General features: G+C 38.8%; 1 protein-coding gene across 3 annotated transcripts; it reads left to right on the top strand.

The window, feature by feature from the left end:
* Positions 1 to 13880: 13880 nt before the first annotated feature.
* rbpjb (recombination signal binding protein for immunoglobulin kappa J region b) lies at positions 13881 to 69416 on the top strand. 3 transcript variants are annotated; one of them, XM_034015218.3, is made up of 11 exons: positions 13883 to 14073; positions 35757 to 35795; positions 47342 to 47437; positions 49887 to 50052; positions 50388 to 50562; positions 51369 to 51506; positions 51884 to 51996; positions 52710 to 52850; positions 53642 to 53797; positions 54928 to 55031; positions 65020 to 69416. In XM_034015218.3, the coding sequence occupies exons 1-11, from the start codon at positions 14054 to 14056 to the stop codon at positions 65333 to 65335; spliced, it is 1464 nt and encodes a 487-aa protein (XP_033871109.1). In that variant the 5' UTR covers positions 13883 to 14053; the 3' UTR covers positions 65336 to 69416. The 3 variants fall into 3 exon arrangements, with proteins under 3 accessions (XP_058862476.1, XP_033871109.1, XP_058862477.1); XM_059006494.1 differs by lacking the exon at positions 13883 to 14073 and adding an exon at positions 14193 to 14197; XM_059006493.1 differs by lacking the exon at positions 35757 to 35795 and having other exon boundaries at positions 13881 to 14073.
* The last annotated feature ends 2673 nt before the right edge of the window (positions 69417 to 72089 follow it).

Genomic DNA, 72089 nt, shown 5'->3' with positions numbered 1-72089 from the left:
CTCTTCTGAGTACAGCACTTTATTCCAATAACGGCAACATACACTGAAGACTAAAGGAGACAGTACCAGCAACAGTCTGTAGAAGTTAAATTGCATCCTTTTAAAAGCTTTTTGCGATCTTTACTACCAATTATTTTCTCATTTGAATGGTTGGAGTGAATCGTGGTATCAATTTCATTCAAGTCTGTATTCACCTTGATGGGTGTTTAATACAGTAATTTGATGTGCCTTCTGTCAGCATATACAATGTTCCTTAAAAACCGTCTAAACGTTGCATTACTGTGGGCCGATGTAAAAGAAATGGGGGTGTAAATAGAAATGGTAGTGTAAATAGAAGTTGACGTTATTTTAGTGTCCACTTGAGGGCATTGCAATGTAACATACTGTAACTTGTATGATTCCCAACCCTCCAGTATTCTATCAACTGTTGAAACCACCAATCACTGCACATACATTTCAGTAAGCTTCCAACTTGCTCAGCCTCGTATCTTTTCTGTTTGGTGGCAATCTGAAGATCATCCCCTACCAGGGATAGAGCTCTGTTCTCTGAACCAGCTTGTTCATCCTTGTGCCTGTTTGCAGTCTACTTGGACAATCAGCGGGTCTTGTTCTCTCAGAATTTAAGATGTCCTTTTGAATCCAATTCTTGTGCATATTATTGGATTAAAACCAATATGAAGAAATAAGGAAAAAGAGTCCTTGCAGTTCTTGCGGACGAAAGGGGATTGCACCTTCTAACCATCTCGGTCTCCCCTTTGTGGCTTCAGTTTGTGTAAGCAAATGTACTGCATATGAGAGTCCTGGTTCGCCTCCATGAATAGGAGCCACTTGTACCACATTTCCATGAACCACGGAACTCTGGACCGTGCATGAGTCCCCCCCCCACCTCCGTTTCCATGATTTTAAATTACTCCAGTTGGCTCCCATTCGGGCAGAAGCCCCAATTCTCTGGTTTGATTTCACTCCTCAGGCTGGCCTGAATTCTAAAGTCTGAATTCAGGCTGGGAGGAAAACTAGCAAGCACTGGTAAAATCAGCTCCTTTTTATACAGTGCAGAACTCATTTATTTTAATCTTTTGTTTAGTTTATGCCATACCTGCACAGAGGGTGTCTAGTAATATCTACAACGTTTCGACAATAACAATCAACCATTTTGATACAGACTTTCTGACAAGTCTGGCATAAACAAGTTTAGCTGCTACTTAATTAAACCCTTGTAAAAAAAATAAAAAAAAACACAAAAAATGCTAAACATAAAAAAAGAACAGTCCTACTACAGTAACAGATGCAGTTTATAGTGCCTCTGGGTTTCTGATCGCACAAGATCAATTCCAGATTTTTTCAATCCTTTGATGGAAATGTCCGGTCTACTTTTAATGTTTTCAAGCAAACTGGCTTAATCACTGCCATTCTCATATCCACTTTGACATTTGACACATTATTTCTCTTGTCCAGTGCTTCTTTCCCTGTTCTGCATACCTGTCTACCAGAGGTATATGTACTGCATGAAACAAATGCAAAAGTATATCTAGATGGATTTATCTTTTAAATAATTGACAATTTGACTGTAAAACCATCTGCAGCGAATACTTGTCTTGACCTTTAACTCGCAAGTATTTCTGGGGAAGATCAGTAGTGCTCGGAAAAGCATGGAAACGCCTCCTCTTCACCAACTCCAGCTGTCCATCGTCTCAAGTTCTGGGAGAATTCAGACCAGTTTGAGCACATGTGAGTCGACTCGAGTTGGCTGTCCATTGAAATGAAGTATTGCATCAGCACAGAATCCTACTGGCAAAAAGTGTTGTTCTGTGGTCGGGAATTACATGTAAAATACAACAGGACCCCAAACCAGAAACGATTCCCCAAATTATCATAAGGAAGCATTACAAAAATTTTGATTATGGGCTTGACACATTTATAACAAGGGGACTACATTAGATTAAACAGGCCAGTTTGGCTAACCCTACTTGTTGATCTATTGCTCTGTAACATGGTACATTAGAGCTCAAGGGGACATACCCAGTACTATAGTGTGAGCATAGGAATAGCTATAACCAATAAAGTTCACATTTCAAGTACTGTACTTGTAATTGCAACCTGACATGCTTTACCCTTCAGAAAACACCCAAATCTGACTTCCCCTTTCAACACACTGCAGCAAATTATCTGCATGTTTTGTTTACTTCCTTCAGTAACCAATAACAGTTCCCAAAGCTCAAAAACTCTGCAAACCCCATACAAGAGTTTGCCATGGTTATTTTGCAATGTTTTTTTTAATGCTTTCCCATTCTGGTGCTATGCTTTTAACATGCTTTTATCATACCGTACTCAGTACTGTCTCTGGTATTTTACAGGGTGGGTAACAGGATCTCTTTGCCAGGCCAAGTTAATAAGATACAGTTGGATCTTCTTCCGTTCCTATTTGTAAAGTCATTATAAAAGTGTTAATATACAGTAAAATCTACTTCCAATAGTGTCTTGTTTAATTGTCATGTCAGATTTTTTTGGTCTGACTCTTTGTTGTAGATATTAACTCTCTTAGTTCATGCATTCTAATTGTTTTGTACATTAAGCTTTTGGTCAGATCGTATTTACATCATGAATGCAAAACCATCAAAAATGTGCAGTGTTTAATCGCATTGAGTCTGCCTTGACTTCTGATGCAAAAACTGGCACAATTAATGGATTTTTATGAACAACTCTTTCCTGCCTCATATTCCAGATGGTAAAATCTGAATCCAGTAAATGTTGGGAACTTGGAGCCAAGTGTCTACCATTGTCACCAGATTTGATGTGGAGGTGTACATTTAGACCTAGTTGAACCAGAGGGGAAAGGTTACTGAAGGAGACATGTTCATGCTTCTCGTAGTGAACAGGCTTGTTATTAGGACACATGGAACCCTGTTCTAAAGTGGATATTATCACCATTGGAAAATGGGATGAAGCCACTTAAATACACCATTACATTACATCAGTCGTTTCCTGCATGCAATGGATTTATCCTGCACAGCATCAGGGGTAATGAAAATGTGATTTCGTTAAGGCTGGAGCTTGTCAAAAAAAAAAAAAAGCCTGAATCAGATTTCTTTAGCAAACTAAAAATCCTGGCTGCAGGAAAACACCATGGTTGCTTCTCCAGCATCCCTTGGGAAGTTTGTCTAGATTGTCGTAACACTGGCCTTGTAAAACAATGGGTTCAGTTAATAAGTATAATACTTTAGTTTTGATCTAAACCGTGCCATGTGTTTGCTTTATAAAGTGAGATGATTACACTCATATGAAAGACAATATCATTACTGTGATGTATCCTGTTATTAAGGTCACTGCTGTATGATTTGTTGATGTTATAGCACACTTTTCTATCACCCTTTTTTTTGAAGCTTCCACATAAAATATTTAAAATTAAATACTTTAGTATTCTATACAGTAGTGACCAAAATACTACTTTACTATAGTATAATGTTCATATATTTATATGATCCTGAAAAAAGTACTACTTTAAAAACATAACTGAGGTGCCCACAAAACCAAAAAGCTTCGATCTCTGTAGTTTGCGTGACTTCATTAACCAAATGTAAAACTGCTCTGACTCAACAGTTATTGCTGACATAACCAACTGTCTTGGTGGTTTAGATTTTACTGAAAAAAAAATATTGTGGTTCAAATTTCAAGAGGAAGTACAATTCTTAAATTCTCAACATAATAATATTTGTTAAAAGGGGTCTAGTAACTGCTTAAGTGTCATCTTTAAGGCAGCTATGGACACCTTCCAAGGGACCAGTATTCACTCCCACACAAGTTGTTACTCAATATATCAAAATATACAAAAGCCTAAAGCTCTAGGCTTGAGCTGTTTGTAAATCTTTGTTGTTCCTTAGGGAAAGAGGTATAACTAGGGTGACCAGATTTTCAAAGCTCGAAACCGGGACACATTGTTAAATAATTGATAAGACTAATTAAACCATTTACATCTAGGTTATTTTAATGGTTATTTAAATAGACATCCTCTCGTCTTAATATTATATTTTTTGTTTTTAAGCAGCTAGCTCATTTGAATGCACTCCCAGGTGTATAATTTGTGGCTAATTAGTTTAATTAGCCATATTGTGATATACATATTGTTACTTTTATATTATTATTATTATTATTATTATTATTATTATTATTAATAATAATAATAATAATAATAATAATAATAATAATAATAATAATAATAATAATAATAATAATAAATGAAATCATTAAAAATACATTACGTTTTGGCATTTCTTTTTATTTTTTACTCACTGTGCCAGGCTCTATTTATTGACGTTGTTGATGTGCTTGCACCCTCTCGCTGCTCTGCTTACTGTCTCAGCTACGAAGTGACCGTATTACACACAATTGTAGATTCATATTGAATAAATAAACTCAATGAAAACCCACGGCGCACTGAGGAATAAACACGTATGTCTGTGTGAATCACTTTATAAAATGTATGTTCTTGCTTACCCTAGTACCTTGCATTTTATTTAGTTTTCACTTTAGGTGCCATAAACGAAAAGCAGTTGTTTATGTTATTTTGACAAAAGGTATTTAGAGTGTGTCGCGCTTCAGGAAGTGGCGGAAAACCTGGACTTTTTAAAGACTTTGAGCAAAATGTCAGGACACGCAACCTTTGATGGAAAACTGGGACTGTCCCGGCCTAACCGAGACGCCTGGTCACCCTATACGGTACAACCTCTGCAGTCTCTCATTGGCTTTTACCCAATAGCACACATCTCAAACGTCAATAAAAATGCCAGTGTCTTGAGAGCTCTTGCACCCAACTAATTAAATGGAACGGCACAGAACACAGTTATGAAAACCTTGCCAGCATAATAAAATACATCCAGATAAACAGCTTGTTGTTAAATTGCGAGACGATCTTTGAGAACTCCCTCATACTTACCCAGCAACAAGCAATAATTTGCCACAGTTCCACCTCGTGGGTAATAACAGTCTATGTCTTACATTTTAAAACCACATACAAAGGATATGCAATCCTCATTCACCAGCAGGGCAGTGATACAAAACTGTCTGCTGAGGTAATCTTCTGCTTAGTAATGTCTCCTATCAGAAGAGGCACCATGCATGAATTTACATACCAATAGCAGGAAAGGTGGGGATATTGTGGTTATATTATATATTTGCACTGGCCCGGTGTCTAATGCTGGCTTTAGGGATCAGCCTATTTGCGGCTTCCCTATCACCTCAGCATGACAACCGCCTGGAATGGGCTGGGGGGGGGGGGGCACTTTGCAAGGATCATCAGGTGGGCACCTCCTGTCTTCAGGAAGGCTCGGCAGTGATGCTGGCGTCCCAGCACCACTCCCCAATTTTAGTTCTATTGACCTCTCCTGTTGGTTGCTTTCCTGGGTGCAGGATTGTCGTTCTCTTTGTGCAGCTATTGCTGATATTGGCGGTGAGCTGTTGCTCTTATTACGTCGTTCTTCAAGTGCTAATGCCAAGCATCGCAGCACCTGGTCACAATGCCAAGTGAAGCAACCCTGGCTCAGAGACACTTTACATCCTGTAAGAATGTGCTTCAGGGTAGCCAGTGATGAGCACAAAGGACATGCAGGGTTTTCCCCTACCCACACATTCAGGTTCTGTGGTGATGGAAGAACATGGTATGTGGACCTGATTTGGAAGCTGACATTCCTCTATGTTAATGAGTGTTTCATTTCGAAATATGTATTAGAACTGCAGAACCACAGCATAGTATTTCAAGGCAATGCTGATTACATCTATAAACATTAAATTAGGTCAGGTGTCGTATATAAAAAAGGAAAGCAATGTGCAATTAATTACTAGGTCTCATCTGTGCCCATTACAGAGTCTATTTTTAAAGAAGGATAACAGAACACACCCTTGGCAATATTATATGCAAGTTTTTAATCGAAAACATAGGTTTCCAACCTTTTCTGTGGTCGGTCTCCATTTATGTTAAGGGAATTTCCCAATCAACATAAACTAGGTCTTTTTCATAGATTCCTTCTTCAATTTCAGTATCTCCCATATGATATTTATAATGCACATTTTGATTGCCTGCATGCAGTACCTTACACTTTTCTCTATTAAATGTTATTTGCCATGTGTCTGCCCAGTTCTGAATGCTGTCTTGATCATTTTGAATGACCTTTGCTGCTGCAACAGTGTTTGCCACTCCTCCTATTTTTGTGTTGTCTGCAAATTTAACAAGTTTGCTTACTATACCAGAATCTAAATCATTAATGTAGATTAGGAATAGCAGATGACCTAATACTGATCCCTGTGGTACACCACTGGTTACCTTGCTCCATTTTGAGGCTTCTCCTCTAATCACTACTTTTATATCAGTACTTTTAATCTTATGCAGGACTTTGTCAAAAGTTGCCGATGTTGCATCCTCAAAAAAATCAAACAGGTTAGTTAGACATGATCTCCCTTTCCTAAAACCATGCTGTCTCCCAGGATACTGTTACCATATAGGTCATTTTCCATTTTGGGTCTTATTATAGTTTCCATAAGTTTATATATGATAGAAGTCAGGCTTATTGGTCTGTCGTTACCTGGTTCTGTTTTGTCTCCCTTTTTGTGGATCGGTATTATGTTTGCAATTCTCCAGTCTGTCGGTACAACCCCTGTGTCAAGAGACTGTTGCATGATCTTGGTTAATGGTTTGTAAATAACTTCTTTAATTTCTTTGAGTACTATTGGGAGGATCTCATCCAGCCCAGGGGATTTGTTTATTTTAAGAGCTCCTAGTGCCTTTAACACTTCTGCCTCTGTTATTCTAAAGTTATTTAAAACTGGATAGGAACATGTCGACATGTGGGGCATGTTGTCTGTATCCTCCTTTGTAAAAACTTGTGAAAAGTAATCAATTAATATATTTGCTATTTTTTTTCTTCGTCTATGATTTTGCCATTTGTATCTCTTAGACATTTAACCTCCTCTTTGAATGTTCTCTTGCTGTTATAATATTGGAAAAACATTTTGGAATTGGTTTTAGCCCCTTTAGCAATGTTCATTTCTATCTCTCTCTTGACCTTTCTAACATGTGTAACACACAGTACATTAACATGTGTAACATGCAGCGCATTAACATGTGTAACACGCAGCACATTAACATGTGTAACATGCAGCGCATTAACATGTGTAACACACAGCGCATTAACATGTGTAACATGCAACGCATTAACATGTGGAACACACAGTGCAATAATGTGTACCATGCAGCACATTAACATGTGTAACACGCAGCACATTAACATGTGTAACACGCAGCGCATTAACATGTGTAACACGCAGCGCATTCATGTGTACCATGCAGCACATTAACATGTGTAACACACAGCGCATTAACATGTGTAACATGCAGCGCTTTAACATGTGTAACACGCAGCGCATTAATGTGTACCATGCAGCACATTAACATGTGTAACACACAGCGCATTAACATGTGTAACACGCAGCGCTTTAACATGTGTAACACACAGCACATTAACATGTGTAACACGCAGCTCATTAACATGTGTAACACGCAGCACATTAACATGCGTAACATGCAGCACATTAACATGTGTAACACGCAGCGCATTAACATGTGTAATGCACATTAACATTAGTAGGTGTAAGAAACACTTGCTCTAGTCTGGTAATGGTTTGTTGTATAAGGTATTTTTTACATCCATTTGAGACAGAGGGAACGGTTAATGGTTACACTCTGAAGTCCTTTAGAGTTAAGACATGATTCTGAGTGCTCTATTAAGGCTATAGGGGTTAAAAGGTCACCACAATGACTGAAACATGAAATAATATAAAAGGGAATCTAAACATAAAATGAACAGAGCTGAAATTAAATAACTGAGAAAAGAATCTCCCATAGCATTCCCAACTTAAAACACAGCACACTTAGTATGAAGTCTTAAAGATGAACATGAAGTGATACTTAAACATCTGTGTCGTCTTTGTAGATTAGGCCTGTCTGAAAAGTAGGCCCCACCTGTTGGTGTCACAGGATGCACAATGGCAGCACACTCTCTGTATCCTAAAAGAAGAAAGTACGTTCCAGTAAAGGCTTCTAAAGAGGCCTGCATTTGACTGCAGTGAGCAGGAGAAAGCAAAGGTTGGTGTCATTAGGGGGAAATCCCCTGTAAGATAGATGTGACTGTCATAAATTTGCGGCTCAATTCTGAATGCTAAAATACAGATGTTTTCTCATTTTCCCACTCTGACACATTCAGAATTAGGTGCCATGCAGAAAAGAATATGTTTTTAGTTGCGCCGGTCTGGTGGTCTTTTTTTCTTTTCTTCCATTTGTTTCTTCATTAGAAACTTTCTATAAATTAATTTTAACATATCTCTTCTAAAATAAATGTTTGAATAGACCAACCTACCAGGCATTCAGTATAAAATTTGTACTGTTAGCATTGCAACAGTCTGAGAAATGTATCACCGATAGATAAAGATATGAAGCAGTCCCACTTTTTGACATGAGGAGGTTAATAAATGGGCAGTCAGCCAATCACATCCTGACACAAAATGTGTCATTCTACTGGCAGAATTGAGAACTGCCAGTATACGTGACCGATATAGCTGAGGGATATGAAATCTGAGAATTAATGTGACAGGTTCAACATGCTTTAAATGGGAAACCATCCCACTACTTTGTCCATGTCCTGTTGGCTTAATTTGCAGGTGGAGCTAATGTCCTTTTGAAAAGGAACTACGGGACTGAGACGCTAGCTGGAATCCCCAGTGGGGATTTTTTTTCTGATATTCAAATGAATTTGACCTCTTTAGACATGCTTACATGTTTAGGCTGAGTCAGACTTGGCAAGGGACTGAATGTGTGTGTGTGTGTGTCATTTATATATATATATATATATATATATATATATATATATATATATATAGTCAGAGATTGTAAATCCTACCACAGTTTTCGTACACTGTGTTGTATGTGCTCTGTGCACTCCCATTGCTGGTAGTGTCATGTGATGTGTGGGGCGTATTAACGTCAACCTCTGTCTCGCTCTCCTGCCTGTCACTCAGCAGTGAATGCACGCACCCACACGGCAGACGGCAACCCTGTCACAAGCATTAATACCCTGTATCTTTCTAAATAAGGGATTTAGAGGAGCTCCCTAATAAAAGCTGAATCTCAAAACAATCATTGTGTGAATATAATAATTGTTTCAGCTGTGCATAATGGTATTTAAAATTGGATTCATTCATTCATCCACCTTTTTACATATTCACTCTTATTCTGGTCCAAATGCAGTCAGATACACGATGGATTACTATATATATATTGTAAAAGACTTGACTCACTCGGGTTCGTTGCCCCTTTAAAAATTGACCCCGCACACAGAAATGGATTTTCACAGCGCGGTTGCGCTAATTTTAATAAACACAAAATCAAAACACACAAAACCAAATAAACACCTAGCTCTTATCGAGCACTAACTACACACGCAGGAACCTAACTAACGCAGGATGGCTAAGCCGTTTCCCTGCCCCAAACTTAATTAAACCACGCAGGTTTGCCCCGTACCTTCTCATCCGACTGCTTGGAAGCAGAGCCCCTTCTCTGCCTCCCTCTCCTCAGCAGCCCCGAGCAGACTAACTGCTTTACTTTTATACTGCCCAATAACGCTCAGGTGCGGATAATCATTACTAATAAAACAATTAAACAATCAAACAAATGTGCATTCTCACATGTTTCTTTTATGCAGGGAGGATTAACCCCCTCCCTGCTGTCTCACTCCACCTACTTCCTCACAATATATATATATATATATATATATATATATATATATATATACAGACGTGCTCAAATTTGTTGGTACCCCTCCACAAAAAACGAAGAATGCACAATTTTCTCTGAAATAACTTGAAACTGATAAAAGTAATTGGCATCCACCATTGTTTATTCCATATTTAATAGAAATCAGACTTTGCTTTTGATTTTTTATTCAACATAATATTGTAAATAAGAAAACAAATGAAAATGGCATGGACAAAAATGATGGGACCGCTAACTTAATATTTTGTTGCACAACCTTTAGAGGCAATCACTGCAATCAAACGTTTTCTGTAGCTCTCAATGAGACTTCTGCACCTGTTAACAGGTAGTTTGGCCCACTCTTCCTGAGCAAACTGCTCCAGCTGTCTCAGGTTTGATGGGTGCCTTCTCCAGACTGCAAGTTTCAGCTCTTTCCATAGATGTTCGATAGGATTCAGATCAGGACTCATAGAAGGCCACTTCAGAATAGTCCAATGTTTTGTTCTCATCCATTCTTGGGTGCTTTTAGCTGTGTGTTTTGGGTCATTATCCTGTTGGAGGACCCATGACCTGCGACTGAGACAGAGCTTTCTGACACTGGGCAGTACGTTTCGCTCCAGAATGCCTTGATAGTCTTGAGATTTCATTGTGCCCTGCACAGATTCAAGGCACCCTGTGCCAGGCGCAGCAAAGCAGCCCCAAAACATAACCGAGCCTCCTCCATGTTTCACTGTAGGTATGGTGTTCTTTTCTTTGAAAGCTTCATTTTTTCGTCTGTGAACATAGAGCTGATGTGACTTGCCAAAAAGCTCCAGTTTTGACTCATCTGTCAAAAGGACATTCTCCCAGAAGGATTGTGGCTTGTCAATATGCATTTTAGCAAATTCCAGTCTGGCTTTTGTATGTTTTTCTTTCAAAAGTTGAGTCCTCCTGGGTCTTCCATGGAGCCCACTTTCGCTCAAAAAGCGACGGATGGTGCGATCAGAAACTGACGTACCTTCACCTTGGAGTTCAGCTTGTATCTCTTTGGCAGTTATCCTTGGTTCTTTTTTCTACCATTCGCACTATCCTTCTGTTCACTCTGGGGTCAATTTTCCTCTTGCGGCCGCGCCCAGGGAGGTTGGCTACAGTTCCATGGACCTTAAACTTCTTAATAATATTTGCAACTGTTGTCACAGGAACATCAAGCTGCTTGGAGATGGTCTTGTAGCCTTTACCTTTACCATGCTTGTCTATTATTTTCTTTCTGATCTCCTCAGACAACTCTCTCCTTTGCTTTCTCTGGTCCATGTTCAGTGTGGTGCACACAATGATACCAAACAGCACAGCGACTACTTTTCTCCATTTAAATAGGCTGATTACAAGATGGAGACATGTGTGATACTAATTAAAGAAACTAATTAGTTTGAAATATCACTATAATCCAATAATTTATTATCTTTCTAAGGGGTACCAACAAATGTGTCCAGGCCATTTTAGAATATCTTTGTAGAATAAGCAATAATTCATCTCTTTTCACAGATTCTTTGCTTTATTCTATAACATACCAAAGGCATGCAAGTATACATGATAAAATAACTTTTAATTTCATCACTTTTCAGGAGGAATGAAGCATTATTTCAATGAGCTGTAAGGGTACCAACAAATTTGAGCACGTCTGTATATATATATATATATATATATATATATATATATATATATATATATATATATTAGTGCTGGGACGAACACAGGATTTTCATGTTCGGATATTCTCTCTTAATTTAAGTCGCACCCCCAAATACGGACACCAAAAAATGACTTTCATTTCTAGGTGCCAGCAGGGAACACTGTATTACTGTACATTAAAGCATCAGAGTACGTCACATACTATATTACAAATGCAAATGTTAAAACAAAATATGTACAGAGTACAGTACAGTACTTTCAGTATTGAACAACAGTCATTGCAGTTTATGGTAGCTGGGAAAGGGTACATTACCTTGAACTTTATTTCAGTCTGCTTTCTTGTCCTCGTTTGTTTAATTTGGCCAACGTGACTCTGTCACAAAAAGGGAGACAAAACCGAACCAGGTAACTACAGACCAATAAACCTGACTTCTATTATATGGAAACTTATGGAAACTATAATAAGAGCCAAAATGGAAAAATACCTATATGGTAACAGTATCCTGGGAGACAGTCAGCATGGTTTTAGGAAAGGGAGATCGTGTCTAACTAACCTGCTTGATTTTTTTGAGGATGCAACATCGACAATGGATAATTGCAAAGCATACAACATGGTTTATTTAGATTTCCAGAAAGCTTTTGACAAAGTCCCACATATTATTATTTATTTCTTAGCAGACACCCTTATCCAGGGCGACTTACAATTGTTACAAGATATCACATTATTTTTTACATACAATTACCCATTTATACAGTTGGGTTTTTACTGGAGCAATTTTAGGTAAAGTACCTTGCTCAAGGGTACAACAGCAGTGTCCCCCACTGGGGATTGAACCCATGACCCTTCGGTCTGGAGTCCAGAGCCCTAACCACTACTCCACACTGCTGCCCTAAAAGATTAATATACATAAAAGATTAATTCTCAAACTGAACGCAGTAGGGATTCAAGGAAATGCATGCACATGGATTACGAAGTGGTTAACATGTAGAAAACAGAAAGCAGTGATTAGAGGAGAAACCTCAAAATGGAGCGAGGTAACCAGTGGTGTACCACAGATATCAGTATTAGGTCCTCTGCTATTCCTAATCTACATTAATGATTTAGATTCTGGTATAGTAAGCAAACTTGTTAAATTTGCAGACGACACAAAAATAGGAGGAGTAGCAAACACTGTTGCAGCAGCAAAAGTCATTCAAAATGATCTAGACAGCATTCAGAACTGGGCAGACACATGGCAAATGAAATTTAATAGAGAAAAGTGTAAAGTATTGCACGCAGGAAATAAAAATGTGAATTATAAATATCATATGGGAGATACTGAAATTGAAGAAGGAATCTATGAAAAAGACCTAGTTTATGTTGACTCGGAAATGTCTTCATCCAGACAATGTGGGGAAGCTATAAAAAAGGCCAACAAGATGCTCGGATATATTGTGAAAAGTGTTGAATTTAAATCAAGGGAAGTAATGTTAAAACTTTACAATGCATTAGTAAGACCTCATCTAGAATATTGTGTTCATTTCTGGTCACCTTGTTACAAAAAGGATATTGCTGCTCTAGAAAGGGTGCAAAGAAGAGCAACCAGAATTATCCCAGGTTTAAAAGGCATGTCGTATGCAGACAGGCTAAAAGAATTGAATCTATTCAGTCTTGAACAAAGAAGACTACGCGGTGATCTGATTCAAGCTTTCAAAATTCTAAAAGGTATAGACAATGTCGATCCAGGGGACTTTTTCGACCTGAAAAAAGAAACAAGGACCAGGGGTCACAAATGGAGATTAGATAAAGGGACATTCAGAACAGAAAATAAGAGGCACTTTTTTACACAGAGAATTGTGATGGTCTGGAACCAACTCCCCAGTAATGTTGTTGAATCTGACACCCTGGGATCCTTCAAGAAGCTGCTTGATGAGATTCTGGGATCAATAAGCTACTAACAACCAAACGAGCAAGATGGGCCGAATGGCCTCCTCTCGTTTGGAAACATTCTTATGTTCTTATGTACAGGGCTATAATAAACCTAAAAGTGTTGTAAAATAAACCAATCTATAATATTCTTAAAAATGTTGTGGAATAAAATATATTACAACATTTCTGGGATGAGTGTTCATGAAAAAAAAAAAACACAATGGTGCACAACTAATTGCACACTATCATGTGTAGGTGTCTGAAAAAACACAAAGAAACAGAGCAAAAATAGAACTGTTTCGTGTGTAAAACAAATCTGACGATATTTTCTGGCCATGCGAAAAGTTATGGTGTGAAATTTAGTAGCAAACTCAACTTCAATTTCGGCTTTAATTTATTGCCTTGTAAGCACGCGGGAATACAATTATAACAACATCACAAGCAGTACCAGTAGTGCACTTACAAATCTCGCGATGGGACGAGCCCTGTTCCATTCTTGTCTATTGTGAGAGTTTTTCAATCTCGCGAAGTTTGCGAAGTTTCCCACGCCTGTTGTTGTGGCGTCTGCCCTTTTCTCTCACACACTCTCCCTCTCTCTTTCTTCAGCTTCTGTTGTCTCGGTGTCTCTGTCGGCTGAGGAGTGATCTCGCGAGTGTTGGAGTTTTGGCGAGAGTTTGTGGAAGATGGCGCCTGTTGTGACCGGGTAAGTGTGAGATTCTGAGCTGATGGAGATAGCCCAGTTAAAGTGGAATTTAATTATTGGGATTTGAATTGGAAGCTCTTAAAACGGGTCCCGTTTTCGGGTCTGCTGCTTGTTTTGTGACCGGTTCTCGGGAGAGGTTTTCGGTCTTTACTCCTTCTGAAATGCATTGTGTGTCTGTTGCTACTACAGTCCACACTCCCCTGTCTAGTGTACTGTTGCTCCGCTCTCGTGTTGTTGTTGTGTGGGTTTTTTCGTAGCGAGCGAGCTGCGGTTGCAGTAGTCAGACTACAGTATAGTGGGGTTTGTTTGTTTTCACCAGCCTCAAAATTGAAGTCCTTTTGATTAAAATGTTTGTTTTTCCCCCTAGCGTGGGTTTCTAGGTATGGATATATGATGCCTTTAGTTATATCTTCTTTTATTTGATTCTCTGTCTTGTGCTGTGATTTGCTGTGCTATTAAAGTGTGTATTTTGTTTTTAACTTTATTAAATTACTGATGTTATTTTTTCCTGATCGTCAATTAAATCCTTTTTTTGGGGGGGGGGGGGGTCAAAACATTTGACATCATGCTTGTTTGAAATTGGTTTAAACTTTATTTATCAGTACCAACACCTGGCTGTCTTTTCCAAAACGCATCTTTCCTGTTGACAAACTACAGATGCAGAATGCAAGTTTGGACAGAGTTCCCATATTGTATATGGTACAGTGCAGATTGTATTGTTATCTTTTTAAATAAATGGCATCGATACAGTGAATTTTGCAAATTGGAGGTATTACTGTATAAGGCTTTTTTCCAATTGCCCAATTACAGTATCGATTTGAAAGGAATGTATTAAACACTTTGATTTCATGTTCAATATTCGTTTCGCTCGATTTGTTTTTAACAATATAATCATGTTAAGTCATACTGTGGTGCTGCAGTTTACAATATAGCTACCGTGTTAAAGTTATTAAAAGTAACAAGCAGGCGATTCAATGAGAGATGCAGCATCACTTTCTGCAGCAGGCAGTTTTATACAAATGCTATTTTTTTTCACCCTGGGGTACTTTTTGTTTCAAGTTATGGGAAAATGACTTGCACTTGTTTCATTCAACACTAATCCTGAATTATGATTTTCAAGCAGTCTCAGAGAATATGCTGTAGTGTTTTTTTAGATGTATGTTAAGTACAATCAGTCATAAAACAGTTCTGTATCCATCAGGTGAACATCTTCAGTAGTTTGTAGTTGTTCTTGTTCCTGTAAATATTGTGTGGTTTGAATGACACCAAAATGGTCATTGAAAAGGTAATGTTCTTGATAACACCGTGTAACAATTATTTTTTTTTTTTTGGTTCCTGGGTAGTAAGTGTTATTTCCTAATTGCTTATGCCTCAAAAGTATAGAAAATGGCTATTATTCCCCACAAACTTTTCTTTTGTGACCAGGACAGTGATATTTTGAAATTTACCTATTTTCCAGAATATTCCAGATAGATTCAGTGCTGAGTAAACTTGGAGTAACTTCTAGAACTTTCCAGTAATATAAATAGTAGTATAAATACAGGGGCCTTAAGCCCACCAGTTCAGTTTAGTTCCAGCTGCTTAAGTGGAAACATATCTGCATTTTTCTGAGATGGCATCAAGGTCATAGGAGACTTCAAAATGGTGGCATTCCTGATAGGTCTCCAAGGCGGTTTTACCAAGTTTCCCTGCTATCTTTGCCTTTGGGACAGCAGGGACACCAAGGCGCACTACCACAGGTGGGACTGGCCACAGCGGACTGAGTTCACTGTGGGGAGGAACAACATCAAGTGGGAGCCACTGGTGGACCCCCGGAAGGTGCTGATGCCACCACTGCACATCAAATTGGGCCTTATGAAACAATCTGTCAGAGCTCTAGATAAGGAGTCGGCAGCCTTCAAGTACCTTCAAGACTTGTTCCCTAAGCTGTCTGAGGCAAAGGTCAAAGCCGGTGTCTTCGTCGGACCACAGATAAAGAAGATCCTGGAGTGCAATGAATTCCCCAAGAAGCTCACTAGTAAGGAGAAAGCGGCTTGGAACAGCTTTGTCGCAGTGGTTCGGGGCTTCCTGGGCAATCACAAGGCCGAAAACTATGTGGAGCTGGTTGAGACTCTGGTGAAGAACTACGGCACAATGGGCTGTAGGATGTCCCTCAAAGTCCATATCCTTGATGCTCATCTTGATAAATTCAAGGAGAACATGGGAGCGTACTCGGAGGAGCAAGGCGAGCGCTTCCACCAGGATATACTGGACTTTGAACGCCGCTACCAAGGACAGTATAATGAGAACATGATGGGAGACTACATTTGGGGGCTGATTTGTGAAAGTGATTTACAGTATAATCGTAAATCTCGAAAAACTACTCGCTTCTAAATCTTTTGTAGTCATTTTTGTATTACTTTAGTATAAATACATGTTAATTTGGATTCATATGTTGTTTTTTTCTGACTTTATGTGAACGAAAAGACACAAATTCGCCCGTTTTCTCATTGGAAATAGGTAAATTTCAAAATATCACTGTCCTGGTCACAAAAGCAAAGTTTGTGGGGAATAATAGCCATTTTCTATACTTTTGAGGCATAAGCAATTAGGAAATAACACTTACTACCCAGGAACAAAAATTGTGTTACATAGTGTAACCTTTGTAAATGTAGCTGAACAGTGGAGAAGGAACAATTGCTTGAATTGACATTGTCATTTTATTTTAATAGACCTTTTGGGAATGATTGTCTGTTTACAATAGATGGCTAAACTATGGATGCAAAACTACAAATAAGAAATGTTTAAATGTACTTGAACATTAATCAAAATACCTTTTTCCATGTATCATTACATTTGAGAAACTTTGGTACATTTCTTAAAATTATATCTCATCGTTATCGCCTAATGGCAAGTCCCTTTTTGTGGTGATGGGTCTATCCCACTGCGGAGAGGAAAGAAAAAAAAAAAAAATACTAACATTAGGAATGCCCCCACCTTGAAGTCAAATGTGTTGAGCTTCAGAAAATCTACTCTGTGTTTGCGGCCACGCGTTAGTTGTTGTTTGTTTTGACCTGAAACTTGGTTGGTGTAACAACCACCAATGGAATTTTTTGGGCTATCCTACACAGCTGTCTAGAAACAATCTTGGAGGTTATCCATACTACCGTTTTATATACTGTAAATGTGTTAATTGTATACAGTAACGCGTAATTGTTGTTTTTGCAGATAAGGTAGTCATTTTGTACCCTAAAGATTTTGTGTGCAGAAATAGCCTAGCCAGGAGGAAGGAGTCCTTGTCTGCATCAATTAAGTATTGTAATTATTTGAGTGTCTGCAAACTCAATTAAGACTTACAGGTTGGATAACTCCAGAAATAACTAAAAATGGTTCAGAACAGAGTTAACAAAAGATGGCACCTGATCATTTTAGTAACACTTGTCAACATGTGAATTATCGTCTCCTTTTGGGTGGGTTTTCTTAGAAGAGGTTATACATTCTACTTCTTAATGTAATAAGAGGGTGGCCTCTTATGAGTTTGGATCCACATACTCTGTCTGCCTTGATAAATAAATATTGCATTCCTATAAACCTGAAAAAAACAAAGATACTGTAGAATGCCAGGTGATGTGCGTGCGTGTGTGTGTGTTTAATTGATGGGGGGGGGCTACAAAAGGAACACAGAAAAATGATTACCTGTCACTTGAGTAGCACTTGGGGAAGACATTATAGCACTGAAAAAAGAAAGTACATTTACACAATGTTTTATATATTTTTTTGGCAGTGTCACAGGAAATGGCTCTGTTCTCTATCTTGTTTTTGAAATGTAGCCACAGACAACACAAGGGCACCCTTATTTACATGTAGCTTAGCACAAGTCTTATTGCGTTTTTAGTGGGAGGGGTGAAAATACATTTGTCACCAAGGTTTTGCTGGAGATTGATAAAAGGCATGCTTTTGATTGAGTTTTTTCAGCTACAATATGTCATATTTTACTTTGCCAGCTGCACCTATCTTACACATTTTTTCTGGGTTAAATCACGTTTAAAACATGGGTTACAGCTTGTCTCATGTTTGTGATTAATTATAGTGTAGTTAGTCTAATAAAAGGTCACATCTCTTTCTCTGTCTAGTATGGGTCAGTAATTTAGTGGTTTTGGTGTTACTAGTCCTGAAATAGTTGCTGCACATGCCTCGGTTTTTATTTTTGAATACATTTCCAAACATGAAATTGGTGGAGAAGAGAATTAATCTTTTTTTCCAGAACATATTGATGTGAGGTTGTACCGCTAAAGCCTGTTGATGTGGGGTTTGAAATTCTACCAGCAGAGATTTCAATTGGAGTTAATATCAGCATAGACTCTGATAGAATTTCAAAATGTTACTGTATTGGAGCCTCAACCGTGACATATTTATTACAGGCTTTCTGTAGTTGCTCAATTGCTTAATTCATTCATTCATTCATTCATCAGTCTTTTCATTTTCATTTAAAGTAGAGGGATAGAATTCCCAAGTAGAAGGCAGGGCGGTGCGGGGGTCCTCCCCCAGCGCGGTTGCAGGGGGGGTGCGGGGGTCCTCCCCCAGCGCGGTTGCAGGGGGGTGCGGGGGTCCTCCCCCAGCGCGGTTGCAGGGGGGGTGCGGGGGTCCTCCCCCAGCGCGGTTGCAGGGGGGGTGCGGGGGTCATCCCCCAGGGTGCGGGGGGGTGTAGGGGTCCTCCCCCGGCGCGGGTGCAGGTGGGTGTGGGGGTCCTCCCCCGGCGCGGGTGCAGGTGGCAACGCCCCCCACTGAAAACAAATTTCAGGGTTTTGCTGGGGTCTAAAACTGCATATCCTGGACCAAAATATGTGCCTTAATAGGGCCCCAATATTCCAAATAAGTGTATAACTTTGTTCATTTTTTATGATTTTAGGTGTCTGATTTAAAGAGCAAGTAAAAGTTACTTGTGTCTATTGAAAAGTAATTACAGAATCATTTATTTATATTAGAATTTTAAAACCACAAACTTTTCTTAGCACACAGTAGATTTCAAATTAAGTGACGTTCACATATTTAAAAAAGTTGTTTTATTTTGCAATAATTTATTACACAGAAAAAAGTGGTGAAAGAAAGACAGAACCAGACACCAGTGAAACAGAGAAATTATATTTTAGGCACAAAAACAAACAGTCGCACTGTCAGGGCCCTACGAAATCCGCATTGCAGAATTAGGCACCCGAAGACATTCCCACAAAATCAGTTGAAACAAAAAAATATATACAGTACTGTGCAAAAGTTTTAGGCAGGTGTGAAAAAATGCTGTAAAGTAAGAATGCTTTCAAAAATAGACATGTTAATAGATTGTATTTATCAATTAACTTAATGCAAAGTGAGTGAACATGAGCAGGGTTTTGTGTTCTTTTTTTCATGTATTCCATTTCTTTTGCATTTTATAAAAATAAAAAAAACACAATTTTAGGTTCATGGAACCAACCAGTCCTTGTATTTATTTTTAGTCTTCCAAGATTCTGAGTATACTGTGCATTAATAAATAATAATTAATTTAATAAAAAAATGCACTTGCAACAACTGCGATTTCGAACACTATTTAATTTACAATTTACAGAAGTTCGTTTCTGTTGCAAATTCTGTAAACATTAATGCGATTTCTACTGTAAGTTGTATTTTTTTCTTTCATTTAATATTTTTTCAATTCTGTTAACGGTTGCTTGATTAAAACAAATACAAATAACAATAAAATGTACTGGCATTTACTTGAACAACGTAGCTTGAAAGTAAAAGTCCAGTACATAAATATCAAGTAATAGGTACATGAAATGAAAAAACATGGAAACTACTTAACAAATGGAAAAGAGTAATGTTGCCATGAAGCACTCCGATTGATGACCCAATTATACAGCTGGTTTCACAGTGAAAGCAATTGCAGAGATAACCCATTAATGCCTATATTATCTATGTTTGCACCATGCCTTAGTTTTAGCACCCTAAGATGGAATGTTAAAGAATTTGACATTTTCAAATTTTTGCATTTGGAACAGCAAATGTTGACTCCTGAATTTGGCTATTTTCAATTATTACTACTACGAATATGATTTTTTCAAAGTGTCAGCTAATTTTACCAATTTTATTGTACGTGTTTTTGTAGCTTAGCAACTGAAATGCATTAATTTCGTGTTCAATATACATTATGTTGTAAAATATAGAAATGTTCACAGTTAAATCAGTAAAGAATCAGTCTTTCTAACAAAACGACGGTTGATACAGCAGGAGGAATTTAAGATGCTGACAATGGGATTCAACAGAAGTCACAGAATATGACTGGTATGTAGTGAAATACTAAAACAAAACAGCGCTTAGTTTATAATCAAAATAGTGAACTGGTTCTCAACAAAAGAGCATAACTGGGAGGAAAAAACAAACATTCCAGTTTATTTACTCTGGAAATCTGGTGCACTCATAAAGAAGAACTGCTGAAAGTTTGCAGTACAATGATGAATAGCAAGAAGTTGTGGCATTACTCCCCCTTGGGGGGGGGGGGGGGGGGTGTTAATCGATGATTGATTTGATAACCGCTTCATCACCAGCATCGTTTGTAAGATTGAAACTGATTGATCCATCGCGAATCACGGTGGCCATGGAAACATAAGTCTGCAAATGGAAATGACAAGGCTGATTCATGCGTAGTAAGTGTTTTGTCATTCAAAGAAATATTCGTCTGTTTGGTTATTAAAAACATTCTCAAGTGTATGAATGCGTCATTAGTTCTTGTGTGTTTCTTGTTTATCTAGCCAACTAATTGCCATGGTTTGCAATCTGAAAAAAAAAATCTAAATTTGCCTGGCCAGTGTAAGTATTATTGCATTGTAATATAAATTAAAGTGTTCTTTTTCATAAAAATGACTAGCCCTGGGATATCTTGAAGTTCAGAGTGTTTACTTAGTTTTAATTATTGTTATAGCGTGAACATTTCTTGGTATTTAATTTTAGCTCTTAGATTAACAGTGTGAAATACTGTAACTGTTCTCCAGAAGTTAGTATTGTTTGTGATTGGTGAAATCAGGCTGATCGGTATTCCATATGCAGTTTTATGAGGAGAGCACTGCTGCAGATGGTCTGGTGACACTGCATTCAGTGGATTTAGCTGTTTTCATAGCAGTACTAATGGACTCGTACTGTATGCAACATGTATAAAGTATAATATATAGTAGGTTGACATGCTTAATGTATCATCATATATTTGTCTTGAATGCTTTTGAGTTTTGTTTCTAAAACATTTTTTCACAGTATGTAAGTAATATGTTTTGTGTTCCTTAAAGCAGTCTCGCGTGTAGTCAAAAAGGAATCTGGATGCAAGTCGTTTTTTTATCAACTTTCTTTTAGATGTCCAATCGGTTTTCGCTAAAACTGAAATGAAAGTTTAAAGCCGAACTGCATTTGTGCAGCCAAGGCAACGGGACATAACATCATTTCACACATCATGTTGTTTTTTTATTTATTAATTTTAAGTTGGCTCAATACAGTGTTATTGGATCACTTATACCAATATATTTTACTATTAAACGCAATGTAGGAAGAATAAAATTATGTATTAAGAGACATTTAAACGCTTCTTATTTGTTGTTTTCCTGGTCCCACAGATGTGCAAAAATGAAGATGTGGCACAGGTGTATCAAGCTGAGATTTACACACAAGGGAGTTCTCATGGGTCTCACTTTGCCCACAATTTCATTTTGGGATCTTTCTCTGTTCCTGAGATATTAAGTATTATCAAAAACTAAAAAATAAACTCTACTTCATACTGAAGCACAGAAATGTTTCTTTTTTTAATACTAGATTTTGTAAGTGTTCGTTTTGAAAGTACAATATAATTAGGGGTGGTCAACGATATGAAAATTGTATATTGATATTGTGCACGTATTTCAATATCGATAATATTGAAGTCTTCCAAAACACAAATTTAATAACACAATTGCAATATCAAACATATATAGACGTTAACTGATATTTACAGAGGAAAAGCAATAACTTACTTTAACTTAGTGGTGCTTTGCTTCACATTCTCCATGGAGAAAAACAAGGTCTTGTTATGTTTTACTATTCCATCATCAACCACCTCAAAACCGAAATATTTCTATACTGCGCACAGACTTTCTAGCCAATCTGGAAGTAATTGAATCTTCAGCTGCTCTGCGTATAAATGCTGACTCACGACACCTGTAAAAGTATGAAGTATGGTGTCATGCCAGATTGAGATGTGTTTTGATGTTTTAAAAGTACATCTCATTTATAATACCGAAAGTTCACATTTTAAAAACACATTAATAATAGCGTGAGTGATGATCCACTGACGCAGGTGCATATCACGCTGCTATTTGTCTTTTATTTTTTACCTTGCAAGTTCAGTTTTATCCAAAAGTAGTACATTTCACACAGGGTGCCTTCAAGACCTACTGCCGTTAACAATAAATGACTGCACAGGATGGCAAAGCCATCGTGTAGCACCAACAAGCAAGTGGGAGAAGGGGTGTAAGCTTTACGCCTCCAGCTATTGAGTTATTGCTTTTTTAAGTCAATTTTAATTATATACATTGTTCCTATATTTAAAAAAAAAACTAAAAAAAAACTTGTAATTAGTTTCAGCATTGCTCTGTTAAACTTTGTTGGCATATACTGTTTGTGTGTCATTATAATTACATTAGTGCATAGTCAGTTTACAAAAGTACTCTCCAAACCAAGCCAATAATTTTTTTCTGCAACGTGCTTGTTGTGTCAAATAAAGGTAACACCATAAGTATTATGTTTAACACTTCTACTAACACACACACCATAAAACTTCAATTAAACGCCTCCAGGGTTTATTTACAATATTTGCCAACACACCTGGCGCTTATTGGAGATCAGTGATTATTTGAGACCAGCGTTTATATTAGATCTCTAGGTTCACATGCTTCATGTGGTCATTGAGAAGCCGCTAACACACAACCTTGTAGCAACATCGTAACTCAATTTAAACATTCCAGCAACTTTGTAAAAGGTTGTGTGTCAGTGGGAACTGAGTAACAGTTTTGTTTTATAACAAAATTACATTGTATTGTGCACCCTCAAGTATAAAGTGAAAGTATTATTACAGTCTTTTTATATGCACTGGTTAACAAGGATACGGTATGCAAAACGTTGGAAAACGAACAAGCAGAAGTATGAATTTGTATTTAAAAACGGAATTAGATTTATTATTATTATTATTATTATTATTATTATAGTTATTAATAATAATACTAATAATAATATTAAGTTAAATCCACTAAAAGACAGTCCTGTATATATCAGAACACAGGCGTGTAGGCTATGCTTACAGCACAATAATAATAATAATAATAATAATAATAATAATACAAACTTCTAAAATGTTTTTAAAAATGAACAATAAAAGCAAGAAGTATCATTATCAAAAATAATTTATTGTTTAACCTCAAATTGTTAATACAACAAAACAGGTTAATACACCAAGAGGTTTGTATCTGGCCTACTTTCAGCAATCTTAAAATGATCAAAACTTTTAATAACGTAATAACTGCATTAAACAAATATGCATTACATGTAGGCCTACCTTAAACTACGTTTTGTATTATTATTATTATTTATTAATCCTGAGTCACTTTCATCGCTGTCACTTCATTACCCTCAAGCTCCTCCTCAACTTCAATGGCAATGACAGAGACCCAGCCTTTATTTACAGTATTTGCCAGCAGACTCGACAGGTATTAGAGACAGGCGATTATTTGAGACCCGGCAATTATCTGAAGTTTTACGGTAATAAAGCATTTTGTTTTACTTATCGCAAAGCTGTTTAAGTACTAATGTGTTATACGCAATTTAATTATTTGTTTGATGATTGTTTCATAATAAATCATGGTCATAATTGTCTGAAATGGACACACACATACACACAGGTTGCGCTCACAGGACGCACAGAAAGAGACACAGACATGCATATTCATGGTAATCTATTACACTGCAGCAAAATGACAGTAAAATACTTGTTTAAAAAACTGTACAACTGAACAACCATATCATGTGTTACCGCCTGGGCCTCCTTCCGCAATGTTCGCACAGCCAGGCTCCTCTACAGAAATAGAGGAGGGTGAATTTGAGGTAGACTTTCCTCCTGATGAGGGTGATGTCTCTAAATCCTCTTTAAATTATAAAGATTCTTAATGAGGACTTAATGAAACGTATTGCAATGGCTCTGAACGACCAGCAGGCAGCAGGAACGTCTACTGGATTCATGAGTATTCTAGACACCTCTGCTGCTTACGTTTTTTAAGGGATTTTAACCCTGACATGTGGCAATCTGTGGAGTCAGTTTGGCAAGCCCCTTCAGGTATAGCACCTACTTTACAAAGCGCTCGTAGGTACTGTAAAATAGCCACAGGTCATAAGGATGACATTTTTAAAAGTCCTACAGTTGATATAACTCTTTTGTCTGCCACCCTGAAAAACAAGCATCCAGACAGGGTTTCCAGTAAGACCCAGAATTATCTGCAGCCTCTGTGGGCATGTTCCCAGTGCCCAGCCCAGCTGCAGGTCTGGATTCAGATATGCCAGGGGCTCTTCATTCTCAAAAAGGGGAACAAGGTAAATTCCGACCGATCTTAGACCTCAGGAGGCTCAACAAATCTATAGCATCTCCAACTTTCAAGATGCACTAGTGGACCTGAAGGACGCATACTTCCATGTGCCAATCTGGGCCCAACATTGACAGTACCTTCGATTCACTGTAAGAGGGCAACATTTTCAATTCTGTGTGCTTCCATTTGGAATTTCAACAGCTCCCAGGGTCTTCACAAAGCTGATGTCAGTAGCTGCTTCTTTTCTGAGGGGTCAGGGGATCCATGTGTACCCCTATATAGACGACTGGTTGCTAGCAGCTCGATCACAACAGCGAGCTATCCTGGATCTTGCTATAATGCTGGATCGTTTCCAACAGCTAGGTCTGATGGTAAACAAAGAAAAATCCATACTGGTTCCCACGCAGAGGCGACTTTTTGGGGGCGACTCTGGATACTTCTTGAACTACAGCCACTCTGTCTCCCAACAGAAGTGCTACGATAAGGAGGCTCGCAGCGAGATTTCTAAAGTTCAGCTCTGCTCCGGTGAGTGCATTCCAGCAGCTGCTGGGTCACATCGCGTCAGCCATTCTCTTGGTACAGAATGCCCACCTGCACATGAGGGGCCTCCAGCACTGTCTTCTTCGTCAATGGTCTCCTCTACAATCACCCTTGCACCAGGTGAAAATATCCACCAGAGCAAAGCAAGATGCAAACTGGTGGGTTTCCACCGATACGCTAGATCTAGGCCGTCCTTTCAGGAGCCAGCAACCAGAGGATATTCTGTTCTCGGGAGCCTCCCTGACGGGGTGAGGTGCTCACATGAGGAGATTCAGGATGCTAGGGTCCTGGGATCTCTACCAACGCTCACAACATATAAACCTTCTGGAGCTACCTACCAGGGAAGCAAAACGTGTTGGCAGACAGTCTGAGCAGACGCGCAAGTCCATACTAGTGACGACTCTGCGAGGAGGTGGTTCAGCAACTTTCAGAAATGTGGTTGCCCTCAAGTGGATCTCTTCGCGTCCCCTGAAAAATACCCACCTTCAGCTATTCTGCAGCCGCTTCTGTCATCATGGTGCCCAAGCATCAGACGCATTCTCCATTTCCTGGGGGATGGGTCTTCTGTACGCTTTCCCACATTTCCCCCTCATTCCAAAGGTGTAGGAAGTGGACAGAGACCAGGCGCAGGTGATATTGGTAGCACCTTTCTGGACCAAAAGCTTTTGCTTCCCCGCTGTCCTAAACATGGCACAACAGGGACCAGTTCATCTACCCATCAGGAGAGACCTACTGTCTCTGGATCAGGGGGGAGTACTCTATGGAAACCCCTGGTACTTCCAGTTAGCAGCATGGCTGCTGAAAGGCACAGATTCTCAGTTAGGCATGGCCGAAATAGTGACTGAGGTTCTGCTGGCAGCAAAGCAAGAAATCTACCCATGAATGTTATTCTACAGAATGGTCAGAATTTGTGACTTTGTGCAGATCAAAGGCCGTTGCTCCTGTTTCTATATCGCTGTCGGATTTCTTGAATTTGAGACACCTGATGGATAGAGGTCTCACTGTTTCATTTATTAACCATTTGCGGTCCATTGTCGGACTGGGTCCGACATTGCAATTATTCCTCACAGGTCCTTTGTCGGACTGGGTCCGACATCATTATAGCAACGCAATAAACGGGTGTCTAGTCGTTTTTTCTCTGAAAAAAGCAGAGAAAACCATTCAATTGCCGAGTGGGAGCGACAAGAGCCAAGACAAGTCGGGGGGGAAAAAAAAAAAAAAAAAAAGGCGTATCTCATGAATTAGTCATACATGGTATCAGGTATCAGATAACGGTGGCGGTCTGAAGTAAACAAGTTGGCTGACTGAATCAGCGCACAGAAAACACGGACATTTGCAGAGCTTTTTTGAGATGTTATAGTAATAAAATAATGACTTGGATCGCATTATTGAGGAGTTTGGTGATAAAGCGAGTGATCCGGAGATGATCGATCGGTATGTACGACTATTATTATTATTATTATTATTATTATTATTATTTATTTCTTACATAGGTGAACGCTATAGCAAACGAAAGGGTGGGGTGGGGCTGGAGATGCCTAGTGAGTGCTTTGTTGATATGCAGGGCCATTTAAACCCGTTTGACTGTGAAAAAAAATACTTTTAAACAGCGCGTCTAAAATTAACTGCGCGTGTGAAAATTAATTAGACCTGGCGTGCCTGACGCGCAATTAATAAATGGACCGCAAAGGGTTAAAGTCTATTCAGCTGCAATCTCTAGCTTCCTGCCAGGATGGGCTGGTGTATCGGCAGGATCCCATCCATTAGTGAGTAGGTTCTTCAAGGGGCTCTTACATCTGAGACCCACCTCACGTCACGTACCCCAGTGGAGGTTGTCTCTTGTACTGAGGCGTCTCATGCATCCTCCATTTGAGTCTGTGGCATCAGCCAATGTGAAACACCTCACTTTGAAAACGGCTTTCCTGGCTGGGATTATATCGGCTCGCTGTGTCAGTGAACTGCAGGGCCCTAGTCATTGATGAGCCATACTTGCAGTTTTTTAATGACAGGATCGTCTGCCGACCTAATCCTTCTTTTCTTCCTAAAGTGGTCTCTGAGTTTCACCTATCACAAGCGATAATCATACCAGAATTTCATCCTCCACCTCATCAGTCGGAGTAGGATAAGGAATTGCATCTGCTGGATGTCAGACAGGCACTATTGATCTACATATCCAGAACCAATTCCCTTCGGAATAGTGGTCAGCTGTTCATCTCATTTGCCCCTCTCCTTAAGGGCAGACCAGTGACAAAAAGACAATGGCAGCAAGGACTGTATCAAGCTCTGTTATGAATTTAAAGGAAGACCGCTAGTGAAGCACGTCAAGGCTCATTCTCTTGGGTGCGGCTACTTCCTGGGCAAATATTAGGAATGTTCCTATTGCTGATATTTGTTTGGCAGCAACTTGGTCATCCTCTCACACGTTCATGAAACATTATCTTGGATGTTTCCACCTCTCACCAGTTTTCTCACACGGTTTTATCCATTGTATGGGATAAGTTTTAAACAGAATTCACAGTTCTCCTTTTCACCTCCCTTTCCTTTTTTATTCTTTGGTTATACTATCCGGTGGGGGTGATGTTATGATGCACCAATATAAAAGACGATCTTCTGGGAGAAGGGGGCGGTTTGTCCATGTTTTTTCCTCGCCCAACAGCAGAAAAGTTCCAATGTTGTGTGAAGTCCACTCCGAACTGGAAGAAACTCATTTACAGGTAAATTCTGTCATAAATGATATATATATATATTTTTTTTTTCTTTTATTAATTGTCACAATCTTACAATTCTGGGGTGATGCAAAACTTGTATTTATTTATTTACATTTGTATAGCGCTTTTATACAGGGGTATCTCAAAGCACTGTACGAAACATAGCAAAGAGAATGATACATTAAGATAAAACCATACATTAGTATAACATAATACATATACATCTACCACTGTCTGATCATAAGACAGATTAATTACAGTGTAGAATAAGTGTCAAATAAATATATATAAATACAGGTGCCAATATAGCCATACATGTATACACTTTTACATAAGTACTAATAAAAAAAGTAAAATAAAATGCAGTGATGCAATAATAGCACAATAAAAGCAGCAATTAAGTTACATTCAAAAACCCAGAATAGAGCCCTGCGGAACACCGCAGGTAACTTCTGACAAATCTGATTGTGTCTCCCCGACAGAGACATACTGGAACCTATCGGAAAGATAAGACCTAAACCAGGATAGAACACCTCCAATCAACCCCACTAAACTTTCAAGCCGATTTAATAGAATGGAATGATCGACGCTGTCAAAAGCAGCACTAAGAGTCAGCCATAGTCAGAATAATCAATAAATCATTTACTACCCTAACAAGGGCCATCTCTGTGCTGTGTGCATCATGAAATCCAGATTTAAATTTCTCAAATACAGTATTACAAACTAGAAATGTATGTAATTGGTCAGAAACAACTCTCTCTAAAACCTTGACTAAAAATGGGCGATTGGATATTGGCCTATAGTTACTAAGTGCTTTAGGATCGAGGTTGGTTTTTTGAGCAAATGCTTTACCACCGTGACCTTAAATGCAGAGGGAACTCTACCAGAGAAAAGTGATTCATTTATAATTGATAAGATGCGTGTATTAATGGCACAAAATACATCTCTTAATTATTTTGGTAGGATTGGATCAAGGGAACACGTATTAGGTCTCATACACGTAACTAATGCCATCAGGTCTTGTAAAGTAATCGCACAGAAAAAGCCTCCATTGTAATTCTATCAGGTCTAGTTATTCAGGTAAAGAAGAATGGTCCACACTAGAAGGATTCTGAGAAGTATGATCTAAATAATTTAAGAAATCATTACAACTAATATTAGACCCAGTAGTGAAGGCAGTAGTATTAGTAGGGATATATAGACGCAAAAAGAAAGCTAGGATTATTTTTTATTTGTTTCAATCAGGTTGGAGTAGTATAAGGATCTAGCTTGGGATAGAGCCTTCCTATATTTAACCTGATGGTTTTTCCAAGCAAGGTAATGAACATGCAGATTGGTACCCTACCATCTGCGTTCCAGTTTACGAGCCTCACAGTAAACGTATACGAGTCGAGTCCTTGAACCACGGTGTGCTTCTTTTGGAATGCACCCTCCGAGTTTTAACTGGTGCTACAGTATCCAAAATCTTAGTCATAGAGATATTGTAGGTATTAACCATCTCATCTAAGGACTGATTAACTGGTGATAACCAAGTTTAAAATCTTTACAGTAGTTGATGGATTAATTACCCGAGTTTTGATTGTACAATCCTGGCTCTACAGCTTTGTGACCTGATTTCCCACCAAATTGCGTTATAAAATAAAGGAAACAATATGCTGTTTTGCAAAATGTGTGTTAACGTATACTGTAGCAAAAACTTACCTTTGATGTGAATGTGAACCTGATCATTTGACCATCTGACTGAGTGGTCGACACAGCTCATGAAAAGATCTGCTTGTTGAACTAGTAATGCAACTTACCCCAAAAAGCTCGGACCTTTGCAGTTACTTTTGCTCTGCGTTTAACACTAAAGTTGGACAGATATTTGCTACATGCTTTCTGTAAGGCAAGTGCATTTCCTGTTCGTGTGTTTTCTGTTAAAGCCTCTTGTTCTCGGGAACCATGGTCCCTTTTTTCTAGGCCAGCATCCAACAGTAAAGTTTCAGTCCAAAAGCTGCATATGGAACAGCAGCGGGGCTGCTTGTTGTTGGAAGTGGTCAGAAAGTGCAGTTTCTTTGGCTTTTCTTTTATCATTTTAAAGCTCAGAATGTTAAAGACTGGCACAGCGACTCCACAGAAAGCAGTGTGTGGTTTGTTGTCCTGGAACAACCCATCAGAGGGCCGTGGTGGGCAGATGTTGCACTACCCACGACTGTCTTATCCACAGGAGATCTGCAGATTTGGCATGCACTTCAGGTCTTCTGACATAGACAATAACTTTGAGCTTAAACTGCCATTGGTAGTGTTGTCTTAACCAATTTCCTTCTTTCAGTCTGTTGCTCCTTTTCTTAGAACAAGTACCGTATACATCATTAACAGCAGTACCATTTCAATAATTCATTTTTTCTTACCTCTTATCCATTGAAATCAGCAGCTTTTACTTGTCTTACCCATTTAACACTCGGCTTTTGCTTAAGCGACAGTGCCCGTCGATGAAGGCTCTACTGTGTGGTAGTTGACAGTGACTGGAGTTATGCGTCCACACAGTAGAGCCTACATCGAGAGGGCACTATCGCTATTAGAAAACGTTTTGTTCGCATTATTTTCTTTATAAAAAAAACGTAGGTTTACCTTGATTTGTGGGGTACCCTTCCACTGAAGTTTTTGGAAAATAATCCAGAAAATACAGGACTAGTTGCTTTTGTTGGTGCAAAGTATTGATTGGCTGGTTTTGGTGGATAATAAAATAAATTTGAACCTATTCTGTCTTTTGTTTGGTATTTTTGCTGTACAATAGAAGCTTTCAATACAGCAAGTCAAATAAAAAATCTGGCATTTACGCGGATTGATTTTTAAATTTGATTCACAGGTGATGATTTGCTGTTTCCAGTGCATCTACTGTTTACTAGAAGCCCGCTGGAAGCTTATTTGCTGATGATACTGAATCATTTTCTAATGTATTTATGCCAAAGGTGTTCGACTGGAGTTAAGGCTTTGAGCATGTCGTGTGTTTTTTTGTTTTTTTTGTTTGACAGTTTCTAATGATTTTATTGACAAATGCTTGAGGTATTAAATTGGAAATACTTAATCTATAAATTGTTTGATATGATTTTTTTTAATTTACATTTTTATAAGCCATTATTAATACAAATACTAAACACATAAGGTGAATTTCTGCAGTTTTTTGCATATTTCCCCGCAGATTTGGACTAACTACTCATTAGGAGGTCTACAGGTATTATCTCTGTTTGTGCTGTAAAGCCAACTTTATCTTTTTAATCACAAACAAAGCAACAGATGTTGCCTAGCTACTGAGCCCAGAGGAAAGGCCAAGTCTGTGCGTAGCCTTGTCGGGTGCCTGACCATGAGGAAGTAAAATAACTCGGTCGATTTTCCTCCCAAACCCACAAGTGTGCAAAAGTATATGCTGTAGTGTCTATTAGGTGACCAACTATGGCTTGAGTCACTGCCATGCCTTTCTGTTCTTACTTTTATGTATTGTGTACTTTTTTCAATGCAAATGTCATTATAGCGTAAAATAGTTTCTTTCTTTGTCATTGTCTTTGCATACTTGACTTAAACAGGAAATCATGGAAAGAGGTTACATATATGACTATATAGATACACATGACTGAAAGTGAAAGTTTATTATGGTCAAACTAGAGAAACTAACTTTAAAAAACCACTGGAAGGGATTTTTTTTTGACAGTTATCTATATTTATGTCACAACTGTAGTGCAAAGCTTTAAAGTAAAAGACGTGGGTGTGTAGTGTCTGAGCCAATAAGAACCCCCTTCTGCTATGGGTTTTTTGTATCGGTATTAATCTGTGTTTTTTTCAGAGAAAGCTATAAGGTTTGTAATTTGCAGAGATGGAAAATGTACATTTGCACAAAACTTCCTCTTTGACTCATCAACTATTTCTGTTCATTGTTTGCAAGTTTAACCTATGGTAAGCTTTGTATCCATAGCAAACTTGTAGCTTACTGTACATAACACTAATTGGTTTGTATTATTGTAATATATTTAAGCATCTATAAACATTCAGTAGTGCTGAATTTAGAAACACTAGAAGAAACTAAAATGAATGTAAGCTTGATGAGATTGCAAAGAAATCACAGGTCTTATCATGCACAAGCAAAATATTGAAATCACTAAAGGGCGCCATAGCACATTGTCATGAGACCATAAACAGATTGCAATACCAGAAAACCGTGTCAGTAATTAATGGAGTTTAAAGTGTTTTCTTTCATCTGCTGACCTTACATTTTCTGTTCATGTGAACTCTCCTCCTCAAATAAAATGCCTCAACGTGCAGTGCCGCTAGTTAAACTGACAATATTAGTGGTCCTTGTTTCTTTTTCGACCTGAAAAAAGAAACAAGGACCAGGGGTCACAAATGGAGATTAGATAAAGGGGCATTCAGAACAAAAAAAATAGGAGGCACAATTATTATTTATTTATTTACCTCCAATTTGGAGTGCCCAATTATGTTTTTTTTGCCGGTTTCCCGTCCCCCACCCAGGGAGTCGGCGCTAGCAAATCTCAGCCTCTTTGCACAGCCCGGACTGGAACTGGCGTTCCTGTTCATGCGTTCCTGAAATGCATTTGCCCAAAATGGTGTCCCATCCATCAGATACTAAACGATAAGTTGTTAACACAAAGGCTAATAAACTCAAGGGATGTGCATTTCGTTACATTTTTATGAATGTTTAAACTTTATGCTATATGCTATGAACGAATCGCTATAGGTGTCAAGAAGGTGTTCTTCTAAGTGAAGTTCTCGTTCCTTTAGCCGGAGCATTTACAATGGGGAAAAATCGGTTTCACCCAAAGTGTCTTTCCTTAGGCGAAGCGTTCTCTAGGCGGTGTTCCATGGAGACTACTGTACTTGTATAGTCAGAAGATGCTGACTACTTAGCAAAAAAAACTTCTGATTGACAGCTGCTTCGCCATATTGTCACAGACACTGGTTTGGTGCCAGAAACGTCTGAAAGTAAATATTCTTCTTAATATTGCTGTGCAAGCCAAATATGAGGCTTATTGCTGCCACATACAGGACTGGAGCTTAATCAAGGCTGTTATATTCCAGAACAGTTTTTTTAACAAGCATTTTAAGGTCATTTTGCTGCAGTGTAATAGATTACCACGAATATGCATGTCTGTGTCCCTTTCTATGCGTCCTGTGAACGCAAGACAAAATATTTTTCCATCCAATGGATTTATTTTGCATCTAGGACGCTAAATTTTGCATTAACATGACCTCTGATTTGTGTTAGTGTTCTGCAATTCCTCATTTAGGGAGCCTCGATGCGATACCATGCACAGTATCGTGATATTCGATACTATCACGATACTTTGGGTCTTATGTCCGTTACATGTTAAATGACTGCCTCATTTCTTTTTTTGCAATTGCAAAGTGCGTAAGAGGCTAATACACAGTTAACAATGCTACAACATGGAGGAATGCTTGCTGTTTAAATATTTCCAGTTCCAGTGTATTCAAAGGTCATTGCCACCGACTCTAAAATTCAGATAAAACTGGTAAGAAAGCCCAACATTTGGTGCAAGAGACACCATTTTATTTATTTCTTACATATAAAAAGAGAACTCTGGCGTTTTCGGCCAGCTTCAAATATTTCAATTAGAAGGAATCTCTTCATTCTTATATATAACAAAATAACACAGAAATACTTTCCTTGCAGCAGACTTTTTATAGCTAGGCCAGATGTTTTACTTATCTTACAAGTGCTGTAAAAATGTGAGCAAGGAATGAAAAAATGAAGCACTGTTGTGGAAGCTGACTCACATGGATACTTCAAGAAATGGCTTGGTGAGGTTCTTGCTTGGATCAATAAACAACCAAATTAGCAAGATGGGCCAAATGGACCACTCCTTGTTTGTAGCATTTCTTATGTTTTTAAAAAGTCACATACAACATAATACCTCCATGAATCTATACTGTTCAAATATTTTAGAAAGTAAAACCAGTAAACAGAGTATACATGCTAAACTAGACTAGCCTGATTGATTCATGACACCTATTATTTGTTTATTTATTTTTAAATGAACACTAATACATTGCATTAAGGAATACACACAAACGTTGTATTCCTTAATTGTAAACACTGTGCATTAATTTTACAATTTTATAGTGTTAGAAATTTTGAAAATCACCACTTCCAAATAATTTTAATAGAATTAGGTCAGCGGATAAAAAAAATGTATTTCTGGCAAAGAACTGCTTCTGATCGTACTAAAAACACTGCTAGCATACGCAAAGCAAGTGAAAAATTCAGAGTTAAGCATTATATTTAATGCTACATTTCTAAAACAAACAGCTACTAATGTAGATTGGAACATAATTGGAACATAATTCTGTCGTATTCAAGCCAAATGTCTCCATCAAAGCAACGTCCCAGTGCACCTTAAATAAGAACATAAGACATTTTATTAGCAGGAAAGTAAATTAGACAAAAGACACCACTCTGGCTACTGTAATAAACCAAGTGCTTTTTATTGCTTTCATGCTGAACCTGCAGCCGTCTGCATTGGCGGATTTTTGCAGTGTGACTCGGAAGCTTCTTAAGGTCCTGTGCTTTCTTCTGCAGGTGAAGCATCATATTGATCCTGTTAGGGAATCTGACCTGCTGGCAATGAAGTCTGTATTCATTCTGGTCTTTCCACTGCTCATGCATGCATTTCAAAACACAGGAGTTCCACAGCTATCACATTACATGCACATAAAATACAGATTAACACAAAATCCAAAGAATATAAAAACATCGCTAACATCTGGCATGTGGTACAGTTTTAATGACCTGTCTGCAAAGTATATTTTTTGCAGCTTATAGCAAATGTACTGTAATGACGAAATAAACAAGCATCAATGAACTTCCTTTTGATCAGCTTTAGCACATTCCTGTTTTATTTATCTGTTACCTGTTATCTGTTATTTGTTATGCTGTGACTGCTTCTTTTTATAAGTAATACACACTGGGGATTCACTTACTTAAACTAAAAGAACTGAAGAAACAACCGTCAAATAAAAAAGTAAACTTCGGCAAAGAGATCGGGGTGGCGATCTGAAAGATCTTTCAATAAATTGGTGGTGTTCCCTCCATTGTTTTTCACTTTCTTTAAAACACTTTTGCCATTTTGGCTGTCTGCCTTCCAGCCAGATTGTTGTTGTCATCTGGCTGAAATCACAAATAGTTCCACACCAAGCTTCTTTCTCCGGCACTCGGAGGCAGTGTGGTCCAGTGGTTAAAATCCAGGGCTTGTAAGCAGAAGGTCACCAGTTCAAATCCCACCTCTGCCGCTGACTGACTCACTGTGTGACCCTGAGCAAGTCACTTAACCTCCTTGTGGCCCATATATATATCACTGCAGTAATTTCATTTTCCCAGAATGCGCAGGGCAGTTGGTCACTAAGTGGAAATGAGTAAAATGAGTTAATATTGTTATTAAAGCACACAATTACAGAGTTTTGTTTTAAAAGCTAAAAATAACCACGGCATCAAAAAATCGTGATACTTTGACATTTTTATTTTACCCCGATTTCTGGGTATCATGGATTTTGGTATCATGATATACCGTAGGTATCGCTAATTTGTATACAGAAAGTTAAAAAAGTTGCATTTATTTTTGCACAATCTGGGAGGAGGGGTTGTTTCCAGTAAATATCTAATGTAGTACAGCAAGGACATTACTCACCCATACATTGCATCTAATTTAAATTGTAATTGTGAAACCAATGCTTGCTTCCGTTTGATATGCCTGCCCAGGATCCCCACAGCGACAGTATTATTTGAAATAGTGTATTTACTTTTTGCTTTCATGCTTACTTACAGGAAATTTGGGGAGCGACCTCAGCCGCAACGCCTAACCAGGTAAGATTTTATTTATGTACACCCCCCCACCTTATACTCCTCCTTCTCTCCTTGTTTTTATGTTTGAATTTGAGATGTGTACAGTAGATTTTATGTACAGTAGATTTTACAAGCACCACACTATCTTCAGAACATTAAAACCTCCTTTTTTATGGTCTAGTGGTTTTCAACCAGAAGAGGACCTGAGGACCAGTGTTGAAAACCACGTCAGTGAATCTGACTGGAAACTATATGGTTTTAGGAAATTAAGAGAAGATTCTTGATTTAATGTCACAAGTATTGATTGATTTTACAAGGTGCTGTTGATAACATTATCTGAATGGAAACCATTAAAACTTTATCTGGCCTAATGAATGGTCTTAACAGGGGCTGTAGCTTTAGAACTGCATTTCGTGTGACTTGGCTTTACATTTAAAATATGATGTACATACAGTCTGCTTAATGGCCAGTTCAATAGCACTTGAATTACATAACTGCCTTATTCTTATTTTCAAATCAAAATGGAAAACTTAAAATAGATTTTTAAACAGGAAAATGTATCCCACACAGTTGTGTATTGATGACAGGAAATGTAATTGTTGTCCATTTGAACTTAATTGTGCACTTTTTTGGATATTTGAAAATAATTTTAGTTTGAGTTTAAATAACAAAACAGAAAGAAGCAAACTGTTACCTAATCTGAATTGTTTTGCCGCGGAGCTTTGGAAATGTAGATAGGATACACATGTCTGTAGTGTCCCTCTTTTAGGTCTCGCCAGTGCTTTAGGTTAATGAGAGATTTGTTTCCAGCTTTTGAAACACTGATGGTCGTGGTTACTCTCTTAACTAAATAAATTCAGCTTTAATTACATAATGTTATAGCAGCCAGATTTCAAAACTTAACACATGCAGCTGTGACCTACATTATAACACACACACATACATATAAGTGCATAGTTTCTTTTAGAGATTCAACTTTATTTTACATTTTGACTTTCATTTGTTTATGAAACTGACATTGTTGACTGTTTCTTATGCATTGTAAGAAAAGACAAGTACTTGACACACATACCTGCAAGCACGCAATTTTTCACCAACCCTTGTTTGTTTTCCAGTTTAACATTCCTTAAAGGTATGGTAGTGTCAGCTGCAGGCGCACAAGCATACTCGCTCCATAAAGCTTTGGGTTTTTAAAAGGTGGATTTGAAAAGTTATGACGTGAGAGACCCAAGAGGAAAGTACTGGGAGGCCCAGAAAAAAGGCAGCTAGAAGTGTTCTCTGAATTAAATAATATTTCATATTTTTCCAGGTGATGTAGGCTGCAGCCACTGTCTGCTTGGCAACAGGTGTTTATTGTTAAACAGTATTTTCTGTCATATGGACAAAGGTAGTTTCCTTTTTTCTGTGTCACCCATTACATGTCTTGCAGAAAAAAAAAAAAAGATCCTTAACCACTTGACTGCCAAAGATACAGGATTTTCTACCTTGATTGATTGATTGATTGATTGTTTGTTTTATTTAACTTGTAAAGGTGTTGGTAATTGTTTAAGGGATTCATCTGTTCAATTGCAGTCGTTCTCTCCACTTAGTTTAACCCTGGAATTGTACTGCTTACTTCAGTGGGCTCAGATTATGATCAGTGAAAAATAATTTAAAGGGAATGAGATGAAGTCATACAGTACTGTACCAGTCATAAACAATTATATATAAATTTGGAATTTCCAATTATTTTTTCTCATCTTGTCCCCAATTTGGAAATGCCAGTTTATTTTTTTATTTCAACCCAATTCACCACTGCCACCCCCACGCTGACTTGAGAGAGACGAAGACAGACACACGCGTCCTCCGTGTGTCGTCAGCTGTCCGCTTCTTTTCACTCTGCAGGCCCGCCATGCAGCCACCTCAGAGCTATAGCGTTGGAGGACCACGCAGCTCTGGGCAACTTAAAGACAGGCCTGCCGGCGCCTGGCCAGTCTACAGGGGTCGCTAGTGTGCGGTGAGCCGAGGACACCCTGGCCGACCTAAGCCCTCCCCACCCTGGCGGTGCTTGGCCAATTGTGCGTCGCCCCCTGGGAGCTCCCTTCCACAGTCGGCAGTGGAATAGCCTGGACTCGAACCGGCGACCTCCAGGCTATAGGGCGCATCCTGCACTCCACGTGGAGTGCCTTTACTGGATGCGCCACTCGGGAGCCCCGGGATGGGAATTTTAAAAGTATAAACTCTAAATTGGTTAAATGGTGAATAATATGCTAGACGTATAACCGGTCACGTGACAGATTTCCCCAAATGCATATTTTTTTATGTAGTCATTTTAGTAATTTATCATCCTGTACAGCTGTCCGTCACGTATCCGACTGTTGTGTTGCCACAGTAAGGGCAGATATTAAAAAAAGGAAGGGCTTTGGCAATTGCCTCCAAGTAGCTTTTCAAATTGGTGCAACAGAAAGATTGACACTGGGGCGGGTTTTATTCTCGGTCAATCTGGCACTTCATTGGTGCACTCTGTGTTCATGCTGTAGTGGGCGTGGTATGGTTCAGCCCACACGGAAAAGTGTTTTTTCTGACATTTGTTATATATTTTAATAAAATTGCATCTCTAAACAAAGGAACAAAGCAAAGGCACGTCAGGAATTATTTTGAGGAACTGGATAAGTAAACCGTGGAATGTAAATAATTATGCCAAACAAAGTTGCCATACCACAAAAACACAAGTTCAATGCTTCATCATTTGAAATGAAAACATTCAGACTTACTGTGGATGGAGTTACTGAATGCAGTAAAAGCAAACATCCATAATAAACAGAGCGCTCTAGATGGCGACTGTGAATGCGTATAACACCATTTTAAAAGGAAGGGTTTTTTTTTTTTCAATATTAATTCAAAGAACGCATAGTATAGTATAAATCAATTATGTATAGGCTTTAATTTACCAGTACACTGTTACGCAAATTCCTTTATCTATGTAATTTACCAACAGAAGGGGATATGAAAAAATCTTGTTTTGTGGCACCGATCCCTCAACAGTAGAGTTAATATAACAATATATTGGAATCTGTGCATTTGATAGATTCTGTAACACGTGTAAGGTGTGTTTTTGTTTAATTATTATTATTGGTTTTGTTTTGTTCCATAAATGTAATATAATGTAAAAATAAATAAATAATACATTAAAAAAAGGTTTAGTTTAATTTATTCACTTTGTGCCAACAGAGCCAGCACATGTACAACTTATTAGCGCAGTACAAATACAAAGAGAGACATTTACTAAGAAAAAAACAATAATACACCCTGGGATCCTTCAAGAAGCTGCTTGATGAGATTCTGGGATCCATAAGCTACTAACAACCAAATGAGCAAGATGGGCTGAATGGCCTCCTCTCGTTTGTAAACTTTCTTATGTTCTTAAATGCTTTTATAAAGACCAAATTCCCATTGGGCTTTTTTTTTTTTTTATATACAAATCTACTGGTTCATCAACGAATGCCCATAAATTAACTGATCAAAAATTTGAATCAAGTGACAGACCTAATTTCAGTATATACTTTGGTGTGTACATGTTGTTGTGTTGTGTGTGTTGTTTTTTTTTTTTTTTATAACTTTGTAGTTAAGTCTTTGATGTTAAAACGTTATTTGCCTATTTAGGTGTTCTTTACTTTGGGAAATGCTAACCAGGGCTGTCTGTATACATCAGAATGTAATATGAAGAGAGTGTGTTTGTGTTTGTGTATGTAGATATGGGTTAAAAGTTTTAAACGCTGACATCTGCATAGCATTTATACATTCATAAAAATGTACCAAAAGCACATCCTTTTATATATATACAGACGTGCTCAAATTTGTTGGTACCCTTACAGCTCATTGAAATAATGCTTCATTCCTCCTGAAAAGTGATGAAATTAAAAGCTATTTTATCATGTATACTTGCATGCCTTTGGTATGTCATAGAATAAAGCAAAGAAGCTGTGAAAAGAGATGAATTATTGCTTATTCTACAAAGATATTCTAAAATGACCTGGACACATTTGTTGGTACCCCTTAGAAACGATAATAAATAATTGGATTATAGTGATATTTCAAACTAATTAGTTTCTTTAAATTAGTATCACACATGTCTCCAATCTTGTAATCAGTCATTCAGCCTATTTAAATGGAGAAAAGTAGTCACTGTGCTGTTTGGTATCATTGTGTGCACCACACTGAACATGGACCAGAGAAAGCAAAGGAGAGAGTTGTCTGAGGAGATCAGAAAGAAAATAATAGACAAGCATGGTAAAGGTAAAGGCTACAAGACCATCTCCAAGCAGCTTGATGTTCCTGTGACAACAGTTGCAAATATTATTAAGAAGTTTAAGGTCCATGGAACTGTAGCCAACCTCCCTGGGCGCGGCCGCAAGAGGAAAATCGACCCCAGAGTGAACAGAAGGATAGTGTGAATGGTAGAAAAAGAACCAAGGATAACTGCCAAAGAGATACAAGCTGAACTCCAAGGTGAAGGTACGTCAGTTTCTGATTGCACCATCCGTCGCTTTTTGAGCAAAAGTGGGCTCCATGGAAGAAGACCCAGGAGGACTCCACTTTTGAAAGAAAAACATAAAAAAGCCAGACTGGAATTTGCTAAAATGCATATTGACAAGCCACAATCCTTCTGGGAGAATGTCCTTTGGACAGATGAGTCAAAACTGGAGCTTTTTGGCAAGTCACATCAGCTCTATGTTCACAGACGAAAAAATGAAGCTTTCAAAGAAAAGAACACCATACCTACAGTGAAACATGGAGGAGGCTCGGTTATGTTTTGGGGCTGCTTTGCTGCGCCTGGCACAGGGTGCCTTGAATCTGTGCAGGGCACAATGAAATCTCAAGACTATCAAGGCATTCTGGAGCGAAACGTACTGCCCAGTGTCAGAAAGCTCTGTCTCAGTTGCAGGTCATGGGTCCTCCAACAGGATAATGACCCAAAACACACAGCTAAAAGCACCCAAGAATGGATAAGAACAAAACATTGGACTATTCTGAAGTGGCCTTCTATGAGTCCTGATCTGAATCCTATCGAACATCTATGGAAAGAGTTGAAACTTGCAGTCTGGAGAAGGCACCCATCAAACCTGAGACAGCTGGAGCAGTTTGCTCAGGAAGAGTGGGCCAAACTACCTGTTAACAGGTGCAGAAGTCTCATTGAGAGCTACAGAAAACGTTTGATTGCAGTGATTGCCTCTAAAGGTTGTGCAACAAAATATTAGGTTAGCGGTCCCATCATTTTTGTCCATGCCATTTTCATTTATTTTCTTATTTACAATATTATGTTGAATAAAAAATCAAAAGCAAAGTCTGATTTCTATTAAATATGGAATAAACAATGGTGGATGCCAATTACTTTTGTCAGTTTCAAGTTATTTCAGAGAAAATTGTGCATTCTTCGTTTTTTGTGGAGGGGTACCAACAAATTTGAGCATGTCTGTGTGTTGTGTGCGTGTGTATATATATATATATATATATAGATATATATATATATATATATATATATAGATATATAGATATATAGATATATATATAGATATATAGATATATATATATAGATATATAGATATATAGATATATATATATATAGATAGATAGATTATTATATAGATAGATAGATAGATAGATAGATAGATAGATATATATATATATATCTATGTGTATATAGATATATAGAGATAGAGATAATCAGGGGTGTGCAATTTTTGAAAAAAATTCTGTCCAAGGGACAAAATGCTAGAAAAATCTATTTGTCCTTAAAAATCTTCTTGCCCCCTCCCTGTCACGCAAAACACACATAAAAAAGTAGAATATAACTTGTAGGATTTGGGCTTTATAGAACAGTGGACACAATCAATCAATTAGTGATTAACAGGGGCGGATCTAGCCTGTAGCTTGACGGGTTCATTAAATTCTTCAAGATACACAAAAGGTTCCCTGTGACCCCACCTCAACAAATGTATAACATACTTTAAGGAAATGTTCCTTTCAGTGCAGTTTGGAACACATTTGCTAGCAACTTTAAGTAACATACTAAGAGTACAACTATAATGAGCAAAATTTAGAGTTATTCAAATATGAAAATAGCATCTGCCTGTTTTTTTCCCACTCTTTCTCTATAAGCTGAATCCAACTCCTGATGTACAGGTTTTAGTTTGTTGCATCACAGATACGAAATCATTGCCAACTATTACTGCTGCTTTGTGGAATTCAGATTTTTCTTGACATTCTTTCAGTTTTGTAACTGCTGAACCCCAGATTTTTAAAAGGTTTGTGTATAACCTGTCAAGTTTCTCTACAAGTTTACAGTAGCCAGTAGCCTACTACATCAAATTCTGCTTAGACAAAAATGTTTTTTCTTTTGTTTATTTTTATTCTATACTTTTTTTAAACAGTGTACAACATTTTATAGGTGGGTTTCCTCATCTAACATCTTGTTCCATGATGGCTAACTGGAACACTGCTGCAGCAGGGTGATCCTGGTTTCATACCCTGATGGCATTTAATACATAATACATACATTAATTAATACATAACATAATGTTTATACAGAATCTAGGTAACTATCTGGTCGGGCGCCAGCTGGCTCTTTGCATAGTTCATTTTCAGACCCAGCCGATGTAGATGGTTGGTGACGAGCTCTGTGTTCGTGCACTTCTACTGGAGACCCAGCGCAAATGAGCCAGTCATCCAGATAGTTGAGGACTGATCCCACTGAGTCTCAACGTGGCCAATATAGATTCCATGCATTTTGTAAAAACACATGGGGCCAGAGAGAGGCAGAATGCAGAACTGGTACGCTGTTCCCTGAAAAGCAAACTGCAGATATTTCCTGTGCGCTGGTTTTATGGGGATGTGGAAATAGGCATCCTTTAGGTTCACCATTGTGAACCAATCGCCTGGCCTCATCGTCTGCAACAGCCATTGCGAAGTCAGCATCTTGAACTGTCTCCGACTCTGATTACAGGTTTACTTTTCTGAGATCGAGGATTGGTTTGAGGCCGCCATCCCTTTTGGCACCAGAAAATACCTGGAATAGAACCCCCCGTTCTTGTTGGATGGGTCTACTATGCAAATGGACCACTTTTGCAGCACGACTGCTACCTCCTGTGCACCTGAGTGATGACTTGTGGGTCTGTGACAGTTGTTATCATCACTGTCAGCAGAGCTTCCTGGGCATAAGCTCTGCTGAGTCTGAGCTCCGCCCCTCTCCTGCTTCCGCACAGCTGGACTCACTGGAAGGGAAGGCAGACAGGCCCGCTTCGTAATGCCGTGGAGACTTCGGTCAGGGTATTGTGCACAATATTCATTAACTGTTTTCCTCTTGCGTCCCATTTTCAAATCAAACTAGTAACTCGCTGTATACCTGTAGCAAACTCTTACCTATACCTTAACCCGCTAATTTCAAAGTAGGCGCTTAAAATGACAGGCACTGTAGCTGGCAAATGAAAGTGCGCGGGCAGTGCAGGTCTTGATGATTGACAGTCATTTAAACGAATGAGAACATTCTACAGCTGCTTCAGCAAAAGAGATCTATCAGAATAGGATGAAATGTACAGTAGCCAACTAAGGGACCACGGAGATGACTGACAGCGACCCCTAGCCATTCAGAGTGGAACGGAGACGGGACAGGCAGCAAGTATAAAAACAACGCAAGCCTAATTATAAACATTGGTCAGTCTTCATGTTTTAATAGTTTCACAAATCAATGGATTGTGCATGTGCAATAAATAACTAATATAACTTCTGTTCAAATCTAGTAAAAAAAAAAATATGATTAAATACAAAATACTACAGATTCAAAACTTGGCAGATTACAGTATTCTGAAGTACAGGGTTAAATACAGTAAAATAGGGGGCAGATAAGAGCAAATAAAGCACGTTTAACCCTTTGCGGTCCATTTATTAAATGCGCGTCAGGCACGTCAGGTCTAATTAATTTTCACACGCGCAGTTAATTTTAGACGCGCTGTTTAAAAATATTTTTTTCCACAGTCAAACGGGTTTAAATGGCCCTGCATATCAACAAAGCACTCACTAGGCATCTCCAGCCCCACCCCACCCTTTCGTTTGCTATAGCGTTCACCTATGTAAGAAATAAATGATAATAATAATAATAATAATAGTCATACATACCGATCGATCATCTCCGGATCACTCGTTTTATCACCAAACTCCTCAATAATTCGATCCAAGTCATTATTTTATTACTATAACATCTCAAAAAAGCTCTACAAATGTCCATGATAGTCTCTGTGCGCTGACGCACTCAGCCAGCTTGTTTACTTACAACCCGCCCCGTTATCTGATACCAGATACCATGTATGACTAATCATGAGATACGCCTTTTTTTTTCGACTTGTCTCGGCTCTTGTCGCTCCCACTCGGCAATTGAATGGTTTTCTCTGCTTTTTCCGGAGAAAAAACGACTAGAAACCCGTTTTTTGCGTTGCTATAATGATGTCGGACCCAGTGATCAACAGTGTCAAAGGCAGCAGAGAGGTCGAGGAGAATTAGGACAGAGGAGAGAGAGGCAGCTCGGGCACACTTTAGTGAGTTGGTGACAGACAGGAGGGCGGTTTCAGTGGAGTGAGCAGAGCGGAAGCCAGATTGGAGAGGGTCGAGCAGAGAGTGGTTGGACAGGAAAGCAGAGAGCTGGCGGTGTACAGTCCGCTCGAGGGTTTTGGAGTTTTAAAGCACTTCACCCCAATATTGAAACAAAAAACAGTACTCATCCTCACAGACAACACCACAGCAGTAAAGTACATAAACCATCAGGGAGGCACAAGATCAAAGGACCTTTGCACTCTCGCCATAAACATCTGGAACTGGTGCAGAACACAGGACATCTCCTATAAAAGCAACTTGCTTACCAGGACTTGACAACAGCGTTGCAGACCTACTCAGCTGAGTAATGGCACCCCATGAATGGAGGATTCGTTCTCGTTTTCATCCCAATTTGGAAAGCCCAGTTCTTTTTCTTATTTCAACTCGACTCACTGCTGCCACTCCCACACTGACTCGGGAGAGACGAGGACGAAGACGAACTCACGCGTCTTCTGAAATGTGTGCTGTCAGCCGTCTGCTTCTTTTCACTCTGCAGTCCTGCCATGCAGCCACCTTAGAGCTACAGCGTTGGAGGACCATGTAGCTCTGGGCAGCTTGCAGGCAGGCCCACAGGTGTCCGGCCAGTCTACAGGGGTCGCTAGTGCACGGTGAGTTGAGGACACACTGGCGGGCGGCGTCAGCCAATTGTGCGCCGCCCCCTGGGAACTCTGTCCACGGTTGGCAGTGGAATAGCCTGGACTCGAACCGGTGACCATCATTTACAAAGTCGAAGTGCTGGCACAAATCACACAGAACCCGCACTTTTCAAAATATGCCGTGCACTTACCGCAGATTGTCTTTGGGCATTTGGCACAGCTGTCAACAGTAACCCAGTCTTCTGGCACCAAATGTTCCACAGGCATATAGTAGTACAATAAAAGCTTCTAATTACTCCAATGGCATTGACCACGGATCATGTTGGTGTCCCATCTGCTTCAGTGCCAGATTGTCGTTATCCGTCTTTGCTGCCACAGAATTGATGTTTGGTAAAATGTGCAGTAATTCCAAGCACTGCTTTGCTGTCCTGCATCTTAGAGATCCATTAGCTGCTCTTGACCCCCTGTTTTAAAGTTTTTGGCAGCAAGAATTAAGCAGTCTAAATTGGGATGCACACACAACCCAAACTACCAAATAGTGATCTCTGCCGGCTAAAGTCTGTGTTTCAGATCTGGGAAGCAAGTCAAGTCGGGGGATACAGTTGCAGGTACGTCATTCGACACGCTGGCCAGTATTGGCCCAACTTGCAAGGGAAATGTCATGTATAGTGAGCAAGGTTTTGTTCTTGTTTTATTCTGTGATTCTATTTTTTGTATGTGGAATGTAATAACCGAGAACCAAGAGTACTTTTTTTTTTTTTTTTCATTGTACAATGCCCACTTTTGGGTTCAATTTGACAGTTTTCACTTGCTTGTTCAGCAAAAAAAGCTGAAATAAACCTTACTAATGCTATTACTTGAAACGTGTGTTTGTTTATTGAGAAGGCAGGACAAATACAAGAAAAACAAATGTTTAACTTTAACTACTTTGACATCCTTTGCTTTGTAGTTAATTCACTGGGTTTTTGTGATGAACATTTAGTATTTGAGTAAAGTGCTACGTCTTTCAAGTTATTCATGATGAACAAAGACGACTACGTGCTGATCTGATTGAAGCTGACACCCTGGGATCCTTCAAGAAGCTGCTTGTTGAGATTCTGGGATCAAAAAGCTGCTAACAACCAAACGAGCAAGATGGGCCAAATGGCCTCTTCTCATTTGTAAACCTTCTTATGTTCTTAAGCATTCAGAATTCTAAAATGTCGACCCAGGGGACTTTTTCGACCTGAAAAAAGAAACAAGGACCAGGGGTCACAAATGGAGATTTGATAAAGGGGCATTCAGAACAGAAAATATGAGGCACTTTTTTACACAGAGAATTGAGGGTCTGGAACCAACTCCCCAGTAATGTTGTTGAAGCTGACACCCTGGGATCCTTCAAGAAGTTGCTTGATGAGATTCTGGGATCAATAAGCTACTAACAACCAAACTAGCAAGATGGGCCGAATGGCCTCCCCTCATTTGTAACCTTTCTTATGTTCTTATGCTTAGTCTTTTTTTGGCTTTCTCTACTGCTGATGCAGAAAGTGTAATTGAGTTTAAAAGTATCATATTCTTTTGTCCAAAATAAAACAAAAATCAGTTTGCTTCAATTATTTTGTTCGCATGCTGTGTTTTTTTCGCATGCCAGTTAGATGTTTTACCCCAAAAAACACTTATGGGGTAAAATGACCAAGGAAGTAAAGCAGTAACGGACCGAGACATGTATTTCACATAGTGTAGTACCCAGTGTCATATTTTTAAAATAAAATGCTTGTTTGCTATGACGTGTTTCTTTCAAAACTGCACCTTTTGAGACCTATGCATGAATGCAAGTACGTGCATTCTGGAATTATTTTGTTGGCTACAATTACATTCATGCTTTGTACACAGATGTATTTTTCTTTTAAAGTTCCATGACCTGTATTGTACATTAAAAATGAACTATTTCACTGCAGCATGGCATAAATGATACAGACCATGTGATTGACATAGGGTCTTGATCGATGGTACACAGTTGTATACTGTGCTGCAGTACTTCTCTCAATGTTCCATCACAGGTGGTGAACAGTGGGCATCTTTTAGTGCAACATTCAATTGACCATGTTATTGAGACAAGCCGTGTCTGTACAATGTCGTCTAGGATTCTCTCAGTAGCGTTTCATTACAGGTTGTGTCCAGTAGAAATTAACCTTGTCTCTGCCGCATTGTTTTTAACCTCGATGTATCGGTGATACAGATCTTTTTTTACATTTCCATAGTATTTCATGTTTACAAACCATTTGATCTTGGTCTTCACCCTGAGATTGTGCTACCAGGGGTGAGTTGTTTTCATTCACAACATCTCTCTCGTTGTTGTCTTTGTTTTAGAGAAGCAATGCGGAATTATCTAAAGGAGCGGGGTGATCAGACAGTACTAATTCTTCATGCGAAAGTTGCACAGAAATCATACGGAAATGAAAAAAGGTAAGGCATTGTGGTACTAAAAGAAGAGGTCCTGTTTCTGCTTTCTGTAGATCTTACATTTCATAACAAAGCCATTAATGTTTATTATTCTATGATCCCCAAAGGCAGCAAATTTCTAACGATAAAATATGTTCGTTTTTTCATTATACCTTGTATGTAGGGCTTGACGTTTTTGGGGTTTTATTTTTGATCACATAACGTCCTTTTAAACTTATTTTGAGCTGATTCTGTTTCCTAATTCATATCTTATCTTGACTGAGGCTTATTTTTATTTGAAACCGGCGTGACAAATTAAGTTAATTGCTCATCACTGATCCTAATTATATTTCATTCTTGCAGTCGCCTAGTTTATCCCTGTGCTTTAGGGAATAAAAATCTCAAACCCAGTCCTTAATGAATCGTTTTATTAGGAGCAGAGACAGCTTAACAACTACTAATTAACATTTAAAGGGAAGTAGAGATTTGGAAAATAAAAACCGAAAAGTTCAAGCCCTACTTGTATGTAAAAATATGAATGCTTTAAAGGTTTCATGTTAAAACAGTAAAAACAATAAAAATCCTAAATGGAATAGTATGTTACTAAAAAGTTTAATCATTTATATTATCTTGAAGCAGTGTAAACCAATGTAATTAAATAGTGTATGGGGAAATCAATGTACAAATTAAAATAATTTCAATTTTTTGTTTTTATTGAGGACCGAAATATTTCCACTGCCAATAAAACGTAAGACTGTATTCCCCACCTCCTGAGACTTCTGCCTTCTGTAGCTTAGCCATGAGGTACAGATACATATCGGAAACCAAAAGAATGGTTCTGAAGAGCTTCTCCTTTTCTGCTGTCTCTTTTGGGGGTTTTAGGATGTGAAACTAGACAGAAACATTGCCAAATGTAAAATGCATTTGGGTCGGTGAATACTACTAGTTTCCACCAACCCAGATACAGTTTTTAAAATTTATTATTTTAAAGTTTCATTGTGTATGGGGGTTCCAGAAACACAGCCAGGTGTTTGGTAGGCATTTGCAACAATTAAATCAATTTCCTGATACAAAAATAACTATACTTTCTGTGGCTCATAACATTTTGTCCTGAGGTAGTAAAAAAGTATTGGTAGGAAATGGCTTTCACCAGCAAATTAGACGGCTGTGTGGTCGAGTGGTTAAAGAAAAGGGCTTGTAACCAGGAGGTCCCCGGTTTAAATCCCACCTCAGTCACTGGCTCATTGTGTGACCCTGAGCAAGTCACTTAACCTCCTTGTGCTCCGTCTTTCGGGTGAGACGTAATTGTAAGTGACTGCAGCTGATGCATAGTTCACACACCCTAGTCTGTAAGTCGCCTTGGATAAAGGCGTCTGCTAAATAAATAATAATAATAATAATTAACATGTATGTAGCGATTCCTTTGGGACACAGCTACATGATAAAACAATCAGCTGGCATAATCAGTCTAGTTCAGTGGTTCTCAAACTTTCTGGACCACGCGCCCCTTCCTCTTGTCTGTGGTACTTGACACCCCTCCCCTCCACACACATGCCACTGGCTTCTCTGTGTGTCACTTTCTTTTGCATGAACCAGCAGCCCCCGATCCATCGTAATAGTATTAAACTGAAACACTGCAAATACTAATTTGTGTGCAATGCTCATTAATGTGCACACCATGTAATAAGCCGATAAACAACATACATCACCAGATGGCAGCCGACTTCATCCAGTAATAATATTATTATTTATTTCTTAACCTACGCCCTTATCCAGGGCGACTTACAATTGTTACAAGATATCACATTATTTTTACATAAAATTACCCATTTATACAGTTGGGTTTTTACTGGAGCAATCTAGATAAAGTACCGTGCTCAAGGGTACAGCAGCAGTGTCCCCCACCTGGGATTGAACCCACGACCCTCCGGTCAAGAGTCCAGAGCCCTAACCAATACTCCACACTGTTGCCCTTACTTTATGCAACCATTGAGATGCACAGCACCATCTAGAAACTTGCCAGGAGGTGTCAGCAGTAAGATTTGCTTCTTTCTCTCCTTCTGATAGTTTTCTATATTTTTTCCTGAACCTTCTCACGCCCCCCCCCTTGAGGGCCATGCCCCCCAGTTTGAGAACCACTGCTGAAGATCACAATAGGTGTGATATATGCATTTTTCTGTAACATATGCTATTAGCCTGTAAAATTCTGCCATCTGTTGGTGAAAATATATGCACTTTATCCTGTTGATGGAATATGTTAGTTCTGCAGTTCACTACTTCTGCTCAGAAATCTATCAATTATGATACAAGTTTATTTCAAATTTTCATCTGAGAGGATGTATTGCAAACATCCTATATATAGTTGAGATCTGCCATGTATGTGCGTTCCAGTATGTACCTCCGTGGAGGATTAGCATTGGAATGGTTTCATTGGGTTCTGTACTATGCATCTTAAGAACTTTATGCACTGTAGGTTTTTCTGCCCTCCACCTTGTGTATACCTTATGGGAAGCGGGTGGAAGAAAAAGAAAGAACAAATGGAACGAGATGGCTGCTCTGAACAGGAATCTCAGCCTTGTGCATTCATTGGAATTGGTAACAGTGACCAAGAAATGCAGCAGTTAAATTTGGAAGGAAAGGTAGGGTATAACACATCTTTCTTAAATACAAAGCTGATAATTCTCTTTAACATCTGCTGACAATATTGATATTCTCTATAACAATATTCTGATAGTTTCTAATGCATTTATCAATGAAGAATTTGTGAATATGACATGACATGAAAACGCACTACTAATTAAGGTTAATTTGATTTACTGTTTTTCACTACACAGCTTGTGCAAGATTTATTTGTTAGTTTGCTGTATGTGCATAATGTTATTGCTGATGCTTAATTACAAATGGACTCACTTTAAACCATCATACAACTCCACCCTGTTGAAGTAAGTAGTTATTTTCTTCTTCTTTCCATCAGAATTATTGCACAGCCAAAACTTTGTACATATCGGACTCCGACAAGAGAAAGCACTTCATGCTGTCTGTAAAAATGTTCTATGGTAACAGTGACGACATTGGCGTCTTCCTCAGTAAACGGATTAAAGTCATCTCCAAACCTTCCAAAAAGAAGCAGTCCTTGAAAAATGCAGACTGTAAGTATTCTTTTTTTAAACAGCTTTTTTAACCTTGGTTCAAAGAACTGCCTCCAGTGGTTCTAACTTTTTCAATCTAGAAATACATGTTTATACATTAATTTTCTAAAACGGTATATAGCATTTGTAAAAATATCTGAAGTTAAATCTGTCAAGTCTTTATTTAAATTGTGCTTTTGAAGGCTTTTTTCTTAAGCATTCAAACTACATTTTTTAGTTAATGAATATGTGTGTTTACAGTTATTTCATTTGCAAAAATCCTTCAAATGAAAATATGCAGTACTAGACTATTTGTATATTGTGTTTTATGGAAGAAACTTGTGCTTGCAATATCATTACAATCTGCCTAGGTGGCACTATTATGTCTTGATAGGTTACTCAGAGTAACCTATTCAAGTATGAATATGATTCTACCTGCTTTATCGTAACAGCCAGGAAATTCCTGGTACTGTAAGTTTCTGTGTGAAATGTCAGAGCACTTATCGGTTGTTGGGACTGTTATATTGGCAATGGGATTAATATGTTAATGCATGGCTAAGAAGCTGTGCTGGTTCTGTGAATTGTTAATATTTCTCTCTTGTACAAGCTAAGTGATTGAAATGTGTTTGACATTTCCATGGGTAAGTGGGGGAAAATAGAAGTCTTACGTAGCTTAAAAAAATGTCACTTAATGCATTAAAAGAACAGCATTACACTGGCTTCCTAATATAGGAACCTGTGGAATCTCATGACCTTAATACACTTTAATATTTAATTGATGCAGATTGTGGAGAAACGTATTCTTTTTTTTGTTTTTTTTTCTTAAGTATGTATCGCATCAGGGACGAAAGTGGCATTGTTCAATCGACTTCGTTCTCAGACAGTCAGTACGAGGTATTTACACGTAGAAGGAGGGAATTTCCATGCTAGTTCACAGCAGTGGGGAGCCTTTTACATCCATCTTTGTAAGTGTCGTTGTGATTTTACTCTTAATGTAAAATATACAATATAAAGAAAACAAGAATGTGCATTTTAAGATGTATTATAACATGCCAATTCTGCCAAATGTGTAACGTTCTATAAACACATAAACGTTCATGGGCTGTTGTGTAACTGCCGTTAGTTTATTTTTATTTGGGCCCAAAACTGTAACTTAAGGTGAATAACTTGACGTGGATTTATTGCATTACTATTTTAAATCATATCATATCTTATTATGATAGTAAACTCTATTAAAGTAGTTATTAATGGATATTTCCTACCAAAATGGTTATCTAAATAAAACATCACGTATTTGCGCCTCATGTTGAATGTGCAATGCCTATGTATTTATTTACTGCAGTGGATGACGAAGAATCCGAGGGTGAAGAATTCACAGTACGAGACGGCTATATTCATTATGGACAGACAGTGAAACTTGTGTGTTCAGTAACTGGCATGGCACTCCCTAGACTGGTATAGTAAACTCTTTTATAACTTAAAACACATTTTAAGATGTTGCAAAAGCATGCTAGCTGGAATATAGAAAATATATAAAACATATGTAAACACAGAACATACTGTATATATTAATCAAAAACAAGCATTCATGGAAAATAGAATTCCTGCTTTACAATTGTATTGGAGTCTAGTTTAATGGAAAGTGAGGAGATCGAACAATGGGAAAGAAGTGTGCATCCCTGATTTTGAACTCATTTCCTGCACTTCAGTACATGTATTCATATAAATTATTCTCATAACAAATAGTTCAAGTTTGTTGAAGTAGGAGGGAATGGTTGGTATTGACCGGTTTTGCTGTTATTGTAATTAATAATAATAATAATAATAATAATAATAATAATAATAATAATAATAATAATAATAATTTATTTTATTTTTATTTTTTTCTGATTTAAACATACTGGGCTTAAACTAAACTGGAACTCATATGTTTTGCAATTGGTTTCAATTATAACTGGGGGCAAAAAGAGAGTAACATTTTATAATCAAAATGTCTAAATAAATAGGATCAATCAATCACATGTATTTTGCAGATAGCCAGTAAAATACATTTATTGTAAGGTTTTCCAGTGCTTTCACATGTTTAGTCGAAGTTGGATGCTGATGTTTGGTGACATTTAATCTTTTAATGTATCAGTAATTAAATACTTTCCTGTGTACTTTTGCAGATAATCCGTAAAGTGGATAAACAGACAGCATTGCTAGATGCAGACGATCCTGTATCGCAGCTCCATAAGTGTGCTTTTTATCTGAAGGATACAGAAAGAATGTACCTGTGCCTTTCTCAGGAGAGGATAATCCAGTTTCAAGTAAGGCTTAAAAACACTGACAATCACTAAAGTGCTGTGTTGGAAAATAGGTAGACATTTTTCTTATAGGTAAAAGCATCTTGGTACATCAGTCATGGTACCTTTTATTTTAAAAGCTTATGAACACTGCAGTGGGTACCCAAGGGCTAGTAACAACATTGGACCATTTCAAATAGTTTTGTTGTCACACTTTTCTTTTTGTTCCATTTTTAAGAGCTTTTTTTCACAAGATATTCTACTAAGTGCGTATTTTAAAATGCTCTGGATTTTATTCAATTGATCTAAATACCCCTACTATTGAAACATTTAAAACATTACCAGTCCTGTCATTTTACTTGCTTTTTAAAGATAAACAAACCCAAAGATTTAAGATGTAGCTCTTCCCAGACTCCTATTCTGTAATAATATTCTACAGCAGTAGTAAGAACTGGCATCCTGTTCTCCAGTTAGCGGTTTATGCCAAACCTTCTGGTTTCATATCGCAGGAAGAGTTTCAGTTTGACCAGACATTATTTAATGGGGTTATGGAAGATGAGGAGAGAAGTATAGAAAAATCTTTTAGCCATCCAATGGTGGTGACATGGGCATCATTTTAACTTTAAAATGAGTTACTCAACTGAATATTATGATGTCTAACAATGATAAAACATATGTATCTCTTTATCTGGTTATCATAGCGCAGAAGATGTTTGTTCAACAAATAATTACATTTGACAGAATAATTGAATGACACTTGTCATTGTTCTAAACGGGGAGAGGGTAAATGGTGCTAATACTGTTTTGTGTTTTAGGCCACTCCATGTCCAAAAGAACCTAACAAAGAAATGATAAACGATGGAGCCTCTTGGACAATCATCAGCACAGACAAGGCAGAATATACCTTCTATGAGGGGATGGGGCCTGTCCATTCTCCAGTTACTCCAGTGCCTGTTGTAGAAAGCTTACAGGTGAAACAGGCTTATAAATCTTAAGAAAAACATGCCACCATCGTGTTGCTTACATTTAAAGTTTAACAAAGGTTAAGCTAAACAAGTGTGTAGAAGTCACCCTTGAACTGGTGTTATTCTTTAGCGTCGCGATTGTTCCTCTGAGGAACTGTAGTTTTAGTTTACTTTGGCAGTGCTGAAAATGAAAGGCTCTGTACAGCTATGGCAAAACGTTTTGCATCCCCCTATAGAATTAACTCACTGTGCTTCATAGAGTCGAATGAAACCTGCTGAAAATGAAAGGCTCTGTACAGCTATGGCAAAACGTTTTGCATCCCCCTATAGAATTAACTCACTGTGCTTCATAGAGTCGAATGAAACCTGCTGAAAATGAAAGGCTCTGTACAGCTATGGCAAAATGTTTTGCATCCCCCTATAGAATTAACTCACTGTGCTTCATAGAGTCGAATGAAACCTGCTGAAAATGAAAGGCTCTGTACAGCTATGGCAAAACGTTTTGCATCCCCCTATAGAATTAACTCACTGTGCTTCATAGAGTCGAATGAAACCTGCTGAAAATGAAAGGCTCTGTACAGCTATGGCAAAACGTTTTGCATCCCCCTATAGAATTAACTCACTGTGCTTCATAGAGTCGAATGAAACCTGCTGAAAATGAAAGGCTCTGTACAGCTATGGCAAAACGTTTTGCATCCCCCTATAGAATTAACTCACTGTGCTTCATAAAGTCGAATGAAACCTGCTGAATAATGTCACGTTAACATATTGAATTGCATACCGTTTTGTAGTTTTCCATATACTTCACGAAAAACTGACAAATTTGAAATATGTGACATTTCCAAATCTAACATGAAATACTGTACTACTACTCTGGCTTCCGGTAAAAACTTTTGCAATGTAATTTTGTAGTTTCTTTTGATTTACATGATGTCAAATAAAATATTTTAAAATTATTATTAAATTACCTCAATCCTAAAATTCTAGGTGATGGCTATAGCTGTAGATCAAGGATATTATTTATTTCTCAGGGGTTGTACATTCACACATTTCAAACCAGCGCGTAAATCTTAAGCTTGATGATGATGATGATGATGATGATGATGATGATGATGATGATTTATTTTTTTAAACAGTTAAATGGAGGTGGGGACGTGGCCATGCTGGAACTTACTGGACAGAATTTCACACCAAATCTCCGGGTTTGGTTTGGGGATGTAGAAGCTGAAACTATGTACAGGTAACATCTTGCTTTTTTTTTATTATTATTATTATTATTATTATTATTATTATTATTATTATTATTATTATTATTATTATTTATTTCTTAGCAGACGCCCTTATCCAGGTCGACTTACAATCGTAAGCAAAAACATTTCAAGCGTTACAATACAAGTATTAGTATAATTATTATTATTATTATTATTTTTTTTTTTTTATCTAGAAATGTACAATTGTTATATTTAGGGAAGTTTAGAGGTGTTGAGATTGAGTGGGAGGCATTGCCTTATCACCTGATAATTAGGGGTATACTTAAATCGCGGTAATTTTTGCGTATTTTTCACGGGTATGTTGCGGAATAATATTAGGATTTCGCGGACATTTCGCGGACCTGTTTAAACATTAAATAAACCTAAGTAGACAGTATTTCAGAACACTATAAAGCCTAAAATAGTGGTACTTGCTTCCTTACTAAAACAGAGTACTGTCATTTGTTAAAGGCAAGCATGCAGCATCCCGCTGCAGTTGACTTGCCCATACATTGAGACTACATGTCTGCATCCACTGAATTGGTTGGAAGTTAAGGCAAAGCTTTGCCAAGTTATACAGATGTGGAAATCGATTAGGAACAGCCCAAAAACTCGGTTACACAAGGCAATCTGGCATACTTTAATAAAGGCAATGTATGCAGCACATTTGTTGTCATGTTATTTGTTCCACCCATTAATTTATTTTATTAGTACCGAGTCAAAACATAGAGAATGTGGCTATTCCAACTGCGAAACTGTAAGCAGCAGGTTGAAGCGAGGTGGCTGTGCTGGATCGTTTTAGTACTGATTTAACTTGCAGACAGAAATACTTTTTGTCTAGGCTGATTTTCCAGTTTGGTTTTTGAAAGCTGTTTATTTTACGTTCTGTTCAGCAGCCTCTGTAGTAGCCTTTTGTTTAATGTGTGATTCTGAAGCTAAATAGCGAGCGATCGTATTTTCTCCAAAGACACACTAAGATATGGAAAACAATTACCTCAGTCTGCATGTACAGTTTATTTGGGAAATATCTTGAAACGATCATCAGCGAAATATACTTTTCTTTTTTTGTCGTCCATTTCGACTATTTTACCTCCAATGCTGAAAACCCCCCACTGCACAGTACAGATTACATAAAAGCAGTAAAGACGCACTGATAGGCTGATTAAAACGTTGTTGTTTGAATAGTAAACAAGAACATTAACTGTTTTGGAGAATTTTTTTGTGTAAATGGTATTTGTGGACGCTTTTTTGTTTGTTTGTTTTTTGCTTAAGTGCAATGCACACGGGAAGATGAAGGAATAAAAAAGGGTTATCTACAGAAGGAAAATACATAGTTTGCATCGCTTGCATTGTGCAGTAGTTCATTTAAACAAGGTTTCTTTTTTTTCCCCTCTCTGTACTTGTTTGTATGCATTGGCCCCTAAGAGGTGAATTTCGCGGTGACCCCTCAATTTCACGATTTCCACGAAATCGCGATTTAGGCAGACCTTTTAATTATAATATATTAATAAGCTTCATTTTAAAAGTTTCAGGTCTTGTAAACATAAAAATATATTTATAATACACATTAACCCCTTCAAGACCAAGCATTTTTCAGTGGTGTGCTCCCCCAGGACCAGGTGTTTTTTTGGCTGTAGTTGATTCTCTTCCTATAAAAATTCACAAAGTCTATTTTTTACAGTAGCATCTTGGAAATTGTGTCCTTTTTTCAGAACACTCTGGGGAACATTATAAAGTACTTCAGTAACCTTACAAAGTTTTTGCTTCCCCCCCCCCCCCCCCCCCAACACAAAAAAAAATATATATGTATATTTTATATTTAATGTGTTCTGCTTAGATACATGTATAAAAACGCGTTACTGTATGACCCGAGGGACCTTATAATACTTCCTGAAAGTTTTGTTGAAAAATATTGATGTTTGGGCAAATTACAAGACATTGTTTAACCTGAGTGATTGCAGTGACATGTTTATTCTCAGGGTCTTTTATAAGCAATAATGGACACTACACTCGATTTATTTTCTCAAAATAAATATTTATAAATAAATGATTTCCATTACACGAGAGTAGATGTTAAAACTTCATGCTGATTTGAACTCGGCTCTCGCCAAGATAAGCACCAACTAAGACGTAGCTTTACAGTAAACTAATGTGATCCATATGCGTCTCCATCCATTTACGTTTCCTTCCATATGATGATGTAGATATCCTTCTGTCTGGTGTTAATGGCTGAAGTGTAATGCTGGCTCCAGGGATCAGCTTATTTTGCCTCCCTGGCGCATCAGCACACACAACGGCTGCGATGCTGGCTCCGGGGATCAACCAAAGTGCGGCCTCCCCAGCGCATCAGCATGACAACCGTCTGGATTGAGCTAAGTAGGGTACATCTCTGGGGTTTTCAAGTGGGCACCTTCCATCCTCAGTGTTTCGTCGACTAGCCCACGACACCTCAAGAGGGCTCGACGGTGATTCTGGCGTCCCAGCATCACCCCCCTCCGTCCCCCACTCAACTCAGCCCAGCTTACTTACCTGTCCCCAGCCAGAATCTTTCCGTCTCAACCACAGCCAGTTGCTGCTCCTCTCTGCTGCTTCAGATAAGTTCTTCACTGTGCGACGCAACTCTTGGCCACTGAATCCGACGTCTCTGAGAAACCGGGTTGTAGAGTGTGCCACAAATCCTCGACAACCCACTTCCACTGGGTAAACCCGAACTCTCCATCCTCGCTGTTCCGCTTCAGTGGCTAGTTGAGCATACCGCAGTTTCTTCCTCTCATACGCCTCATCTACAGCGTCCTCCCATGGCACTGTTAACTCTATCAGGTGAACAAGGCGTGCTGATCCAGACCACAAGACAATATCTGGTCGAAGGTTAGTGGTGGCAATCTCAGGTGGAAAAATAAGCCGTTGACCAACATCTGCCAGCATATTCCAGTCTCTAGCAGCTTCCAGTTGTCCTGGGCGAGGATTGGTTTTAACACCTTTTCTTGGTGGTTGCTCTCCTGGGCGGAGGAATGTTGTCTTTTGTGTGTAATGTTTTGATGGAACAGGTGGCAACTTATTGGTCATGTTACGCTTGTCTTCCAATGCTAAGGCCAAACATCGCAGCACCTGGTCATGGCGCCAAGTAAACCGTCCTTGGCTAAGAGCCACCTTACATCCTGTCAAAATGTGCCTTAATGTTGCAGGTGATGAACACAAAGGACATGAGGGATCCTCTCCTACCCAGAGGTTTAGGTTCTGTGGTGATGGGAGAACATCATATGTTGACCTGATGAGGAAACTGATCCTGCTCTGTTCCATTGACCATAGGTCTTGCCAGCCAATCTTGCGTTGTTCCACACTCTCCCATCTCATCCATTCTCCCTGTTTGGCCTGGGAAATGGCCTTTATACACCTCATCCTCTCCTCCTGCTTTTGCACCTCGTTGACTACCAGCTTCCTTCTTTGAGCTGGGGCCGCCTTGTGCCATGTAGGAGGAGTTGAACTGAAACCAAGACCCCCTCTTCCATGCTGAACTTGCCCCATGATATCACCAATTCGAAGGGCAGCCTTTGCATCTTCCACAGCTTTCTTTGCCGCCCACTTTCTTCCAGTTTTCAACACAGGTGCTGCCTCCCTTACGCATTTATCGCGTGACTCTACTAATGTCATTTCCAGTCTGACCTTGGCGCACTTAAACTCCTCGGTTAGAGCAGAGACTGGTAGCTGCAGTATTCCTTTACCATAAAGTCCCACTCTGCTGAGGCAGCGTGGAACTCCCAACCATTTCCTGATGTATGAACTGATTAAAGCTTCCAGCTTCTCTACTGTCGTCAAAGAAACCTCGTACACAGTCAGTGGCCACAGCAACCTCGGCAGTAGACCAAACTGAAAGCACCAGAGTTTTAGTTTACCTGGTAGAGCGCAGCTGTCTATGCTCTTCAACCCTTCCACTGCTTGTTGTCTAACTTCTCCCACACGAACTGTGTCCTTTAGATCCCCGTCGTACCATCTCCCAAGACTCTTCACTGGCTTCTCAGACACTGTTGGTATTGCCTCACCATTAATGAAGAATGTTTTATCTACTACTTTGCCTTTAATTACAGAGATGCTCCTTGATTTAGTGGGCTTGAATTGCATTCGTGCCCATTCAATGTTATTGGTTAATTTGCCCAATAATCGATTAGTGCAGGCTACTGTTGTAGTCATGGTTGTCATGTCATCCATGTATGCTCGAATTGGTGGTAGTCGCATTCCAGAAGCCAAGCGCTCTCCTCCTACTACCCATTTTGATGCCCTAATGATTACTTCCATTGCCATGGTAAAAGCCAGTGGAGAAATGGTGCATCCTGCCATTATTCCAACCTCTAGGCATTGCCATGTAGTGCTGAATTCTGAAGTTGAAAAACTGAATTGCAAATCTCCAAAATAGGCTTTCACTAAATTTGTTATTGTCATCGGTACACTGAAAAAATCAAATGCTGCCCAAAGTAGTTCATGTGGCACTGAACCATATGCATTAGCCAAATCCAGGAATGTCACATGGAGCTCCTTCCTCTCCTTTTTAGCTGATTGAATTTGTTGCCAGATCACATTGATGTGTTCTAAGCAACCTGGGAAACCTGGAATGCCCGCTTTTTGTATTGAAGTGTCAATGAAGCAGTTCTTTAATAGGTAAGCTGACAATCTCTGAGCAATAATGCTGAAGAAAATCTTGCCTTCTACGTTTAATAGGGAAATGGGACGAAACTGACTGATGCTTGTAGAATCTTTTTCTTTAGGTATAAAGACTCCACCTGCTCGGCGCCATGCTCTTGGTACAACCTGTTTTTCCCATGCCACTTTCATCAATTTCCACAGAATTCGTAGAACTCCTGAAGCACTCTTGTACACTCTGTACGGAACTCCATTAGGCCCTGGAGATGATGAAGCCCTTGCTTTTTTCACAGCTTGCTCTATTTCTTTCCACTTAGGTGCACAGTCCTCCATTTGGTATTCTGGTGGATTGATAGGTGGGATGTCTGACGGAATTGACATAGGCTCCTGCCTTTTTGAATCTGTATGTGTTTCCTCCAAATATCTCTCCAGCTCAACCTTAGATGCTTTTAGTGTGCCATTCTTCTCACTGGTGAATAACTTCTTTACAAATTTGAATGGGTCTTTATAAAAGTTAGTTCTCGCACGCTCCTTCTTTTTGTAACGTTTCCGTAGGCGCTCAGCTCTGCGCAATGTTGCAAGCTTATCTTTTATGACCCTTTGTAAGAGATTGAGTCCCTCCTTCTGACTTTGTTCTGCTCTTCTCCATTGGTTCCTCAGCTGTCTCCTTTCTCTAACTAAGCGTTCAATCTCCTGCTGCCGTCTAGACTTTCCAGGAATAGTTTGTACTTTTTCCTTCCTTTTTTCAACTCCAAACCTCTCACTTCCATATGCGTAGATGATGTCCCCAAATTTATCCAGCTTCTTTTCAACTGTTCCACTTAATCTTTCCAATGCAACGCAGAGATCTGTGTTTACTGTGTCCCATGCAGTTTTCTCACAAGCTCTTGGCCATTTAACTCCAGGCTTGTGCCCGTTGAGGTTCTTTTCTCTCTTATGCTGGTTTGTCTGACCGGGTTCACAAGGATCATTAGGTTCATCACTAACTGTGTCCATGCAAGTCCTCCTCACATCTATGACAGGGGTGCTGATATCCTGCGAACTGTGGTTTGCTTCCTGTCGCTGGATTTCATTCGACTGACTTGACTGACTTCGTAAGAAGTACTGATCAATGCGAGGCCCTTGTCCCTTCTCCCTCAAGCATTTCATTCTCCCTTGATGAATCTTCAAACCCCTGACCGTTGTCGCCTTGCTCCAGCCGCAGACACAAACCTGGAGTTCTATGTCTTTGTTAACTGCAGATCTTGAACTAGTCTTTTGTGAAGTACTCTCCATACTCATATCCGTTTCCGTTCCTAAGTCGTTAACCGTGTTGTCCAACGTTGAGTCATCTTCCGCCCCCGCTCTCGCAGACTCTAGGGGTATTTTTCTCTTTAATTTCTTAGAAGCCTTGGGCGGGTGTCTCCAGCATCCTGTAAACACAGAGCTGGATACTGCCGACAAGGGTAGCTAACCCTTACCAGCCCCAATGGGGTCTCTTTCCTCCTGTCAGCTGTCTCTCCAGGCTGTCACAAGGTCTTTCCCTTGTTGCCAGCTGCACTATTCACAGCAGTCACTGGACGTATCCAGATCTTCATGATTTCCATTACACGAGAGTAGATGTTAAAACTTCATGCTGATTTGAACTCGGCTCTCGCCAAGATAAGCACCAACTAAGACGTAGCTTTACAGTAAACTAATGTGATCCATATGCGTCTCCATCCATTTACGTTTCCTTCCATATGATGATGTAGATATCCTTCTGTCTGGTGTTAATGGCTGAAGTGTAATGCTGGCTCCAGGGATCAGCTTATTTTGCCTCCCTGGCGCATCAGCACACACAACGGCTGCGATGCTGGCTCCGGGGATCAACCAAAGTGCGGCCTCCCCAGCGCATCAGCATGACAACCGTCTGGATTGAGCTAAGTAGGGTACATCTCTGGGGTTTTCAAGTGGGCACCTTCCATCCTCAGTGTTTCGTCGACTAGCCCACGACACCTCAAGAGGGCTCGACGGTGATTCTGGCGTCCCAGCATCACCCCCCTCCGTCCCCCACTCAACTCAGCCCAGCTTACTTACCTGTCCCCAGCCAGAATCTTTCCGTCTCAACCACAGCCAGTTGCTGCTCCTCTCTGCTGCTTCAGATAAGTTCTTCACTGTGCGACGCAACTCTTGGCCACTGAATCCGACGTCTCTGAGAAACCGGGTTGTAGAGTGTGCCACAAATCCTCGACAACCCACTTCCACTGGGTAAACCCGAACTCTCCATCCTCGCTGTTCCGCTTCAGTGGCTAGTTGAGCATACCGCAGTTTCTTCCTCTCATACGCCTCATCTACAGCGTCCTCCCATGGCACTGTTAACTCTATCAGGTGAACAAGGCGTGCTGATCCAGACCACAAGACAATATCTGGTCGAAGGTTAGTGGTGGCAATCTCAGGTGGAAAAATAAGCCGTTGACCAACATCTGCCAGCATATTCCAGTCTCTAGCAGCTTCCAGTTGTCCTGGGCGAGGATTGGTTTTAACACCTTTTCTTGGTGGTTGCTCTCCTGGGCGGAGGAATGTTGTCTTTTGTGTGTAATGTTTTGATGGAACAGGTGGCAACTTATTGGTCATGTTACGCTTGTCTTCCAATGCTAAGGCCAAACATCGCAGCACCTGGTCATGGCGCCAAGTAAACCGTCCTTGGCTAAGAGCCACCTTACATCCTGTCAAAATGTGCCTTAATGTTGCAGGTGATGAACACAAAGGACATGAGGGATCCTCTCCTACCCAGAGGTTTAGGTTCTGTGGTGATGGGAGAACATCATATGTTGACCTGATGAGGAAACTGATCCTGCTCTGTTCCATTGACCATAGGTCTTGCCAGCCAATCTTGCGTTGTTCCACACTCTCCCATCTCATCCATTCTCCCTGTTTGGCCTGGGAAATGGCCTTTATACACCTCATCCTCTCCTCCTGCTTTTGCACCTCGTTGACTACCAGCTTCCTTCTTTGAGCTGGGGCCGCCTTGTGCCATGTAGGAGGAGTTGAACTGAAACCAAGACCCCCTCTTCCATGCTGAACTTGCCCCATGATATCACCAATTCGAAGGGCAGCCTTTGCATCTTCCACAGCTTTCTTTGCCGCCCACTTTCTTCCAGTTTTCAACACAGGTGCTGCCTCCCTTACGCATTTATCGCGTGACTCTACTAATGTCATTTCCAGTCTGACCTTGGCGCACTTAAACTCCTCGGTTAGAGCAGAGACTGGTAGCTGCAGTATTCCTTTACCATAAAGTCCCACTCTGCTGAGGCAGCGTGGAACTCCCAACCATTTCCTGATGTATGAACTGATTAAAGCTTCCAGCTTCTCTACTGTCGTCAAAGAAACCTCGTACACAGTCAGTGGCCACAGCAACCTCGGCAGTAGACCAAACTGAAAGCACCAGAGTTTTAGTTTACCTGGTAGAGCGCAGCTGTCTATGCTCTTCAACCCTTCCACTGCTTGTTGTCTAACTTCTCCCACACGAACTGTGTCCTTTAGATCCCCGTCGTACCATCTCCCAAGACTCTTCACTGGCTTCTCAGACACTGTTGGTATTGCCTCACCATTAATGAAGAATGTTTTATCTACTACTTTGCCTTTAATTACAGAGATGCTCCTTGATTTAGTGGGCTTGAATTGCATTCGTGCCCATTCAATGTTATTGGTTAATTTGCCCAATAATCGATTAGTGCAGGCTACTGTTGTAGTCATGGTTGTCATGTCATCCATGTATGCTCGAATTGGTGGTAGTCGCATTCCAGAAGCCAAGCGCTCTCCTCCTACTACCCATTTTGATGCCCTAATGATAAAATAAGTTATGCATTCCATTATTATCAGTAATAAGGCAAATAAACATACCTAATACATTTAGTTCATGAAATACCTGCTTATATCCACACGTTTCTTGATCTTTATAAATGTTGTATAAACATGGATAGATAGATAGATAGATAGATCGACAGATAGATTAAAACACACGAGACAGAATAAATGTTCTAATATAATAAGTCAAATACATCAGATTTACAGTGTTTCCCCTTTTTTATTGGCTTTAAACGAGTTTCTGTGATGTTTTTGTCTCTGCCGGGCTGCTGTAGACTGTCTCTGCCCTTTCGACACTAAATGCACCTCCCAGGAACGTCAGTCCCTCCCCTGTCCATTGATATGTGTTTCAAGCCTGCACTGCAAAGTATGGTGGCCCTGTAAGTCATCAAAACGAAGTGCATTTTTTTATCTTGTTTACATGATCGCGGTCTTAGAAGCCCACTTCAGTATGATCATGTTAACACCACCTCGGTCCTTGTAAAGGTTACAAAACACCTACCACTATCAAAAAGGATACCAGAGGCAGCAAGCACAGCACTGATTCAATGTAACTAGTCTGTAAAATCAAAGTCTTCTGTGCAGACTAGTGATGCAAGTCAGTTATGATTGTTTCAATTTTTTTTATCAACTCTTTTTCAGCTGTTTTTGACGTCCTAATCGGTTTTCAGTAAAACCGAAATGACAGTTTTTAAAACTGAAAAACGGAACTGCGTTTGTGCAGCCAAGGGAACAGGACATAACATTATTACATATGTTTAACTGTGACAAATAAACTCATTATTATTATTATTATTATTATTATTATTATTATTATTATTATTATTATTATTATTATTTAACTCGGACTTCCAGCTTCAGCTTTTCACTTGTTAGGATGCAGTTTTTTAACATACTGTTTAGGGTACACAGACTGAGTGTGTGCATAGCACCAGCACCTTCCACCAACAAACTGTACTGAGGGCTGTTGGAATCTATCAGGTAGGTCTTGTCATTATTAATATTAGTAATTTGAACTGTCTGCATGTAGCAGTGTGTGTGATGAGCTCCTGAAAATGCCTGACAGCATAGTGCTGAAACTAGCACGCTTCATTGTAAATAATAATGTGCTATCAGTTTGGGTTAGGTTTTATCTTTTGACGTTATTGTTTGGTTTGAAATTTTATGCAAATGTCAGTTTCGGTCTGCTGTCTTTCCTGTCATGATTAAAACTGACTTGCAGGGAGCCTGCGTGGCAAAGCCAACTTACATAGTTTGGTGGTGTCAACTAAGCACCTGGTTTACTGTACATTAGTCACAACGCAACATGCAATTCAGCATTCTTGTTGAAATGGCCAGGACAGGACTGTGCAGGTCAAGATTGAGGCGCTGTGAGTGCAGCTTGCCCATTATAATGATGACCAGTGTGCGCTGTCCACAGTATTGAACCAGCTTGGCATGGGAACACAGTGAAGCTCCTGTATCATGTTTAGACCCCTATGTTGTTCTGAAGTCTTGTATTTACATTTCTTACAGGTGTGCAGAGAGCATGCTCTGCGTGGTTCCAGATATTTCTGCATTCCGCGAGGGCTGGCGGTGGGTTCGGCAGCCAGTTCAGGTCCCTGTCACTTTGGTTCGAAACGATGGGATTATCTACTCCACCAGCCTTACTTTCACTTACACACCAGAGCCAGGGCCCAGACCACACTGCAATGCTGCTGGAGCCATCCTCCGAGCACACTCAAGCCTGATGGCATCAAGTGAACCCAACACAAATAGTGAGGGAAGTTACACAACTGTCACCACAAATTCTACCAACGTCACATCTTCAGCAGCAACGGTAGCATCTTAACCTGCAAACTGAAACGAAAGACTTTAAACTGACAAGTGCTGCATAAAGGAAAAAAAGAAGAAAAAAAACAACTGTAATTTTGGACACCCATTGTGGTTTCATAGGGACAAACCTGTTTTGATCTGAAGTGAAGTGGTAGGAGCCCAGATCAAGTAAGGGTAAATAAAGAAACCACAGGATACATCAGCCATGTATAAAACTTTAATAAAGAAAAGTCTATTTTTCAGTTTTTTTTGTAAAGGGGCAAGATGTATAAATGTGTGTGTGTGTGTGTGTGTGTGTGTGGCTGGAGGTTCAGCAAAGTAGAAGAAAGCATATAGAACATGATAACATAGTTTTTATGGACCAAGGATCTTGTATAAGCTTTAGTAAAGGTACCTTTTCACCATACCTTTTTTGTATTAAACATATAGTCCACTTTTGTTACCAAATAGTTGATATTTTTGCGCTGAAGTATATACAGGTCGCAGGCCTGGCCTTGCTTGTATATTATAGCTATCTTACTCTTCCAGTAAAACCTGTAGTTTGGTCTCTGACTGGAACTACTTTTTTGTTTTTGTTTTTTAAACTAAAGTCTTGTGACTTTACAAAACTGAAGGTGTGTTAACTTCATTATAGTAGAACCTGAGAGGGCCTGTTTGTTTCAGTTATATGAAGTCAAAGAAAAGAAAAGAAAAGCTTTAAGCAATGCCTCTGCCTTGCCTGCAATACATGATGTACGCTAACCTTTGAAACCTTTTTATAAAATCATTGTGAATTGGAGCAGCAGTGTTCCGTCTAGTTCTTTCACTTTTTTATTATTTTTTTGTATGTCTGTATTTTACATACAAGGTTCTGTCCTTATCAGAGTTCCGAAATCAAAGTATTCACATTAGCAGTTGTCGGTTTAGGCCAGGCCAAGCTCAAACAGTTTATATGGTTAATTTGCATTATTTGTCGAATGTTAAATAATTCCTGAAGGGTTACACATTTAATTCAGTTTTTCTGGAATTTTGTAATCTAGTATTTTAAATGCATGTAACCCATATAAACAAATATAAAGGCAAAAATAACCAAATGTGTATTGTTTTAATGCTGTGTGCAGTCCTGTCAAAGTGCTGGTGTTAATATTTGTTCACATGTTTTCTAACTACCCTGTCTTCCCAATGTCCGAGTTATTTTATAGACATAATCCCCTATCTTCTACAGCCAGAGTGCTGATGATTAATATGCTCAATAGGAGGAGTTTGAGACGGATATTTGAATTAGTTGTGGCCTTACTGCTGCTTCTGTGCTGGAAAGTGTTGATTTTTTTAAAATGCCTTGTCATTTTGCTGTTCAATCGCCTTTGAATTTCAGCAGCTTTTAATTTTTTTTTTTTTTAATGATGCTTTGGCCATGAGGTTGGGAAGTGAGTGTCTGTTAAAGAGCTTATTGTTTTAAGTCATAAATCAACAGATGGCATGCACTGTACAACTGGATCCTGGTATGGTCCTACTGTGGTTATATGACTACAGTTACATTCATATTGTATTCGATTAGTTTAGCCCATCTCTAGCTGCAGCTGTGTAATGCACTTACCTTTTTGTTTCTCATGCATTGTCAGTTTGAATAATTGGACTTTGTGGAAGTAACATGCTACAGTAGGAATAACTGGGTGAGGGCATTTTTCAATCGGTTCACTTTGTAACTGGTACTGTACATATTTCTTATCTACATATGCTGCAGTATTTCCTGTTCAGAAAATCTGAAAGGGAAAAAAAAATATTCCCCATTTTATAGTGACAATGCCTTAGTAAAGCGCTTATATGGAAAATTCTGATCTAAAATACTAAACTGTGAGTCCCGTGTAGCCGCCCATAAGACTTGCTAAGCAAGTAATCTTTGCTGAAATACAGTGTCTACTTTTCATACCTGTAAAATGTAAACTACAGAAAAGTGTACCTGAGGTTTTCCTTAAATCAACCACTGACCCCTTTCCAATGTGCTTTTAGTTTGCTCTCTGTGCATTTTTAAGTCTGCACTACTACATTTGTTTTATTTGCGGGTTATTGAGGTGAATAAGTTTAGCTAGCTTCTTACAAATTTTATTTTTTATTGTATTTTATTTTCCACTCAGCAGGGGTGTCCAATCCTGGTCTGGAGGGCTGGTGTCTCTCCTGGTTTTTGTTCCAACTGTACCCTAAATTACTTAATTGAACCAATTAAGTGCTTATTAGAAGCTTAATTGGTCCATTTAATTAATTTAGGGTACAGTTGGAACAAAAACCAGGAGGGACAGCGGCCCTCCAGGACCAGGATTGGACACCAATGTGAGCTGCATTCAGGATGTTTTCTGTAACTAATATCTGTGAAACAAAGATAGCATATCAAAATACAGAGATTTCCAAAAGTCCATGTTAAGTCTTTTAACAGCTTTTCAAAAATGTTGGGTTGTGTAAGTGGAGATTTTTGAATGTCTACATAACATGCAGATAGTCCTGCAAAAGGTACATTTTCAAACCACAATAGGGAGGAATGTTTTCCCATATTCTGAGCTATAGATTTTTTAAATTTGTGTTTTTTTTTTTTAATATAATATATATATATGCCCAATGTACAGTGTGGTATTTGTCCTTTAAATTATTTTAACACATTTTTAGCTTTTGTTAATTTCGCCAGCAAACAAGTGCATTAGGCCTTCCAGTAGCTGTCAGTAGACACACTGCTGCAGTGCTGGTGAGTAGAGTTGGTTGGGGGTGGGCTGCATTTCTCCAGGGTGGCATTAAACTTCATTAAAGCAACAAGGCAACTTTTCACAGTTGAGTTGCATTCATATCAGTGAAATTGGTTTCTTTTTACTGTGTACTGTATGCCGCCTTTAACTTTTTTTTTAAATTGCTTTACCATATGCTGTACTTATTGAAATGAAATGAAATGAAACAAACCCCTTCCATGATTTCCTGTTGGCTTCCTTGTCTTTTGAAAGTTGGCATACCAGAGGGAATTGATATTCTTTCTTCCACTTTTATAATGTAAATTCCATATCTTTAAACCCGAAACGTTACAAATATCCAAGTATCCAATTGCCATTGCAGGGTCTGTTCTGGTTTTGTTTCTATGATTGTTATTTACAAACACTATGTATCATTGTTATGAACTGCAGTCTGTCACTGAAAGTGAAGTGAACACTTCATCTTTGAGGGAAGGCAAGAATTTGAACATATCTAATAGACAATCTTTTGTGGTTCGACTGTTTACATTAATTTGGTTAGTAAGGATGAACTGGGGCTTAACGACTGTAGTAAAAGCTTATATATGGATTTTGCAGAAGTAATTAATGGTCAACAGTAATAACCTTTCTACCCAATTTACGATTCATTTGCTTTCTGTTAATTTAAACAAAAACAGCACAGAACAGCAAATCCATCTAACTATAGAAATTCTTTCTGGTGGAAATGTAAATGTTACAATAGTTACCAGAGCTACAGACAGTGGTAACACAAAGCTGATGGAACAAAGATTTTGTAAAAAAAATAATAATAATAATAAAAAAAAAAAATTAAAGATATATATATATAAACATTTGTCAGTCACACTTTCATGATATACTTTAGTTGACATATTTCCATTAGTGTTTTCTTCAGAAAGCAGCTGTTTTAAAATGAGCTCTGAACAAACGTGTATCCTTTAATATGCCAAATGTTTGACTTTAATGTTTTCATGCACTGCAATGTGGGATTGAGAGGCAGCTTTGTTGGGAACGATATGAAATAACAGTTTTCATACTGAACCCTTTTGAGAACTGAAGTGTCTTCTGTACAAAACGTGGATTACATTTTTACTAGTTCCATCTTACTGTATTGTCTGCAGAAATACTGTACTACATTCTTGGTAGTACTGTAGCCACTGTGTTATATTTAGATGCAGTAGAGCTCTCAGTACTCAAAGGGTAAAGTAGTAGCAAATGTGCACATGTACTATTTTAGCAATAACATTAAATAAGGGGACAGTTTATGATGGCATCATTTTTGTACATATTCCACCTGCTCAGTTCCATATTTTATTGACGCAAAACCTGCAATATGGGCAAAATCAAGAAATAAAACTGAAATGTAAACCACACGTGTGTTTTTTGTTTACTGTTTTTAACACAAGACATATGTAAATTCATTCATTTCATGAGCAGGAGTAGGTGTCATGCAAGGGTAAAAGATTGTAAGTTACACTGTTTAGACATGTGTATGGCATCATAGTAATATTTGTATTCTTCCCAAAAAACGAATTCTGTAATTCTTTAAATGAAATAACACTGTAAAGAGGCTTCCACTGCTTCTTGTCTTCTATAATAGACACCAATCCTATGTGGGTTATTTTAAACAAACAGCTTGAAGTCAATACATTTCACACATTTATTCTGGAAGAAATAAACATTTTTACCCAGAAACTTTTTAGTTTTGGTTATTCTTTTCATGCAGTTTCATAAATTCATTTGTCTTGCTCTTCTGTTTGTTTTCAATTGGAGAAAGTTCTCCCTTATGTTTTAATTTTATGGCTTACCAAATGTGTTTAATGTTGTTCCACCTGCATCTGTTAGGTAACACACCCGTATATAGTAAAGGGGTTTGGAATGCAGGAATTAGATACAGATGTTTATAGTCCCACAATTGCCCCACATCCTAAACATTAATAATCTAAACTTGCTTCATTACCATCTTTTGAAAATGTACCCACAGTAGAATTTAGATTATGCATCATAATAGAATTGTATGCATGGATGGTATTAATATGAATATTTGAATATACAGAACTATGCTGTAATGGCTTTAATTTTAAACAAATACTATATCGCTCCCAGTCCTTGTAGAACAGCATCGCTTGTGGTTCATAGTCTGAATTTCAGAGCGGATAATTGCTGTCAACATTTGATGGCACCGAGTCAAGAAGATTAAGAACAAGAGTTGACATGTGCTTGATTTAGTTATCTCAAAGCAATTGGAAGTGGAGACTGCGACAACAATGCAAGGTATTCTTATAAGGTTTTTGTGATCTCGACTTTTGAACTGGAAAATACAGCAATGCCTGGCTGGAGCAGGCAGCCGTATTTGAAAAGCTAGTGTTGAGCAAATAAAGATAAACCAGCCTGTTCCTGGGCAGCATCACCTTCCTCTTGTCATGAGCGTGCGGTGTGTTTGTTGTATCGGATTTATGTATAGGTGCTTTATAAATACCAGTCAAGAATAAATACATCATACGTTAAGTGAAGTGTATTTGTGTTCCGTATAATGAAATGGGTAGTAATGCCATTAATGTTATGGTTAGAGCACACATAAAAACGAATACAAATAATGGCCATTTATAAGCAGTGTGAGCTTTATAGCTTAGGATGCAGGAATACATATACATTACATTCTTATTTCCAAATCAATCAACAGAAAAGCAACAGAAGGATTTTCTTTGTACAATATATAAAATAGCATATTTAGACAGCGTTTTATATATGTAGCTGAAAGTGTCAACTGTGGTGGGGTAAAGTTTCCATCTGTTTATGTTCCGTACTAAATAGCTGAAATTGTAATCTGAAGAGGACATCTGCCACATAATGTACATATCAATGTGTCAAACCTTTAACAAACGGCTGAAGTCTAATATTTTTCACAAGAACAAAACACTGAAAAGGAATAGCAGCTTTCAATTGTGACAGATTTAAACTGTAGAGAAACTTGTTCTGCAAACGGTATCACATGTATCCTCAAACAACAGTGCTGACTGGCGAGTTACATTGAGATAGTCCTTTGGAGTTAACACAGCTGCAACAAATCCCACCAAGTTGAGAACACTTTGTTGCTAACGACACAAACACATCTATGATCTTACTCGTAGGTCAAGGACGAGGCAAGAAAGGCATACATTTATAGAAACTTCAACTGACAGTGGTTAAATACAGACGTCATAAACACATGTTACTATAAAGTGTGTATTTAGCAGAAGCAGATGTGCAAGGCCTAGTTAATGGGTGATCTGTTCACAATTGGCTTTCTAGGTCCTTCTGTTTTAAAGGCTGACGAGTGAATTGTTAGGTAAGATGGAGCTGTAGAGTCAATCTGAACACACAAGTATGATCTTAGCATAGGGGTCTGGGAATTATTAAACTGACACCATCAATAGCTTCTGAAAGGAGCTCTCCCAGCCAAGGCCTGTCTAAAGAGAGTTCACTCACAAGGACTGGAGTTCAGGTCCCATTATCAATTACAGCAGGAACATGTAGTCACTTAGTACTGGGCGGTTCAGATCTGGAGCCAGGCAGCGGCACTAAGATGTAAACTACATCTGTTATCAATGAACAGAAGCCTCCCCAGCCCCAAAACAACTATGAATAGAATGCAAAGACAATTTTTTTGTAAGAAAAAGCAGGGAATGCAGTGCTAAAATCTGACTCAATTAATACAAGCTTCTGGATTGCCCATGAATATCAATGTAGCTGCAAATTTCTCAATGTCTAAATGAACTACAGCCAACAGGCTCAGGACAGGCTGTTGCACAAATCTGTACAGTACAGTATGCTGTTTCTTTGAAAAGGCAATTTTTTTGTACCCCTAAACGTCTGTTCGATCCCTTATTTGGTTTGGCATCTTGCTCATCTTTAACTGCTAATGTATCAAATCCAAGTGCCTTTTTCTTCAATGAAATAATAGCTTTCAGGCTTCTTCTTCAAAGATGATTCTGCCATTCACATTATGCAAAAAACACTGAGTTGAAAATACTGGGAAGTATTGAGCATGAATGAGATTCAAGT

This window comes from Acipenser ruthenus, chromosome 2 (genome assembly GCF_902713425.1).
Source record: "Acipenser ruthenus chromosome 2, fAciRut3.2 maternal haplotype, whole genome shotgun sequence".
Lineage (NCBI taxonomy): Eukaryota > Metazoa > Chordata > Actinopteri > Acipenseriformes > Acipenseridae > Acipenser > Acipenser ruthenus.
The sequence above is the reverse complement of the archived record's forward strand: the minus strand, read 5'-3'. Positions and strand labels throughout refer to the sequence as shown.

Coding starts and splice junctions, on each gene's coding strand:
- rbpjb (XM_034015218.3), top strand. CDS start 14,054: ATGGCGCCTGTTGTGACCGG. Junction 35,796..47,341: donor CAGCCGCAACGCCTAACCAG/GTAAGATTTTAT, acceptor TCTTTGTTTTAG/AGAAGCAATGCGGAATTATC. Junction 55,032..65,019: donor GAAGCTGAAACTATGTACAG/GTAACATCTTGC, acceptor CATTTCTTACAG/GTGTGCAGAGAGCATGCTCT.